The sequence below is a fragment of the Lepus europaeus genome, unplaced genomic scaffold (genome assembly GCF_033115175.1).
Source record: "Lepus europaeus isolate LE1 unplaced genomic scaffold, mLepTim1.pri SCAFFOLD_3_1, whole genome shotgun sequence".
Lineage (NCBI taxonomy): Eukaryota > Metazoa > Chordata > Mammalia > Lagomorpha > Leporidae > Lepus > Lepus europaeus.
The window spans coordinates 101,010-173,098 of NW_026909276.1; the positions used below are offsets into that span (position 1 = coordinate 101,010).

The 72,089-nt window shown below is 41.0% G+C and overlaps 1 protein-coding gene across 1 annotated transcript; it reads left to right on the forward strand.

Moving 5' to 3' along the window:
• The first annotated feature begins 13,015 nt into the window (after window positions 1–13,015).
• On the forward strand, window positions 13,016–49,753 carry LOC133755299 (nucleoporin p58/p45-like). Its single transcript, XM_062185456.1, has 7 exons — window positions 13,016–13,025; window positions 14,827–14,885; window positions 20,693–20,779; window positions 22,536–22,583; window positions 39,964–40,165; window positions 48,224–48,319; window positions 49,460–49,753. Exons 5-7 carry the CDS (start codon window positions 39,997–39,999, stop codon window positions 49,627–49,629), a joined length of 435 nt encoding a protein of 144 aa, XP_062041440.1. The 5' UTR covers window positions 13,016–13,025; window positions 14,827–14,885; window positions 20,693–20,779; window positions 22,536–22,583; window positions 39,964–39,996; the 3' UTR covers window positions 49,630–49,753.
• The last annotated feature ends 22,336 nt before the right edge of the window (window positions 49,754–72,089 follow it).

Sequence of the window (72,089 nt, forward strand, 5' to 3'; positions counted from 1 at the left end):
GCTCCCTCTCCCCTTCCATTCGCATCAAGATTCATTTTCAATTCTCTTTATATACAGAAGATCAATTTAGTATAAAGATTTCAACAGTTTGCACCCACATAGAAACACAAAGTGAAATATACTGTTTGAGTACTAGTTATAGCATTAAATCAAAATGTACAGCACATTAAGGACAGAGATCCCACATGAGGAGCAAGTGCACAGTGACTCCTGTTGTTGACCCAACAAATTGACACTCTAGTTTATGGCGCCAGTAACCACCCTAGGCTGTCATCATGAGTTGCCAAGGCTATGGAAGGCTTCCAAGTTTGCTGACTCTGATCATATTTAGACAAGGTCATAAAAGACAGAGTGAGGATAGTAACCAATGATCCTAAGAGTGGCATTTACCAGGTTTGAACAATTATACAGCATTAAGTGGGGAAGAGCACCATCAGTACACACAGGTTGGGAGTAGAGCCATTGGTGGTAGAGTAGAGGTTATGATTACAAAGGAATGAGGCCCAAGTGCACTAGACAGGCTCTAGAACAAAGGACAGAGTCATTATTAGAGGAGCTAAGAAAGGTGCTGTCTAAACTACAATTAAGTTTTCTGATTGAGAGGCAAGTAGAACCTGATAGAAGGGGCTTGATAATAATCTGGTGGGCTTTAGGCCTTGTAAGTTAAGAGGCCCAGACCTATCTATCTCTTCACATGGGGCATATCCTAAGGGAGGTGTGAACCTCCTAGGGGAAGGCACTCTGTTGACTTTCATGACTTGGCTGGCCTGGGAGGAGAGCTGGCCAGGTAAAGGCAGGGGGCATCTCTAACAAGAAATTTACAGTTCTGCCTGCAATGTTGCTGACCCTACTTGGCCGTCCACTCAGCTGCAGTGGTCACTTTGGAAGTTGGGCTGAGTGAAGGGCTTTTCAGCTTAGAGCCAATAAGATCTGTGGCTCTGACCTGGGCATCCTTCGACTCCAGTGCAGGTCCATTTCCAGTGATCCAACTCTTGGCAGAGCTGCCAGGGCTCTTCACAAGAAGACTTCTGCTGAAGCCCAGGCTTACCACATTGAAAGCCACTGCAGTGGAATGGCCTGTTGGGTCTCCTTGAGGGCAGATCACTGTACAGATCAGCCATTAATAGGCCTGGCATCCATTGCTTCTGATGCCTAGCTTTCTTTACCTCCTGGTTTGTGTTAAAGCAGACCAGAGGATGCAAGTCAAGGGAGTGCCGTATCCCATCTCTAATCTTTGGTGGCCTGAACTACAAGTCTATAGTCACAGGCATGCTCTGTAGTAATTTTTCTAAGGTAGACAATGCCCATGAGGAAAATTCTATTCTCACTTTAAAACTTTCTTTCCCTTTGGTCTGAAAGGGAGGTTTTTTCTACTTACTGCTTACTTCGCTGATGGCGAAGTGAATCTAGCTATGAGATTATTATTTAAGTTCTTATTTTGGCTATGCTATTACAGAAAAATGTTAGCCATCTCTTTTATAAGGTCTAAAGGTTAAATTGTGCATCCTACAGATTCCTTCATAATAGAATTAGTTTCCTACCTTGAAGAGAATAGAGAAATGAAAGAACAAGTTGGGCTTAGAATAGAGAAATGAGGGAGCAAGTCCTAGATCGCCTGCTGACATCAGCAATATCACATGAATACTTAGCAAACCGTTTCAACCATTAGATAACAACTTAAGAAAACATTTACCAGAAGGTCCAATGCCTTCTATAAATTTTAAGAATCATGTATTTGAAAACACCTCTTAAATATCTAACATGGTGTAGTTTGTTTAACCAGTAAACTTAAGCACAACCATCTAAAATGTTTTTAGTTTCTTTCTACCAACACGTTTAAAACATATGATACACAGATTCAGGTCACACAAATTAAAATGTATCTTTGATTGATTTTAGCAGCTTAAATTTAAGACAATCTTATCTATAAGCCATTTAAAACAAAACTCTTAATAAAATTTCCCCATGTGGACATACAATATGTACACACATATAACATAGCATAATAGACCAATATAGCAATTTTAATACTAGCTTTTAAAATCTTTAACTCTTTTTGTAGATTGCCAATTGATTTGAATTGCTTTTTCTTTTTAGTAACCTCAGTTAACCATACTTTCTCTCAGTTGGTACTGTTAATACATTATTGGCTTCATCTGTTTACAGAGCCATCCCAAAGTACTGAATACAATAGAAGTGGCTGGAAAAAGTTCATAGGAACCTATAGGAGGACAGCGAAACACAGAACCAACAACGCTTTAGTTTTATGAGTAGCAAATCATATATAACTGTGGATGACAAAAGACTTTAAGTCGCCATGTTTAAAATTATGAACTCATCAACCAACAAGAGGCACTTGCTTACTTCACAGTATTTTTGAAAGCATCTGTAGGATTTTACAAGTATTTAACCCTTTAGGCCTCTGGGGCTTTCTCATTAAGATAACTATCATGTCTAGTAACACAAGATCATTAGACTTTTTAATTCTCAAACATTTGTATTAATAGCATTTTCCATTATAGAAACTTAAAGTTTGGTACATTTTATCAAGTGACAGCAGCCAATCAGAAAAGGCTACCTACAGTAGGATTCCAACTCTATGACTATCTGCAAAAGGCAAAACTATGGAGACAAGCAAAGAAGCAAGGGTTGCCTGGGGCTGAGATGGAGTGAGGGAGGGATAAAAAGCAGACTGCTAGATTTTTGGGCAGTGAAAGTATTCTACATCATACTGTAATGACAAATACACATGCCATTATGCAATTTCACCAAGTATACAGCACCAAGAGTAACCCTTTTGTAAATTGGACTTAGAGTGATAATGCTGTGTCAGTGTAGCTTCATTGATTTAACCAATGTGCCATTCTAGTCCAGGATGTTGACAGTGGGAGAAAGTGCACCTGCATCAGGCAGAGGTGCACATGGAGTCTGTATTCTCCTGCTCAATTTGGCTATAAGCATAAAAGTTCTCTAAAGTCTAATTTTTAAAAGCAATGACTGACTCTTAAACAAATATGTCAAGTCTAATAGACTCCTTCCTTAGCATTCTTGGTGACCCCTCAGATACCAAAATTCACAGATGCCAAGTCCCGTATATACTAAATGGTGTAGTACCTGCATATAACCTACACAATCTTCCTGTTCACTCTAAACCATCTCTAGATTATCATAATACCTAATGCAGTGTAAATGCTACTGTACAGAGCTGTTCTGGTTTGTTTATGGAACAATGAAGGGAAAAATCTATACACACAGTCTAGATGAAGGTTTTTTTTCTGCATATTTTTATTTGAAAGTAGTCCCCAGGCAGGTAATGTTCTTTTTTTTTTTTTTTGACAGCCAGAGTTTGACAATGAGAGAGAGAGAGACAGAGAGAGAGAGAGAGAGAGAGAAAGGTCTTCCTTCCATTGGTTCACCCCCCAAATGGCTGCTATGGTTAGTGCTCTGCACCAATCTGAAGCCAGGAGCCAGGTGCTTCCTCCTGGTCTCCCATGTGGGTGCAGGGCCCAAGCATTTGGGCCATCCTCCACTGCCTTCCCAGGACACAGCAGAGAGCTGGACTGGAAGAGGAGCAATCAGGACAGAACTGGTGCCCCAACTGGGACTAGAACCCGGTGTGGCAGCACTGCAGGCAGGAGATTAGCCTAGTGAGCTGTGGCGCTGGCCTGGTAGTGTTCTTATTCTATTGCTGAAAACACTTCTCAAAGGTCTATTTTAAAAGTGTTTGCAATGTAGATTAATGAACACAATCTTCCCCTAGCCTACATTTACAAAAATAATATGTTGCCTGTGTAAATAATTGGGACAATGCATAAAGGCAAAAGAAAAAGGAAAACATTTTGATCACCCTCTTTAGATCTCCCCCCAAAGATTTAATGTGGAGTGGGTTGAAAACCTGGATTTTTTTTCTTTCTTTCTTTCTTTCTTTCTTTCTTTCTTTCTTTCTTTCTTTCTTTCTTTCTTTCTTTCTATTTTTTTTAACAAGCAGAGCTAGACAGAGAAAGAGAGAGAAAGAGAGACAGAGACAGAGACAGAGACAGAGAGAAAAGTTTTCCTTCCATCGGTTCACCCCCCAAATTGCTGCTATGGCCAATCTAAAGCCAGGAGCCAGGTACTTCCTCCTTGTTTCCCATGGGGGTGTAGAGCCCAAGCACTTGGGCCATCCTCCACTGCCTTCCTGGTAAGATTTATTTATTTATTTATTTATTTATTTATTTATTTATTTATTTATTTGAAAGGCAGAGAGAGGCAGAGGCAGAGAGAGAGAACGAGGTCTTTCATTTGCTGGTTCACTCCCCAGATGGCTGCAATGGCCAGAGCTGTGCTGATCTGAACCAGGAGCCAGGAGCTTCTTCCAGGTCTCCCACATGGGTTCAGGGACACAAGGACTTGGACCATCTTCTACTGCTTTCCTAGGCCATAGTAGAGAGCTGGATTGGAAGTGGAGCAGCTGGGACTTGAACTGGCACCCATATGTGATGCTGGCATTGCAGGCAGTGGCTTTACCCACTACACCACAGCACCAGCCCCAGTCTTTTTTTTTAACATTTATTTTATTTATTTGAAAGGTAGATGGGGGGTGGAGGTATCTTCTAGCTGCTGGTTCATTCCCCAAGTGGCCACAATGGACAGGACTGGGCCAGATCAAAACCAGGAACCAGGAATTCCATCTAGGTCTTCCACACGAGTGGCAGGGACCCACCCTCTGCTGACTTCCCAGGCTCATTAGCAGAAAACTGGCTTGGAAGCTGAGCAGACAGGTCTCAAATCAGTTTCAATATAGGATACCTGCATTTTAGGCTGTGGCTTAACTTAGTGCCCCACAACACCAGCTGCAGTCCTGTTACTTAAAGGTGTATTGATCAAATTGTTACTGTTTATTAAATAATAAGGGATTTTTTGATTCCAGATTTGAAGTTTCACAGTCTTCTGATGGGGGGACAGGATGTGTGCAGAGGAAGGATCACATGGTGAGGAAGCAAGACAGAGAGGCAAGGAGCACGCCCTTCCACCTTATAAAAAAGCACTGTGATCCCATCATGTGCTCCACCCTCACAATGTAGTCAAATCCAATCACTTCCCAGGAGCCCCACCTTCAAATAGCACACCTGGATCAAGGTTTTTTTTATTTAATTTTTGACAGGCAGAGTGGATAGTGAGAGAGAGACAGAGAGAAAGGTCTTCCTTTGCCGTTGGTTCACCCTCCAATGGCCACTGTGGCCGGCACGCTGCAGCTAGCATGCTGTGGCCAGTGCACTGTGTTGATCCAAAGGCAGGAGCTAGGTACTTATCCTGGTCTCCCATGGGGTGCAGGGCCCAAGCACTTGGGCCATCCTCCACTGCACTCTCGGGCCATAGCAGAGAGCTGGCCTGGAAGGGGGGCAACTGGGACAGAATCCGGCACCCTGACCAGGACTAGAACCCAGTGTGCCAGTGCCGCAGGGTGGAGGATTAGCCTATTGAGCCACGGTGCCAGCGTAAGTTTATTCTTAATCCATTAATAAACCCATAACACAAGGATCTCTGGGGAACACCAAACTGTGGTTAAAAAAAAAATGGCCGGCGCTGTGGCTTAACAGGCTAATCCTCTGCCTTGCGGCACCGGCACACCGGGTTCTAGTCCTGGTTGGGGCACCGGATTCTATCCCGGTTGCCCCTCTTCCAGGCCAGCTCTCTGCTATGGCCCGGGAAGGCAGTGGAGGATGGCCCAAGTCCTTGGGCCCTGCACCTGCATGGGAAACCAGGAGAAGCACCTGGCTCCTGGCTTTGGATCAGCGAGATGTGCCGGTCGCAGCGGCCATTGGAGGGTGAACCAACGGCAAAAAGGAAGACCTTTCTCTCTGTCTCTCTCTCTCACTATCCACTCTGCCTGTCAAAAAAATATGTATACATATAACAGTATCCTTCTTCCAATTTCCCAACACAAATTTCTTAACAGATTTGACTACTTTTAGAATTCCAGTTCATCCTCAAGGACTGAATTGATAACAGGAAAGAGAGCATTAAAAGTGTTTAAGGGTCATTGCATTACCACGGGGCACATCCCTACCTGTGCTCTGTGACAGACTTTTATTCAGTGAGAGTTAACAAATCCTAAATTATGAATATGAAGAATCAAGTTGGAGGTGGCATTGTGCTGCAGTGGGTTAAGCTGTAATACCAGTATCCCATGTGAGTCCTGGTTCAAGTCCCAGCTGCTCTACTTCCAATATGGAATATGCACTTACTTAATTTGTGATTATGTTTGTCTGATACATTTTGTCCAAATGTAATTTGCCCTCTGCACCCCTATGGGAGACCAGGAGAAGCACCTGGCTCCTGGCCAATGGGGGTGTGAACCAATGGAAAAGGAAGATCTTTCTCTCTGTCTCTCTCTCTCTCACTGTCAACTCTGCCTGGCCAAATAAAATAAAATAAAATAAAATAAAATGGGGTCAAAATTCATCAACCATGCTCAGGAACATAGGGACAAGTGCTAGATGCAAAGGGGCATTTGTTTTAAATAAGAAATAGAATTAGCTAGAGATATTTCAGGTTTCAGAGCAGGCTGTACAGCCCAATAAACACAGCACACTTTCACTGTCTGTGATTAAAACACTGAAAAAGCTTAAGGAACTGTAATCTTTGTATGTTACCAAAGCTCACACTTACATACACTATGAACCAGTTGCAAAAAAACTCCAGAATGAAGAGGATGCAGAGGAGCTGCATCATCACTGTGGAAAGCAGAGGGCTAAACTCCCTTTCAAACAGGAGCAGGGGACTGATTTGGTCTCGATCAGGCTCTAGGTCTAGCACTCAGTTCATCAGAGAGAAGGAAGGGCCAATCCTTTCCCTCAAGAAGAATGAATCTGTGCCCCACTTTCTCCACATTGGGGTGATGGACACCCAGACACAGGGTCGACTTCTGCCCTCAGGCACTGATCTGGTGGACAGCACACATGCCCCTCCACTGAGGCCCCAATTCCTTGGCTTCTATCCAAGGGTGAGACTCTACAGGAGCCTGGGCTGTTCAGTTTTGGTACAGGTTCCCATCACCTCTAACTCTTAGGGGACTTCATGCACATTTCTCCGACCACCCAGAGCCTGTTGCCACACCTCTCCTCTCCAAGGGGGAAACACAGAACTGGTTGAGCGGGACCTTGCGCAGACTCAATCTTAAAGGTGGTCTGTACTGCCAAACCAACAAATCAGGAGCAGTGAAGGCCTTGGGCAGTGGGCGGGGCAGCACAGGGTGTCAATCAGGGCGTGGCTCACCGGTGCCTGCAGGGGGTGGAATCTAGGGCTATGTAAGGCCAGGGTCTGCAGCCAGAGCGCTTGAGCCTCCAGGCACAGCACACTGCCTGCAACCCCTGGCCCTGCAAACTGAGGGCCCAGGAACAGACCAGCCCAGCGGCAGTCAGCAAGGCCCCGGTGCCCCGCATCCAGCCAGCCGCTGCCCCGAGCCAGTCCCCGAGCCGGGACACCCTCAGCCATGGAGGCAGAATGGCCACTGCAAGAGGTCAGGCGGCTGCACGCATGCCTGGCCACCAGCACCAACCCCCAGAAACTCCACAAGTATCTGAGGAGACTCTCGGCCCTGCCCATGACCTCAGACATTCTGGCACAGACCTGCGAGCGGAACACCGTGAAGGGCTTGCGAAGACACGAGATCGTGGGCAGCGTGGCCAGGGACCTGGCAGCCCAGTGGAAGTAGCTGGTTTGTGCGCAGCCATGCCCTGGGCTGGCTCAGCAAGGCTCGAAACCAAGCCACTCCTGAAAGCTGCTGTGGGCTGCTCTTGACGATGAGGAGGAGGAGGAGCGAACCGACAGAGGCGCCCCAGAACCCGGTAAGACCGTCGGGAGCCAGCCCACCAAGCTTGCCCATGGACACAAAAGGCCCAGGAGGCTCTCCGAGCTCGAGCTGCGGACACTCGAGCCTCCTCCACACCAGCTCCAAGCCTTGCTGTGCTCTGCCTGCCCAGCGCAGGAGTCTGCGGACGCTTCCACTTGGCAGGAGGACCCTGCATCTGCCGCGGGCCTCAGCCAGCCTGCAGAGGGACACGCGAAGGCCCCGCACCATGGCGCCAGCCCCCTGCGGGAACACCTACTTCAAAAGAGAAAATCCAAAATGGTCAAAAGACTCATGAAAAATGGTTCAGGATCACTAGCCATCAAGGAAATGCAAATCAAAACCACAAAGAGGTTTCATTTCAACCCATTTAGAATGGCTTTCATACAGAAACCAACAAACCAAAAATGCTGGTCAGGATGTATGAAAAAATGTACCCTAATCCACTGTTGGTGGGAATGTAAACTGGTAAAACCAGTATTGAAATCAGTTTGGAGATACCTCAGAAATCTGAATATAGACCTACCATATGACCCAACCATCCCACTCCTGGGAATTTACCTAAGGGAAATGAAATCAGCAAATAAAAGAGTTATCTGCACCCCACCCCCATGTTTACTGAAGCTCAGTTCACAATAGCTAAGACATGGAATCAAACCAAATGTGTGTCAACTGAAAAGTGGATAAAAAAATTATGGGATATATACTCTATGGAATGCTACACAGTGGTTAAAAAATGAAATCTTGTCATTTGCAACAAAATGGATGAATCTGGAAATCATCATACTTAGTGAAATAAGCCATTCCGAAAGGGAAATATACTGCGATAACTAATAAATAAATTGAAAGGAAATCTGTAGAAGTGAAATTGACACTTTAAGAAGCAATGACTTGAACAGCACTTTTCTTGACTGTATAGAAAGACTTCTTTTTTTTTTAATGGAGAATGGGTGAGAATGGGAGAGGGAGGAGGATCTGGGTGGGAGTTGGGATGAAGGGTGAGCATGATCAGAAGAATTACTATATTCCTAAGGTTGTACTTATGAAATTTGTACTCATTAGATAAACAGTTTCTTTGGGAAAATAAAGATTACCTTGTCCTGCTCTTACGAAGCCTATAGTAGTATCATCATATAATGCAGTAAAGACGTCCCTTGTACATCCAATATTCTATTGATGGCATAATCAAATAAGGACATGAAATAAAAAGGAATTTAAGGAACATCTCTTGAATAAAAAGCAATACAAATACTCTAAGAAAAATTACTGTGTTAAACAATATATAAAGTCATATACTAATAACAAGCCGGATATACTAAAAGATACAAAGGTGGCTGACAATTAAAAATGAGTGTCGATTATCCGTGTAAGTAAAAATACAAGAAAAAGTTACATAATCCCTTAGATTAGAAGACTTAATCAAATTTAGTATCTAACCTTAAATAAGAAGCTGTTAGAATAGTACATCATAGCAACTTCATTATTCCAACTAAGATTACCTACTATAGTGAGCCTATTAAAAACAGCATAATTGACACAGAACATTTAAATCTTTTTCTCTGGAAGCAGACCCAGACAAAGTTGTCTGTTCTCATTATTTCTCTTCAACATTGTACATGAGTTCTGGTCAGATAAATTAATAAAAAGGAAATATTGGGTGAAAGGACCAACTTTAAAGCAACAAAACTGTCAATATATGTGGGTGATGTCACTATCAACAGATAATCCAACATAATTCATATATAACAGAAAATATTAACAAAATTAAACAAGATTACTGGGTAGAAAGTCAATATAGGCCCTCAACTGGTTTGCTATTCACCAGCAGGAAATAAACAGAAAACGATTTGAAGGACAAAACAGAGACTAACAAACAAATCCCTGTAAGAGAAATCAAAGATAAAATAGTCCATGTGATGTCTTTAAGTACATTCAGATAAACAGCTTTACGAAACCTCACGTGAGCTAACAGCAAGAAGCCAAGACTGCCAGAAAGGCAGCGTTCAGCAAGCATCTTGTGAACTGCAGCTCTCAGGAAGCAAGCTTGGGCTCACAGGATCCAGCAGGACCACAGACAGCTGAGGGCGCCCAGAAGCCAAGGTCACCAGAGCAGGGACAGCACCCCCTGCTGCCGGAGCACCCGGGCAGGAGAAGACGGTGACTCCAGTCTGAGCCCCACCGCCCCTGTTACCAGGCACCGCCCCAAGGAACCGCCCCAGCCTAGCGGATTCTGATTGGCTGCACCTTCTGTGATGTCGCGCGGCCGGCTGCGGTCACTGTCCAATCAGGCACGTCAGGGCAACCCTGTGGAACCCCGCGGGACCTTGCTTTGTGGCAGCGCTGGGAGGGGTCCCCTGTGCTGCTGCTGAGCGGGCTCGGGTGCCTCAGTGGCTGCGCTGTGTGAACTTCTTCACCTCAGGAGCCGCCCAAGGACCCCAGAATGCCTTGGAAGCGAGGAAATGGTGAGTGTGGGGCCTACCGGGTGGGAGCTGCGCTGGTGGCCAGGACCCGGGCTTCTGCCCATGCGGGCTCAGCCCAGGGACCGCAGCCCCAGGTCTGCCCTGTTTGTGCAGTTAGGGCGGGACGGCCCTCAGGAGACCGTGGACTGCACTGAGGGGAGGAGCTGTGGTCTGCGGGTCCTCCTGCCCCTCTTTCTGCCCAGGGTGCCCTGATTCCCCTGACTTTTCTAACTACATGGGGAGTGGAGTCTCAGGTACACCGCCGGGTTCTCTCGGAGTTGCTCTTCCTGGGGCACTGCGTCCTTGTCCTGTTACCTGAGCACAGCGTCCCACGCCGGGTGGGCGGTAGAAACGGTTTATTTGGCTCAAGGTTTTGGTCCGAGGTTGAGCAGCGTCTGGCAGAGGCCTGAGGTGGCTCGGAGACAAATACAGGGAGGGAGAGAGAGGCCAATTAAAGTGGATTTCATGGCAGACCCCCAGAGATCAGCCATTAACCCATTAATCACATAAGTGGATTTATCCTAATCACCTCTTACAAAGTCTGACCTGGACCTCCCCCCACTCCCCTTTAAGATTCCTTTTTTTTTTTTTTTTGACAGGCAGAGTGGATAGTGAGAGACAGAGAGAAAGGTCTTCCTTTTGCCGTTGGTTCACCCTCCAATGGCCGCCGCAGCCGGCACATCGCGCTGATCCAAAGCCAGGAGCCAGGCGCCAACCCCTGGTTTCCCATGCGGGTGCAGAGCCCAAGGACCTGGGCCATCCTCCACTGCCTTCCCGGGCCACAGCAGAGAGCCGGCCTGGAAGAGGGGCAACCGGGACAGAATCCGGCACCCCAACCGGAACCAGAACCCGGCGCGCCGGCGCCGCAAGGCAGAGGACTAGCCTGTTAAGCCATGGCGCCGGCCAAGATTCATTTTTTTATTTGAAGGTCTGAGTTAGACACAGAAGGAGAGGCAGAGAGAGAGAAAGAGAGAACAAGAACGAGAGAGAGGTGTCTTCTATTCGCTGATTCACTCATGTGGCCACAACCCGCTGGACTGATCTGAAGCCAGGAGCCAGGAGCTTCTTCTGGGTCTCTCACTCCGGTGCAGAGGCCCAAAGACTTGGGCCATCCTCTACTGCTTTACAAGGCCATAACAGAGAGCTGAATTGGTGCCCATGTGGGATGCTGGCACCACAGGTGGCGGCTTTACCTGCTAGGCCACAGCGCTGGCCCTTGGACCCACTTTTTAATATCTCACAATTGGGGTTAAATTTCCTCATGAGTTTCAGAGGGGACAAATCATTTCCAATCCAGAGCACTGAGTCTGGTAACAAACCCATAAATATGCAGAGATCTCCCCAAGTAGCCAGATGCCAACTTCTACCCTGAAACTTACCGCATTATAAACCATTTTCTCCCATGGAAAATCAATAGTTCGAAGGTTTGTTTTCTGTTTGTAAATGTTTTCCATGAGAGCAAAAGAGGTAACATCTACTTGATACTCTAATATAAATTTTTTATGCTGAGATGGGTGATTGGTGTAATAGTTAAATTGTTTGGGATGTCTACATTCCATATCAGAGAGTAGCTGAGTTTGAACCTTGCTCGTCCAATTCCATATTCTTGCTGGTGCACACCATGGGAAGCAGTAGGTGATCATAGTAGGTGATGTTTAGTAAGTACATGGGTTCCTGCAACCTGCATGAAAACACAGATTGAGATCTTAGGTTTCTGGCTTCAGCCTGGCCCAGTCTTAGATGTAGTAGGCATTTGGTGAGTGAACTACTGGGTGAACAATCTCTCTTCCTCTCTCTGTCTTTCTCTCCCTCTCTCTCTTTTTAACAAATTGATTATTTTTAAAACAACTTTTAAAAAGTTGAGAGCTGGGAACTAAATCCAGGTCTCAAAATGGCTTAAGGTTCCCAATCACTTGAGCCATTGCATGCTGGATGTGTCCCCAGGGTTTCCACTAGCAGGAAGCTTGAATTCAACCAGCAGTGGGAATGGCACACAAACCCTGGCACTATGTGATCTGGGTGTCCCCAGCAGCATGTTGAGCACTAGGCCAACTGCCCCCACCTCCTATTTTCTTTTAGAGGTGCTAAAATGTTCTAAATTGGCAGCAGAGATGGCTACCAAGAACTGGAAAGGAATGAATTGTATGTATATTTTTAGTTCATGAATCCCATGATAAGTGAGCTATAGTGATGACTCAATTTACTACATAAGAAAGTTATATGATTTCTGATATTTTTAAAAGTATGTATTGGATTATTTCAGAGTTTTATGCAATATTTAATATTGTAGTATTCCAATCTCAAATCCACATGAAATCTGTCTTCCCTTCATTGCATATTTCTAGAGACATGTGGATATAAATACAAGAGAAAAGTGATAGGAGGACAGGGGTTGTGAAGAAAGGTGATATTAATTTTATGTAAATATCTGTTTAAAGAATATATTTGTAAAATAAATAAATATAAACCAAACATGGCCAGATTGCACATGAACATGACTAAATATTTTTAGTATCAGTAATCAGAAAAGGTTGTCCATAGTTCTTAATCTTTGTTGGATTCTGCATTTGTCAATCCTGCTCCCTGATTGTCAGTCCCTGTATCTTCATAACAGGGACTATTCATTCTTCTGCATACAGGAAAAGATAAATCCTCCAAATTGTGAAGTCCAGCCAATGCATGGAGTATACAGGTTGGACACAGAGAAAATGAGTGCCTCGGATAGCAAACTCTCAGTGAGTGTGGTCTTCCTACTTTCTCTCTTCTCAGGAAGTCTCCCAGAATCCACACCTCCAATCCTAGTATGAGCAGCTCCTGGTGGCAGAGGTGTATGACCACCTAAATAGGAGGAACCATTCCTAGGAAAGGACATAAGGACCAAATGCTCTTTGGTACGGACTAGCTCTTTGATACCTGCAAGTTCATTTTCTGTTTCAAGGAGTATAACTGAGATCTATATATTCATGGCACAGTTGCTTCTCTGGTCTGAGATGCAGGGGCCTAGGCTTAGATGTTTGAGACTCATTCCTTAATTTGTGGAAATAAAGTCACTGTGGAGCAAGGGCAGAATCAGAGAAGCCACAGGAATTTGAACAGTGCAAATGATATCTTAGGTATAGAGGAAACCATGGGTAGGTTGTTAACCAAGAGTTAGCACATCACACTCCCACTCAAGAACATATCAGCCCTGACCACAGGAGCCATGCCCATCTCTATTTGGAGAGGAGCTTCTTAAGTAGTGGGAGATCCATGAAATTCTGTTTGACCTCCTTGTCTAGTGGGTGGCACAAAGCAGCAAATGTCAGGGAAAGTTGAGGTCCTGCTCTCAAAAGTGTAAGGGACACAGATAAACAGATGGATTTCAGGAGTTCCTAGGCAAGTAGCTATCAGACATTGTAATTTTTGTATTTGTACAATGAATTTGGGAGGCACACACCTTAGGACCTCATATCTTATTCCAGTGTATACAATAGAAGAGTTTTCCTAACTCCCAAATATGATCCATGGAAGATTCACAAATTACTTTAATAGAGTAGAGCAAGCATCTTTTTATTTATTTATTTTTTAATTTCTAAGCCTTTATTGCATATTAATAAAACAAATCTTTGGATATATAGCGATGTAAAATTTTAAAAGCTATAAAATTCCTAGAACTATGTACAGTCAATTTGAAGGAGGAATGGTGAGCACTGGTATAGAACACACTGCAACAAAACACAGGATTTATTGTTCTGCAAACCACCAGTAGTAAAAATGTAAAAGGTGGTACAATCTGAGTGAGCAATCTCATACGGAGATAAGATTTAAATGCAACATTTAAGTGCTATGTAAATGTACTCCTGAAGCAGCCTGTGAATTTTACCTTTAGTTTTTAGCTCAGTGTGATCCCTCACTTTGTGATATCTATCTCTTTTCTAGAACTGTTCACTTTTCTCTCATTCTTTGTCTTCTCATGGTCATCATTTTTAGCTTTTTTTGGTTTCTTGTCTACATTTCTTACCATCTCTGCTAGGCAAGCATCTTTTTAAAGGTTAGACATGAGTGCCATAGTAATATCAATTTCTTGTTCAAATATCTTAAAGTAAAATACTCATTGCAATTTTTCCCATGCTTTATGGAAGATCTGTATTAAAAACATATGTGTTCTATAAATACAGTGCAATTGTCTGAACTAAAAATTAAAATAATTATGACAGTGATCACCACTGTCCACAGTATAATTTCTCTATTCCTCACACATTCCTTTAAAATGTAAGCTTGTGAATCCATAAATTAGTCACCAGTATTCTACATGGTTGGCAGATAGAGGCCAATTCTGATGCATCACATCTGGTCTCAAGGTAGCAGGGCTGAGTGCCCAGGAAATAGACACATCATTTTCTTGTTTCTTTGTGAAGGGGTGCAGAGGCCTAGGGGAAATGAAGTCTCTCCCTTCCATGACAGCACCAGCACAGGTCCATGGGAAGGGATTTTTCAGGTCTATCTCAGTGCAGGTCATGTTGCTCACTCCTGTCCTCTCCTTCCCTGAAATTCTAGACTCTGCAACTGTCCTGATGCTGATTCAAAGGCACTGACTGTATTCTGTGTTCCTGAAGGTAAGTGCCAGAGGGAAAGATGCGGCCCACAGACCACGGGGGTCTCTGGGGAGTGGAACATGTGTTTTCCTCATTTTAGGAACAGAAGCATCCGTGGTTCTCAGGTGGGTGAGGCCTGATAGAGAGATGCTTGCCACAGCTCTGGGCCTGTGAGGGAGAGCAGTCATTAAAACCTAAGGTCTGAGGGTGAGGAAGCCCACCATGGACTGAGCTTCGAGTGATTACTCTGCTGGAGGTAGGTGCTTTGCTAGAAGGCCTGTATTATTCCATCATGCAGAATCTGATTTCACATGTTCCACAATGGTGTGGTCAATCCAAGATGGCAGTGGGACAAGGAACACCTGCAGATTGTATGAGCCAGGAGGTGTTTGGAGTGAGTCTAGTTCCAGCTCAGCCCCTAGAGGATCCTGTTACTGACCTATATGATGTTGGTTTATCCATCTGTAACCTGAAGGCATTCCCAGTACCAGTGACATAGCCCTGATTTCCCAGAGAAATCATTGTGAAGTGTGTGCAGCCTGTTCACAAGAGTGTAGTTGTATTTGTGGGGTTTGTTGTGTCTCCTCAGCAAGTGAAACTTCCTGCCCCATGCTGTACCTGTGTATCCTGCCCATAACAATGTATGGGTTTATAGTCACACAGATGCTAGTTTCCAAGAATACTGGATATCTAAGGGAAATTAGAGTGCTGAAGGATGATCCTATTTTCTTTAGAAAAAAGTAGTTTGCTGTAAGGAAGAATGATTTCATGAATGGAAATCCACCTAAAGGATAACCCTTTGGTCCACACCAGCTTAGTGCTTCACAGGCGAACAAATGAATCCCTTTTAAAGGAGAATCCTAGCATGGTATGGCTGAGGCAACCATGCATCCTACTGCCCAGAGAACTGAGTGATGATATCTTAGCTCATGCATAAGCTACTACAGACCAGGTGACTTTGGAAAGTTTGTATGATCTATGAGAAGCAAGGCCCTAGGAAATATTACTTATTGGAAGGGTGTTGAAGGTGTTGCCTGCAGTGGAAGGGGTAATTTGTCCTATTTGAGAGTCTATCTATATTGCCCCCAAACTCATTCCCAGTACTTCATTCTGCTTCCATTATTTCCAGAGTGGAGCTCTCTGAAGCCTAGTCTATAACCACAGTTGGTATAGAGATGTGATGATGCCCCCTCTGTCCTGAGAGTTCTTCCTGGCAGGACAAGAGAGGTGGTAAGAATCCACCTGCCTATAAGAGAGAAGGAACAGATTTTTAGGAGATAAGTGAGTGGACCAGTGTCACATGATTTGTGGATATCAGGCCCTCTCAGTTTTGAGCAGTGCTGTCTTGCCGCAGCTAGTTCAAAACTCATGTTTAGTTTTGAGATGGATTTTAGGAGTCACAGTCAATCTAGAACTGTTTAAAGAGACTTTGGCTTGACCATGGATGTCTTTATCCTTTCTCCCCATACTGTATATGGATTGTGTGAGCCCCAAAGATTTTTAATTCAAGTTTTTCTCACTTAATTCGTTATCAATGGTTGATAGTCATAAATTCTATAGACATTTAATATTAAACTTTTTTCAAATGTTTAAAATGGCAATCAATCCCTTTATTAATGGTTTGATAAATACAAGTGAAATGACATACAATGCAAAATATATGTAAAAAATTGAAGCACAGTCATTTTAAAACTTAACATTTATTTGAAAGGCAGAGTTACAGAGAGGCAAAGGCAGAGAGAGAGAGGTCTTTCATCCACAAGTTCAGTCCCCAGATGGCCGCAAGCCAGAGCTGTGTTGATACAAATCCAGGAGCCTGGAACATCTCCCAGGTCTCCCATGTAGGGGCAGGGGCCCAAGGACTTGGGCCACCTTCTATTGCTTTCCCAGGCAATAGCAAAGACTCAGATTGAAATTGGAGCAGCCAGGACTCAAACCAGTGCTCATATAGGATGCTGGCACTGCAGAGGCAGCTTTATCTGCTACACAGCACCAGCCCCTGCAGCATAGTCTATGATTTCTAGACTATCATGTGGCAGTGACCTTGCTGACATCCCTCTGGTTGGCATGGCTCATGCTCATTAATATATCTGCATGTGATCATGAAGTTTTAATCATTGTATTTGGCATGTAAATCAGTTTTTTTCTCACCAGTACATAACAGCATTTTATTTTCAACAAGTCAACAAAAAAAATGCAAATTTAAAGTATAACCACTATATTTATAATCCTGATTCAACATTTTAAGGTGGGCTCAGGTAGGTACTTCCTCTGTGGGTGTTGCCTGGGATCACAAATGAGCGTTAGTATATGTGCTGCTGAAGCGAGAACACAAATGAGGGTTAAGTCATTTGGGGCCTGTACTGGAGCTGGTGCCTTGCAGATGGCTTCACTCATGTGTCTGGTGGTTGGCACTATATCTCAGCTGGATCCTGTGTCTCCAACAGGCAACTCCCAGGCTTTTTCACAAGGTAATTATGTCCAGTAAAGCAAATCCCAGTAAGCAGTTAATTATTAAAACTTTGTATCATCTTTCCTGATGTTCCATGGGCTAAAGCAAGTAAAATGACAAAGCCAACATTGAAGGGAAGAAATACATAAAAGTGTAAATAAAAGAGGTATGCTGTTTAGAGCAATTGCAAAATGTAGTAGGGCAAGCACTGTGGTGAAGTAGGTAAAGCTGCCAACTGTGGCACAGGCATCTCATATGAGCACTAGTTTGAGTCCCAGCTGCTCCATGTCTGATTCAGCTTCCTGCAGATGTGCCTCAGAAAGCAGTGGAGGATGGCCCAGGTGCTTAGGCCCCTGCACGCATGTGGGAGACCAAAAGAAGCTCCTGGCTCCTGGAAAAACACACATTGATTCTAAGAGTCATACTTTCTATGGAATATTAGATGTATAAAAGCAATAGAAGTTCTATGGAAAGCACTAATGTGGAATCCTTTATGGAACACTTGTACCAGTAGAAAAATGGCTAATTCTACCCAGTATTTTCTTCATGAATTTTAGTCACACCATGTTGATTGTTTCTTTGTTATACTACAATTTATTTAAATAATAATTCTCAAAATTATAGCATTTCTTTGCAGTAGTATTGATTTTTTATAAAAAACCAATAGCAAATAAATGTTTTCATTAACCTTTAGATAATGTATTTAATCTCTACTGAGTGATAGAATTATGAATGCTCTTTCAGGGAGCATTTTCCTGCCTCTCTATGTAGAAGGAAATCTTCCCCTGTGGAGAATCTGATTTTGTTTTTTTTAGCTGATGTGTCCACTATTCTCAAGTCGTTTCTATCATGATCTTGCTTTTCACGGTAGAATCTAGAATCAAGCCCAGTCACTTCTCTTTGAACTCCCTCCATACCTTTTCTTCCAGATATGATTCCAGAGATTTGTACATGTTTCTAAGACAAAAGAAAGTGAATGTATCTCCAGTAAATTCATTACTTAGTTATTCCTCAGCTTGTTTTCAGCCATGTATTTTAGGAAATTTATGAGGGTTTATTATTTTTATTTTTTAAAGATTTATTTACTTATTTGTAAGTCAGAGTTACACAGTGATAGAAGGCAAGGCAGAGAGAGAGAGAGAGAGGTCTTCCATCCACTGGTTCATTCCCCAATTGGACACAACAGCCCGAGCTGTGCCGATCTGAAGCCAGGAGCCAGGAGCTTCTTCTGGGTCTCCCATGTAGGTGCAGAGCCTCAAGGACTGGGGCCATCTTCTACTGCTTTCCCAGGCCATAGCAGAGAACTGGATTGGAAGTGGAGCAGCCAAGTCTCAAACCAGCACCCATACAGGATGCTGGCACCACAGGAAGCAGCGTTACCCGCTACACCATAGCACCGGCCCCGAAGGTTTATTATTTTTAAAAACTTATTTGAAAACAAACAAAAAAAAAACCTATTTGAAAGGCAGAGTTATAGAGAAAAGGGGGAGGGAGGAAGAAAGAAAGAAAGAGTTTCTATCCCCTGATTCACTCCTTAAACAGCCACAATGGCTGGGGTTGGGTCAGACCAAAGCTGGGAGTCTGGAACTGCATCCAGGTCTCCCAAATGGGTGAGAGGGGTTCAAATATTTGGGCCATCTTCTGCTGCTTTCCTAGGTGGATTAGCAGGGAGCTGGATTGGAAGTGGACCTCCCAGGATGTGACCCAGTGCTCACATGACTACACATACATTTTGTGATTTACTCATTCTCTTTTTCTACCTGAAGCTCCAATTGCATGTATGAGGATACTCCAAACAGATTTTGGAGAGCTGAAATAAAAGATAAGGTTATTTTAATGCAAAAATTTTTGTTTGAAGTGCTCACACTAGGATTTTCCAAGAAGTTCATTGATGGGGCCAGTTTTGTGGCATAGCAGATGAAGTCACCAATAGGGACACTGATACTGCCAGTTCAGTTACCAGTTGCTCCAGTTCTACTCCAGCTCCGTGCAATTGGAGCTTTTCCAAAGGTGTGAGAGACTTGGATAGAGTTCCTGGTCCCTGGCTTCAGCCTAGACCAGTTCCAGCCATTGCAGAATTTTTTTTTTTTTGACAGGCAGAGTTAGAGAGAAAGGTCTTCCTTCCATTGGTTCACCCCCTTCAGCCGGTGCACTGCGCCAATCCCAAGCCAGGAGCCAGGTACTTCCTCCTGGTCTCCCATGCAGGTGCAGGGCCCAAGCACTTGGGCCATCCTCCACTGCCTTCCCAGGCTACAGCAGAGTGCTGAACTAGAAGAGGAGCAAATGAGACAGAACCAGCACCCCATTCGGGACTAGAACCCAGGGTGCTGGTGCCGCAGGCAGAGGATTAGCCTAGTGAGCCATGGCGCCGGCCGACATTTGGTTTTTGAGCCAGTAGATGGAAGATCTCTGTCTAGCATGCTGCCTATAAAATAAATAGATAATATTTTTTGGACAAAAAGAAGTTCAGGGGTCGACATTGTGGCATAGCAGGTAAAGCTGCCACCTGCAATGCCAGCATCCCCTGTTGGCGCTGGTTTGAGTCCCTGATGTTCCACTTCAGATCCAGCTCCCTGTTAATGTGCCTGGGGAAGCAATGGAGGATGGGCCAAGTCCTGGAGCCCCTACACCCTTGTGAGAGATCTGGGAGAAGCTCCTGGCTCCTGGCTTCAGACCAACGCAGCTTGGCCATGGAGGCAATTTGGGGAGTGAAACAATGGATGGAAAATCTATCTTTTTCTTTGTCTTCTTATCTTTCTGTAAACTCTGCCTTTCAAATAAATAAATCTTTTTAAAAAATTTTAAAGATTCCATATGATTTTAAAAATGTTTTCACCAAAGTGAGCTTATGTTTACTTCCACTTTCTGCAAACTTTTTGAAGTACTTTAGCTTAGTATATTGGTTTCATGGTTTGCTAAAGCTTTCTGCATTTCCCTTCTCTCTTTCATAAGTATGAGGAAATATCAGGGCCAGTGAGGTGCAATGGGTTAAACCACCAACTGCAATGCTGGCATCCCATATCGGAGTGCTGGTTTGGATCTGGCTACTCTTCTTCCAACCCATCTCCCTACCTGATGCAGCTAGGGAAGCAGCAGATGATGATCTACGTACTTGGGCCCAGCCACCCATGTGGAAGATCTAGATGGAGTTCTAGGCTGCTGTTTTTGTCTGGCTCAGCCCTGGCCATTGTGGTCATCTGGGGAATAAACCAGCAAATAGTAGATCTTATCTCTCTCTCTATCTCTAACTATCACGCTGCCTTTCAAAATAAATAAACATTTTTAAGAGATTAGAAAGTATGTATTGGTTTATTTTGTGTTGTTATAAAAATGTCATAAAATGGATAGTTTTATAATGAAAAATTATCTCTTGTAGTCTGGAATCTGGGAAGTCCAAGGCCAAGAAGACCCACCTGTAGAGGGCCATATTCCTGCATCCTAATATGACAAACATCATTACATGGTGAGAGAGTAAGAGAAAAATCTCATAGCCTCAGGCCATTTTAAAACTAGTGTTAATCTGTTCCTAAGAACTGAAATTATTGCCTTGGGGATCAGGTTCCTGACATATGCTTTTGGAATCAGACCGTATTTCAAATTCTATTAATTTTTTGTTCCTATTCTGAACTATTTAGCTTACAAGTGGATTTTTATTATAGTTACTCTATTTTATAGCTATAGAAATTAAATTGCAGGTTTTTTTTCCTGTGTTTCTTTCCTATTGGTAATCTTGTCTATCACCCTTTATATTATTATTATTTTAAAATTTATTTATTTACTTGAAAATCAGAGTTACACAGAGAGAAAAGGAGAGACACACACAGAGAGAGAGGTCTTTTACCCACTGGTTCACTCCCCAATTGGCTGCAATGGCTATAGCTGCATCGATCCAAAACCAGGAGCCAGGAGCTTCTTCTGGGTCTCCCATGTGTGTGTAGGGGCCCAAGGACTTTGGCTATCTTCTACTGATTTCCCAGGCCACAGCAGAGAGCTGCATCAGAAGTGGATCAGCCGAGACTTGAACTGGAGCCCATTTGGGATGCTGGCACTGCAGGCGGCAGCTTTACCTGCTATGCCACAGTGCTGCCCCCCCTTTTATATTATTTTTATATTACTCTTTAAATACTGCAAGATATTTAAAGATAGTTTAGGCATCTTGTAAGATAGTGTAGTCAGCAAACAGATGATTTTACTTCTGTGCACTTTCATGTGGTTTTATTTCTTTTTCTTGCCTAATCATTCTAGCTAGAAATTTAAGTACTATATGCAATTGATATGATGAGAATGCATATCCTTGTCTTTTTAAGTCTTAAAGGAAAAGCTTTCAGATTTTCACTAAGACTCTGGTGGTAGCTGCAGGGTTTTCATGTATGACCATCATTGTGTTCAGGTATATTTCTAGGACGACATCTAATTTTTTTTTAAGATTTTATTCATTTATTTGAAAGGCAAAGTTACAGAGAGGCAAAGGCAGAGAGAGAGAGAGAGAGATGTCTTCCATCTGGTGGTTCACTCCTTAAATGGCTGCAACAGCCGAGAGAGAGAGAGAGAGAGAGAGAGAGAGAGAGAGAGAGAGAGATGTCTTCCATCTGGTGGTTCACTCCTTAAATGGCTGCAACAGCCAGAGCTTGTCCTATCTGAATCCAGGAGCCAGGAGCTTCTTCCAGGTCTCCCACATGGTTGTAGGAGCCTAAAGACTTGGGCCATCTTCCACTGCTTTCCCAGGCCATAGCAGAGAGCTGAATTGGAAGTGGAGCAGCTGGGAATCTCAAAGGTGCCCATATGGGATACCAGCACTGCAGGTGGCAGCTTTACATGCTATTCCACAGCAGTGGACCCTGAACACTTAATCTTGAGAGCCCTTTTATTCATGAAAATGTATTGAATTTCATCAAATGCTTTTTCTGCATCTGATGTGATGATCACATGGGTTTTTTTCCTCAGCTTTATATTTTGGGATTTGATATTTTTAAACATTTTTTTCTTGTTCACTTCATATGTAGATATTATTTACATACACATATAGGTTTTGTCCTTTGTTCTGTTAATGTGATGAATCATTAATTGATTTGTATATATTTAACCATGCTTCCGTTTTACCACTCAATTGTGGTAACTGATCTTTTTGGTTTTGCATATATAAAGCTATGTTTTCAGCACACAGAAAATCTAATCTCTTCATTTCTATTTGCGTGTCATTATTTCTTTTTCTTCCCTAGATGCTTGGACTGGAGGTCATGTGACTAGATGCATTAGAAGTGGTGAGAGTGGGTATCTTTATCTTGTTTTTGAATTTTGAGAAAGTTTTCAACTTTTCACTGACTATGGTGTTACATTTGAGCTTGTTAATGGCATTTATTGTGTTGAGATACATTTCTTTTATACCAAATTTCTTGAAAGTTTTTTTCAACAGCCAGAGATGTGTTGATCTGAAGCCAGGAGCCAAGCACCTCCTCCAGGTCTTCCCTAATGGGTGCAGGGGGCCAAGGACTTGGGCCATCTTCTACTGCTTTCCCAGGCCACAGCAGAGAGCTGGATCAGAAGTGGAGCTGCCGGGACTCAAACTAGCACCCATACGGGATGCCGGCACTGCAGGCAGTGGCTTTACCTGCTATGCCACAGCACTGGCCCCTGTTACTTTTTTTTTTTTTAAGATTTCTTTTTATTTATTTGAAAGGCAGAGTTATAGAGAGGCAGAGAGAGAGAGAACCTCTATCTGCCAGTTCACTCCCAAAATGGCTACAATGGCCGGAGTTGGAGTGATCCAAAGTCAGGTACCTGGAGCTTCTAGGTCTCCCATGTGGGTGCAGGGGACCTAAGGACTTGGGCCATCCACTGCTTTTCCAGGCCATAGCAGAGACCTGGATCAGAAGTGGAGCTGCTAGGACCCAAATTGGCACCCATGTGGGATGCAGGCACTGCAGATGGTGGCCTTACCCACTACACCACAGCACTTGCTGGCCCCTAGATTATCAATTTTATTTTATTATTTTTGAAGATTTATTTTATTTATTGAAAGACAGAGTTACAGAGAGAGGTAGAGACAGAGAGAAAAGTCTTCCATCCACTGGTTTACCCCCAGATGGCTGCAGTGGCCAGAGGTGCACCCTTCCAAAGCCAGGAGATTCTTCTGGGTCTCCCATGTGGGTGCAGGGGCCAAAGGACTTGGGCCATCTTATACTGCTTTCCCAGGTCATCGCAGATAGCTGGATCAGAAGAGGAGCAGCCAGGACTAGAAGCAGCACCCATATGTGATGCTGGCACTTCAGGCCAGGGCTTTAACCCACTGCACCACAGCATGGGCACCTAGATTATCAATTTTATTGATGCATAATTATTCATATTAATGTGTAATGATCCTTTGCACTGCTATCAATCATAGCATCTCTTCATATCTGGTTTTATTTGCGCTTTTTTTATTTGATGTAAGAATTTGTCAGTTTTGTCAAGATTTAAGAATATGCTTACTCTCTATTATTTCATGATCTATTTTTTATTACTGTTTTGATCTTTGTTGCTTCTTTTTCTGCTAACTTTATGTTTAGATTTTTCTTAATTTACTGAGTTATAGATACCATTAGGTTACTAGATTATTTCAGATCTTTGATTTTTATTTTATTTTTTAAGATTTTATTTATTTTTTTAAAGATCTAATTTATTTATTGAAAGACAGAGTTACAGAGAGAGGTAGAGACAGAGAGAGAGGTCTTCCATTCACTGGTTCACTCCTTAGATGCCTGCAATGGCTGGAGCTATGCTGATCCAAAGCCAAGAGCCAGGAGCTTCTTCTGGGTCTCCCATGTAGATGCAGGGGCCCAAGGATTTGGGCCATCTCCTACTGCTATCCCAGGCCATCACAGAGACCTGGATTGGAAGAGGAGCAGCCAGGACTAGTACCGCCGCCCATATAGGATGCCGGCACTTCAGGCCAGGGTATTAACTGGCTGCACCATTGCACTGGCCCCAAGATTTTATTTGAGAGATAGAGTTACAGACAGAGAGGGGGACACAGAGAATAGGGTCTTCCATCCACTGGATCAGTCCCCAGATGGCTACAATAGCCATAGCTGGGCTGATCTGAATCCAGGAGCCAGGAGCTTCCTCTGGGTCTCTCACATGATTGCAGGGGGCCCAAGCACTTGGGCCATCTTCTGCTGCTTTCCCAGGCCATAGCAGAGAGCTGAATTGGAAGAGAATCAGCCAGACCCGAACTGGTGCCCATATAGGATTCTGGCACTACAGGTGTAAGCTTAGATCTGGCCTCCAGATCTTTTATGTTGGAGTGATGTTGTGATATGTTTTGCTGCATTCTATAAGCTTTTTTATGTTTTGTTTCTTTTTTTTTTTTTTTTAATTTTTGACAGGCAGAGTGGACAGTGAGAGAGGGAGACAGAGAGAAAGGTCTTCCTTTGCCATTGGTTCACCCTCCAAAGGCCGCGCTGATCCGAAGCCAGGAGCCAGGTGCTTATCTTGGTCTCCCATGGGGGTGCAGGGCCCAAACACTTGGGCCATCCTCCCCTACACTCCCGGGCCAGAGCAGAGAGCTGGCCTGGAAGAGGGGCAACCGGGACAGAATCCAGCGCCCCAACGAGGACTAGAACCCGGTGTGCCGGCTCCGCTAGGCGGAGGATTAGCCTGTTGAGCCACGGTGCCGGCCATGCCTCAAGATATTTTTAACTTCATTTTTAAGTGTTTTTTGAACCAATAGTTGTTAAGAGCATATTGCTTTATTCCCACATATTTATAAATTTTATAAACTACCTGTAATGGTTTCTATTTTCATGTCACTGATTTGAAATTATATTTGACATAATATTAGTCTTATATTTTTAAGACTAGCTTTGTGGGCCGGTGCCATGGCTCAATAGGCTAATCCTCTGCCTGCGGCGCTGGCACACTGGTTCTAGTCCCGGTCAGGGCACCAGATTCTGTCCCAGTTGCCCCTCTTCCAGGCCAGCTCTCTGCTGTGGCCCAGGAGTGCAGTGGAGGATGGCTCAAGTCCTTGGGCCCTGCACCCCATGGGAGACTAGGGGAAGCACCTGGCTCCTGGCTTCGGATCAGCGCGGTGTGCCGGCTGCAGCTTGCCGGCCATGGCAGCCTTTGGAGGGTGAACCAACAACAAAAGGAAGACCTTTCTCTCTGTCTCTCTCTCTCTCTCTCTCTCTCTCTCTCTCTCTCACTGTCCACTCTGCCTGTCCAACAAAAAAAAAAAGAAAGAAAGAAAGAAAGGAAAAGACTAGCTTTGTGACCTAATGTGTGACCACATATATTCCATGTGCACATTAGATGAATTTTCATTTTGCTGCTTTTGGATGGAGGTTTTGTATATTTCTGTTAGACCCATTTGTTCTCATACATTGTTCAATTGAACTGTGTTTCTGTCTTTTCATTTTCATTCTGTCAGTATGATTTAGAGTGAATGAGTCTCTTGTATCCAACATATAGTCATATCTTAGTTTTGTTTTATTCATGCATCCACTCCATGGCTTTTGTTTTGAAAATTTAACTCATTTACTTTCCAAAAAATTATTAATAGTTAAAAATTTATTGCTCAGGCCAGAATTGAGCCTGGTGGGTAAAGGTGCCACCAGTGATGCCAGCATCAAATGTAGGTACTGGTTTGTATCCTGGCTGCTCTGCTTCCTAGCCAGCTCCCTTCTAATAGTCTGGGAAAAGCAGTGGAAGATGGTCCAAGTGTTTGGACTCCTGCCACCTGCATGGGAGACCTGGAAGAGGCTCCTAGCTCCTCATTTTGGTCTGGCCTAGCCCTGGGCCTTTGTGGCTATCTGGAGAGTGAACCAACAGATGGGAGACCTCTCTCTCTTGGTCTCTCCCTCTTTCTCTGTAGGTCTGACTTTAAAATAAATAAATATTTAAAAAAGAGAACTGTTCACTAAAAAAAGGATTTATTACTAAGATTTTACTAACATTTCTTGTTTTGTAAATTTATTCAACTTTTTCTTCTCATTTCTATGTCCTTTGTGACTTGATTACTTTGTATCGAATATTTTGAATATTTTAAAGAAGCTTTTTCAAAAAAGATTTATTAATTTATTTGAAAGGCAGAGTTACAGAGAGGCAGAGAGAGAGAGAGAGAGAAAGAGAAAGAGAAAGAGAGAGGGAGGTCTTCTACCCGCTGGCTCATTCCCCAAATGGCTGCAATGGCCAGAGCTGAGCTGATCTGAAGCCAGAAGCCAGAAGCCAGAAGCTTCTTCTAGATCTCCCACATGGGTGCAGGGGCCCAAACACTTGGGCCATCTTCTACTGCTTTCCCAGGCCATAACAGAGAGCTGGATCAGAAGTGGAGCTGCCAGGTCTTGAGCAGGTGCCCATGTGGGATGCTGTCACTGCAGGCAGCAGCTTTAACCACTACACCATAATGCCAGCCCCCAAAAAGCTTTTGGTTGTCTATGAGGATGTTTCAAAAACATTGGAATTAAAAGGTTAGGTTATTTTGGTGAAAATTATTTTAAAATATTCCCATGTTTTTTTGAAAATACATATTGCCTTGAATTTTAAGAGATCTCTCATAGATTTCTTCCTAGTAGTTGCACTTCTGCTTATATAAAACATCTCATAACATGCTGTTTTAATCTGATGCCAGCATTGTGATACAGCAGGTTAAACCACTGCCTGTGATGCTGGCGTCTCAGATCTGAGTGCCAGCTCAAGTCCCAGCTATAGGTTCCTGATAAGGTGACTGGCAAGGCAGCAATAGGTGGCCAGCTACTTGGGCCCCTGCCATCCACCTGGAATACCAGAATTGAGTTTCTTGCTCGTGACTTTGACCTTGCCCACACCCAACTATTTTAGGCATTTTGAGAGGGATCCAGCAGTTGGAAGGCCTCTCCCTGTGTGTGTCACTCTGCCTTCCAAATAGATAAATAATTCCTTTAAAAAGTTGATACCCTTAATTTTGGTAATTCATATAAACTATCCCTTTACTTCTTCTCCTCCAACGATCTATGTTTTGATGTCACATTTTGTGTTTTTATATCATTCAGAAAGTATTGCTGCCATAGTTGTTTTTCATTGTTTTGTCTTTTAACATTTATACTAATGCAATTGATATTACCTTGATATTAGTGGTTTGAATTTGACACTGTATGCACATGTGCTGATGAACTTCCTACTTTCACATGATTTCCTTATTCAGTTACCATTCTCTTCCTTTTACTTGAAGAATTTTCTTTAGTATTTATATAAGGCAGGAATAGCGAGTGGTGATAAACACCTTGACCTGTTTTTCTGGGAAGGTTTGTCTATGTATCATTTTTGAAATACATAATCACTTAATACAGTATTTTGGTTTGCAATTTTCTTCTTTACTTTTTTTAGGACTTTGAATAAACCACACCATCACCTTCTGGCCTGCAGAGACAGTCTTCTGGAGGTCCCTTTGTGTACAGTGTGTTGCATTTTCAGTGCTGCTTTCCAAAGTCTCTTTAAACCAGGAGCCAATTTTCAAACCCGCTTCGTAATAGATGGCCAAATACTCAGTGAGCTGTAAAACATGCACCTCCTCCCTGCCCTTGCAAGTCATCCCTCTCCTTTCTTGTAACACACAGCAGGAATCTCTACCCTCTATGGGTGCCACAGTCCCATTGCCCTCTACACTCTTGCTCCTTGTCTCTGACTCATAGACAGTCACAGTCACAGTCAGGAGTTGTACTGTGCCTCTTGCTCATTGAAGCTGCTGAAATTCACTTCTTGCCTCAAACTGTCCCGTGCCCTCCATTGCCTTCCTTCTGCTTGCTGCATTCCAGGGGTAAGGGGTGGAGGAACCACATTAGAGGCCTAAGTTTCTGGGGGAATCCCTCCTTTTTCTTTTTCTTTTCTTTCTTTCTTTTTTTTTTTTTTTTGACAGGCAGAGTGGACAGTGAGACAGAGACAGAGAGAAAGGTCTTCCTTTTTCCGTTGGTTCACTCCCCAGTGGCCACTATGCCCTGCATGCTGAGGCCGGCACACCATGCTGATCTGAAGCCAGGAGCCAGGTGCTTCTCCTGGTCTCCCATGTGAGTGCAGGGCCCAAGCGCTTGGGCCATCCTCCACTGTACTCCTGGGCCACAGCAGAGAGCTGGACTGGAAGAGGAGCAACCGAGACAGAATCCAGTCCCCTGACCAGGACTAGAACCCAGTGTGCCAGCGCACAGGCAGAGGATTAGCCTATTAAGCTGCAGCACCGGCAAATGTCTCCTTTTTCAGGACACTCTTTTCCTAAGGAAGCAAAGTGTAAAATGAGTAGGAGGCTCAGTTGGAAAGAAGTGGTTGAAGTGGTGGTAAAAGGTGTGAGAGCACAGCAGCAGTTTTGGGAAGTTTGGGGAAGTTCCATAAGGCTACACCTCCTTGCCAAGGATGCTAACTGCTCTTTGGGAAGTTCAGATCCAGTGCATGGGATAGGGCTAGGGTTCTCTTGGGGACCCTAGAGTCTCAACACCTGTGCTATGCCAGCCACTCATGCCACCAAGTGAGGGGCTCAACATCTCAGCATCATGCTTGTAGGAGAAAAGCCTTTGTGTTAAGCAGCTCCCTCCACAATACTGCACAATCCTCTCCAGGGTGATTCTTCTCTGCCCCAACCTTCCCTGTGTCTTGGCCCGTCTTCTTAGTATTCCCCTTTTGTTCTCCACCCTCTTGTTTAAAAGTGACTTCACCTATGTCCTTCACATGGATATCATTAAGATTGTTATTGTGAGGGCCAGTGCTGTGGCATAGCAGGTAAAGTCACTGCCTGAAACATTGGCATCCCATGTGGGTGCTGGTTAGAGTCCTGGCTGCTCCACTTCCAATCCAGCTCCCTGAGAGCAGCAGAGGATGGCCCAAGTCTTTGGGCCCATGCACACACATGGCACACCCAGATGAAATCTTGGCTCCTAGCTTTGACCTGGCCTCGCGCTAGCCATTGTGGCCATTTGGGAATGAAGCAGAAAGGAGATCTCTCTTTCTCTCCTTCTCTCTAACTCTGCCTTTCAAATAAATAAATTTTTAAAAAAATTGTTATTGTGCAAGACTGAGTCATGTCGTAATATGACTTTAATTGAGGCCCAAGTGTTGATCACAGAGTATGTAGTACACATAGAGTGGAAATCTTCAGACATCAAGTCAAACCACTGGCGACAGCAGTCTGAAGTCACTTGAAGACATCCATGGTGGTCCCTTCAGCTATCAGACAACTGGAACTGCCCTTCTATGGCTCCTTTTCGGGTGACTCAGCCTGCTTTCCTCCACATGTCTTCCAGATATATTTATGAAGTTTCAGGATCAATAGATGTATTATTGCTGAAAGGCTGAGGGCATTATGAAGTTCTGTTCTTTCTGTTGGGTGGTCCTGGGCCCTTTGTTCTTAGTGATGTGAAAAGAACCAAAGTATCCCCTTCCTCTGGAACTCTGGATGCCCTTAACTAGTCTTCCCATTCACCCAGTGGGAAGCTTCTGTCAGTATTGCACTCACCATGTTATCTATCAGCGATCACCCTAAAGTGCTTTATTGTGGGGCATTCTCTTTGGTTCTTCCCTCTCACTGTGGAAATGCAATAAGGCAGTGAATACCTTACTACTCATGTAAAGGGACAGACCTCAGCTATATATGAGGCAGGGGTCAGGTGTCAGATAGGCTGACTGATAGAATAAAATTAATGTAAATATCAAAATCTATTATTGGATTTGAGAATGTTTTAAAGATTTATTTATTTGAGAGGCAGAAAGAGAGAGCGACAGAGAGAGAGAGAGAGAGAGAGATTCCATCCACTGGTTCACTTCCAAAATGGCTGCAGTGACCAGGGCTGGGCCAGGCTGAAGACAGGAGCCAAGAGCTTCTTCATATACACGCAGGGGTACAAGTACTTGCCATCTTACACTACTTTCTCAAGTGCATTAGCAGGGAGCTGGATCAGAAGTGGAGCAGCCAGGACTTGAACTGTCACCCATATGGGATGCTGGCACTTCAGGAGGAGGCTTTCTCCATTATGCCACAGTGCCGGCCCCTCGTTTTGGATTTTTAAACAAATTTATTCTATTTAAGTCTAATTCTACAGTTCTACTTTAAAAATATATATTATTTAGAAAGATAAAATATGTGATGGCTAGCTCAGGAATGGCTGTTTTACCTCAATTGTTTGGATGGGAAGACTTTGTTACTAACTGGAGCACATCTACTTTGTTTTCCATTATCTACAGGGGTGCTGGAGCAGGTGACATAACAAATGTCAATACCTTGCATGTTTACTTCAAAACTATTGTTTTTGGATGACAGTTCTCTGGGCATGTTTATTCCCTATCCCCACCCTTTTTTCTTTTACATATATATTCCAGGCAGATTATGTTTTGAAGACAATCCTACCAATTATTTTTTTCTAGTCAGGAAAATTTGTCATGCTTAATCCTTTTTAATAGTTTTAAACACTTTGGAGGGGAGAGTGAACCAAAATGATGGCATTAAGTACTGCTCAAAGACCATGCAATAAAGAGATTGGGTACTATTTTGAACACTTGGTACATACTAAGAGTTACTAAAGGAACAGAGGGGCTGGTGTTGTGGCACAGCATGCTAAGCTGCTGTGCCAGGGCAATTTTAAGCTGATGGCCAGGAGGGGTTGGGTGCAACCATACAAAGAAATTGGAAAGCCCTATCTATAACTGTTGACCCAGATAAAGGGCTATTGGACATTAAACTACTCACTTACAATGAATTGTTCTGGCCCAGGTAGGGTGCTTTTAATAGGTAATAAAAATTTCACCAACTATGGAGTTAACTATTTGCACCCAATGGCTTGAGAGATTTTGACACATAAGTTAAAATATAATTATACTATTTAACAAACTATATAAATACACTAATACAAGTTTAATTTCTACCAGACATTTATGGAAAATATACGTTTTTTGAAGTAAATTTTTGAAGCCCTTATTTATATCAGTTGCTATCTTTTAAAAAATGCAGTTGGGGCCAGGGCTGTGGTGCTAGCATCGTATATAGGTGCTGGTTCAAGTCCTGGCTGCTCCACTTCCAATGCAGCTCTCTGCCATGCCCTGGGAAAGCAGTGGAAGATGGCTCAAGTCCTTGGGCCCTTGCACCCTCCTCAGAAATCCAGAAGGAGCTCCTGGCTCCTGGCTTTGGATCAGTGTAGCTTCTGGCCATTGCAGCCATCTGAGGAGTGAACCAGCAGATGGAAGACCTCTCTCTCTCTCTCTCTCTCTTGTTCTCTCTCTCTCTCTCTCTCTCTCTCTCTCTCTCTCTCTCTCTCTCTCTCTGTTTCTGCCTCCTTGCTTAACTCCTTACAAGGATACAGCAAATCTTTTACTTTTTATTTCATATATGAAATTAAGAATACCACACTATCAAAATTGAGTTGTTAATAGTGAAGTTAATCATGAATTTATTTTTAAGTTTCTCGATCTGTCTATATTTCTTTTGTAAAATAGTTCATTTATTATCATCTCTTTGAAGGGCAGAGTGGCAGAAAGATTTTCCAGTTACTGTTTCAGTCCCCAAATGCCTGCAGCTACTGTGGCTGGGTGAGGACCTAGCTAGGAGCTTGGAAGTCTTTCTGGGTCTTTGACATGATTGGCAAGGGCTCAGATGCTTCAGCCAACATCTGCTATCTCTAACGTACATCAGCAGAAAGCTGGATGAGAAGCAGAGCAGCTGGGACAGGAGCCACCACACTAATGTGGGATGCAGGTGCCCCAAGGGGTGGCTTAGCCCACTGTGCCACTCTGTTTGGGCCCAATTTAAATTCCCTTCTAGTGATAAATTATGAGTGGATTGCAGTGGTATTTGAACATAGATGAGTCATCAAGGCAGGAAGCAGTCTTTTATTATTATTACTGTTATGTCAGCATAAGGTCCAGTTGGATTTTTTTAAACATTTATTTTATTTATTTGAAAGGCAGAGTTACATAGAGGCAGAGGCAGAGAGAGAGAGGTCTTCTTTCCACTGGTTCACTCCCCAGATAGCTGCATTGGGCAGAGTTGGGCCAATTCGAAGCCAGGAGCCAGAAACATTCTTCCGGGTCTCCCATGCAGTGGGCAGGGGCCCAAGGACTTGGGCTATCTTCTACTACTTTTCCAGACCATAGCAGAGAGATGGATTGGCAGTGGAGTAGCCGGGACTTGAACTGGTGCCCATAAGGGTTGCTGGCACTGCAGACAGTGGCTTTACCTGCTATGTCACAGTGCCGGCCCCCTCCAGTTGGATTTTTATCCAAAGCCTGTGCCCCAAAGAGGGACATTTTCTCATATATCATTTTAGTTTCTTTTTCTCCCATATTTAGCTACACAAATACATTTCATTGGATATTCTAATTTCACATACAATACTGTGCATACATACATGGTTGCTAATATTTTTTTTTCTACACATATACTGAGCTATATGTTGTATGGCAAGTGTTATCATCATCACTTTGTGCCAGCAAGCAGAATCCTAGTTACATTGCAATCAGATGTTGATCATTCCTAGGATAGGATTTTTTCTATTTCACCTCAGGAAATCCTCTACCACATTCCTCCCTTTAATGCTCAGGCCCACTCAGGGTCAGAGAGCACCATCCTGGTGTAAGGACTTATATTTCAGAGCATCATGACATGTGTAGTTATTTTTTATTACTGATTCAATCTCCTCCTTTTTCATTGGTCTGTCTAGGTTTTCTTTGTCTTTATGAGTCAGTTTTGGTAGGTTTTATGAGTCCTGAAATCTATACATTGCTTCTTGATTTTCCAATTTGTTGGCATATAGCTGTTTGTAGTAATTCCTGATTATTCCTTTATTTCTGTGTTATCTGTTGTAACATCTCCTTTTTCATCTCTTATTAATTTACATCTTCATTTCTTTGATTAGTTGGACTAATGGTACATCATTTTTTTTTCTTTTTCAAAATTGGTTCTTCATTTCACTGATATTTTGTATTTTTTAAATTTTATCTATTTGCTTTCTAATTTTAATTAATTCTTTCATCCAACTAATTTTGGATTTGGTTTGTTGTTATTTTTTCTAGGTCCTTAAGATGCATTGTTAGATCATTTATTTGATGGCTTTCTAATCTCTTGATGTGGGCACTAATTTCTATAAATTTCTCTCTTAACACTGCTTTTGCTGTATCCCATAAGATTTGACATGTGTGTCATCATCTTCATTTACTTCTAGGATTTTTTTTTAATTTCCCTTTGATTTCTTCTATGACCCCATGTTCATTCAGGAGCATGTTCTTCAGTCTCCATGTTGCTGTATATTTTCTAGTTTCTTGGCCGGCGCCGTGGCTCAACAGGCTAATCCTCCGCCTTGCGGCGCCAGCACACCAGGTTCTAGTCCCGGTCGGGGCACCAATCCTGTCCCGGTTGCCCCTCTTCCAGGCCAGCTCTCTGCTGTGGCCAGGGAGTGCAGTGGAGGATAGCCCAAGTGTTTGGGCTCTGCACCCCATGGGAGACCAGGATAAGCACCTGGCTCCTGCCATCGGAACAGCGCGGTGCGCCGGCCGCAGTGCGCTACCGCGGCGGCCATTGGAGGGTGAACCAACGGCAAAAGGAAGACCTTTCTCTCTGTCTCTCTCTCTCACTGTCCACTCTGCCTGTCAAAAATAAAAAAAAAAAGAAATGATAGTGCTATGATTTCAATTATTTTTGAATTTGTTGAGACTTACTTTATGTCCTATCATATAGTTTATTTTAGACAAAGTTCCATGCACTGCTGAAAAGAATGTGTATTTTGCAGCTGTGGTGTGGAATGTTCTGTAGATATTAATTAGGTCCTTTTAGTCCATAGTTTAGATTATCTCTGTTTCTTTGTTTATTATTTTTCTAGTTGATCTGTCCAGTGATGAAAGTGGGGTGTTGAAGTCCTCCAATATCATAGCATTGAACTCTGTCTCTCTTTTTATCTATTAGCATTAGTTTTAAATAGCAAGGTGCCCTGGCATTTTGTAAATATACATTTACTATAGTCACATGTTCCCTTAGTCATTATAAATTGTCCTTCTTTGTCTCTGTTGAGAGTTTTTGTGTTCATGTGTATTTTTTCTGACATTTAGATGGCTATACATGCTCATTTTTGTTTTCCAGTAACATGAAATATTTTTTCCATCCTTTCTCTTTCAGTATGTGTGTATCTTTGTTGATAAGGTTTTTTTCTTTTTTTTTTGTAGGCAGCAAATAGATGGGTCTTGTTCTTTTATTCCTTAAAGTCATTCTGTATCTTTTAATTGGAGAATTTAAGGCACCTACATGCAAAGTTATTAATGTAAATAAAATAAATTAGTGATGAAATTCATAGAATTATGTAGACTTCCTTCTTTTTTTTAAAGATTTTTATTTTATTTATTTGACAGGCAGAGTTACAGAGAGAGACAGAGACACAGAGAGAGGTCTTCCATCCGCTGGCTCACTCCCTAAATGGCCGCAACGGCCGGAGCTGTGCTGATCCGAAGCCAGGAGCCAGGAGCCAGGAGCTTCCTTCAGGTCTCCCTCATGGGTGCAGGGGCCCAAGGACCTGGGCCATCTTCCATTGCTATCCCAGGCCATAGCAGAGAGCTGGATCCGAAGAGGGGCAACTGGTAATAGAACCAGCGCCCATATGGGATGTCGGCGCCTCAGGCCAGGGCGTTAGCCCGCTGAGCCACAGTGGCAGCCCCAGAATTATGTAGACTTCTAACAGATAACTTTAAAATTCAAAGTAGCCAAACCTGAATTAAAATAAATCTAGTTAAATCAAGATTATCGATAGTTTCACTTTTTTTTTTTTTATTTTTTTTATTTTTGACAGGCAGAGTGGATAGTGAGAGAGAGACAGAGAGAAAGGTCTTCCTTTTGCCATTGGTTCACCCTCCAATGGCCGCCGCGGTAGCGCGCTGCGGCTGGCGCACCGCGCTGATCCGATGGCAGGAGCCAGGTGCTTCTCCTGGTCTCCCATGGGGTGCAGGGCCCAAGCACTTGGGCCATCCTCCACTGCACTCCCTGGCCACAGCAGAGAGCTGGCCTGGAAGAGGGGCAACCGGGACAGGATCGGTGCCCCGACCGGGACTAGAACCCGGTGTGCCGGCGCCGCAAGGCGGAGGATTAGCCTAGTGAGCCGCGGCGCCGGCCTGATAGTTTCACTTTTAATCTTCCATTTAAAAAGTTTTTTAATTCAACTAAGCTTTTAAATAGAATTTAAATTTTTTTAAAAAGTTAAATGACACCATTTTTGAAATGATAGTGCACACTTTAGACCTTCTGCTTTAAAATAATTGTTTTAAAGGAGGGATTTTTATCAGATTTTCTGGAAAATTTAGTCTAATAAATGGTACTTTAATTTTCCAGTTGTTAGAGATGATTCTCTGTTGGCCCTTTGAAGTCTGCTGTGTGAATATTTTTCCTCCTTAATTTCTATTGTGATGGTTTTCAAATATACACAAAAGTAGAACACTATTGTAATGAATGCCCAGGTGCCTAACTTCAACCATTATCAAGACCCTGCTGAGTCTGTTTTATCCATTCTTCACCCAGGGATGCCTTGGTTCTCCTGAAGTATTTTAAAGTAAATTGCAGGTATAAATGTGTAAATGCACATGTTTATCCAATGATACTCTCTTCTTGGTTTAAAAAATACCATTTTTTGGTAATGTAAGTAACTGTAAAATCATGAGGTTGAGAGTCCCATAAAACAATCTTAGATTATGTTGAATAAATTTAACATGAAATTTTGACCTAATTTTTGTTAATACCTTCTCAAGAATCAAAGATATTCTGTGATCAGATTTAATGTTACCATTTGTTTTCACCTCAATTTAGTAAGCAAACTGAATTCTTTTTATTTTAAGATCTATTTTATTTATTTGAAAGACAGAGTTACAGAGAGAGGTAGAGACAGAGAGAGAGAGGTCTTCCATCCGCTGGTTCACTCCCGAGATGACCACAATAGCTGGAGCTGTGCTGATCTGAAACCAGGAACCAGGAGCTTCTTCCAGATCTCCCACATTGATGCAGAGGCCCAAAAACTTGGGCCATCTTCTACTATCCCAGGCCATAACAGAGAGCTAGATCGGAAGAGGAGCAGCGAGGACTAGAACCAGCACCCATATGGGATGCCGGAGCATCATGGCTTTAACCCCCTGTGCCACAGCACCAGCCCTGCAAACTAAGTTCTAGGCTTGTCCCTTTTTAAAAGAAACTTCGGGGCCTGCGCTGTGGCACAGTAGACTAAGCCTCCATATGGGTGCTGGTTTGTGACCAGGCTGCTCCTCTTATGATCCAGCTCACTGCTTATGGCCTGCAAAAGCAGTGAATGATGACCCAAGTGCTTGGGCCACTGCACCATGTAGGTAGGAGACCTGGAGGAAGCTCCTGGCTCCAGGCTTCAAATTGGCCCAGCTCCAGCCAATATGGCTATGTGGGCAGTGAACCTTTTTTTTAAGATTTTTTTAAATCTTTTTTAAATCCTTTTTTTTTTTTAAAGATTTTTATTTTATTTATTTGATAGGCAGAGTTACAGAGAGAGAGATAGAGACAGAGAGAGAGGTCTTCCATCCGCTGGCTCACTCCCCAGATGGCTGCAATGGCCAGAGCTGCGGCGATCCGATCTGCACAGAGGATGGAAGACCGCTCTCTCTCTCCCTCCTCTGTCTGTAACTGTGCCTCTCAAATAAATGAATAAAAAAACTTAAAAGAGGCAACCAACAGAATGGGAAAAAATATTCGCAAACTATACTACAGATAAAGGATTGATAACCAGAATCTACAAAGAAATCAAGAAAATCCACAACAACAAAACAAACAACCCACTTAAGAAATGGGCCAAGGACCTCAATAGACATTTTTCGAAAGAGGAAACCCAAATGGCCAACAGACACATGAAAAAATGTTCAAGATCACTAGCAATCAGAGAAATGCAAATCAAAACCACAATGAGGTTCCATCTCACCCCGGTGAGAATAGCTCACATTCAGAAATCTACCAACAACAGATGCTGGAGAGGATGTGGGGAAAAAGGGACACTAACCCACTGTTGGTGGGAATGCAAACTGGTTAAGCCACTATGGAAGTCTGTCTGGAGATTCCTCAGAAACCTGAACATAACCCTACCATACAACCCAGCCATCCCACTCCTTGGAATTTACCCAAAGGAATTTAATTTGACAAATAAAAAATCCATCTGCACATTAATGTTTATTGCAGCTCAATTCACAATAGCTAAGACCTGGAACCAACCCAAATGCCCATCAACAGTAGACTGGATAAAGAAATTATGGGACATGTACTCCATAGAATACTATACAGCAGTAAGAAACAACAAAACCCAGTCATTTGCAACAAGATGGAGCAATCTGGAAAACATCATGCTGAGTGAATTAAGCCAGTCCCAAAGAGAAAAATATCATTTGTTTTCCCTGATCGATGACAACTGAGCGCCAAAGAGGAAACCTGTTAAGTGAAATGGACACTATAAGCAACAATGAACTGATCAGCTCCTGTCCTGACTTTAGATGTACAATGTAATACTTTATCCTTTTTAGTATTTGTTGTTGTTGTTGTTGTTCTAGTACTATTGGTTGAACTCAGTAATTAACACACAATTATTCTCAGGTGTTTAAATTTTAACTGAAAAGTGATCCCTGTTAAATCTAAGAGTGGAAAAAGAGAGGGAGGAGATGAACAATTTGGAACATGCTCAATCGGACTGGCCGCAAATGGTGGAGTTAGAAATGTGCAGGGGATTCCAACACAATTCCATCAAGATGGCATGTACCAATGCCATCGCACTAGTCCAAGTGATCAATTTCAGCTCACAATTGATAGCTCTGATAGGTCTAAGAGTCAAAGAGATCACACAAACAAGACAAGTATCTGCTAATACTAACTGATAGAATCAAAAAGGGAGAGAAAGATCCAACATGGGAAGTGGGATACACAGCAGACTCATAGGATGGCAGATGTCCTAAACAACACTCCGGCCTCAGAATCAGCCCTCAAGGCATTCAGATCTGGCTGAAGAGCCCATGAGAGTATAGCAGGCATGGAAAGCCAAGATATCATGGGAAAAAAAAAAAGACCTAAATGAATGATCTCTGTGAGTGAGATCCCAGTGGAAAGAACGGGGCCATCAAAGAAGGAGATACCCTTCTCCGAAGGGAGGAGAGAACCTCCACTTTGACTATGACCCTATTGGAATAAGACCAAAGTCAGCGAACTCTAAAGGCTTCCATAGCCCTGGCAACTCATGACTAGAGCCTAGGGAGATTACTGACGCCATGAACAGGAGTGTCAAATTGTTAAGTCAGCAACAGGAGTCACTGTGTACTTACACCCCATGCGGGATCTGTCCCTAATGTGTCGTCTAAAGCCAAGTGATGCTATGACTGGTACTGAAACAGTATTTTTATACTTTGCGTTTCTGTGTGGGCGCAGACTGATGAGGTCTTTGCTAATTATATACTGAAGTGATCTTCTGTATATAAAGAGAATTGGAAATGAAAAAAAAAAACAACCTGGTGTTAAAATGGAAATGGCATAGAAAATTAATTATTTTGAAAAAAAAATTATGTAGGATCTCTGTCTTTAATGTGCTGTACATTGCTATTTAATGCTATAATTAGTAATCCAATGGTAGTTTTTTCACTCGATGTTGCTATATGGGCAAAATGTTGAAACCTTTACCTAATATATACTAAATTGATCTTCTGTATACAAAGAGAATTGAAAATGAATCTTTACATGAATGGAAGGGGAAAGGGAGCGGGAGGGGGGAGGGTTGCGGGCGGGAGGGAAGTTATGGGAGGGGGGAAGCCATTGTAACCCACAAGCTATACTTTGGAAATTTATATTCATTAAATAAAAGTTTAATAAAAAAAAAAAAAAAAAAACTCACAGGAAATTTTTTTTGTTTTGTTTCTCACTAGATAATCTGTTTAGACAGCCAGACCTCAGTAACATTAACAAATTTGTTAATTTTAGCAACTAGTTATAATAATCATGGCTGGTATCAGGTCTTTTTAATGGTTTATTTTTCGAGTCAGTGAAGTAGTTCTTTATTTCCCATTATGTGAAGTGGAGCTAAAATTAAAATGGGTGGGATACTGATGCCAAACAGTATATGACTGTGGCATGGAATTGCACAGGAGAAGGTAGAATGGATTTGAGACAGAACAATATGTTTTAGATTTTTTTTTCTTACATTGTATATCCTGTTTTTGACTCCACACTTTCCTTGGTTTTCAGTCCATGGCAAGCCCACTTAGTTTATTATAATGGTAGCAAAATTTGGAGCTAAAACATCAAATACTGACATCCATATCAAAGGATAAAATAGCTTTTAATTATAGGTTTCTCCTAAGAAAGGTAGGAAATATGAAACCACTGTATCTCTTGAAAAAAAGTTTCATGAAACTTGTCTAAATTAGGCTAAATAAAGTATTTAACAATTCTGGTTTAAAATAGAATAATTCTTACTAATACTTTAATCAAGGCAGATATTGCCTTGTATAAACCAGACCTCTTTATGAACCTGTGATTCTTCCTGCTCTGGAACTATGAACTTTGTTCATATAATATTGACAGTGTCTTTTCTGTCTTTGGTAACTTATTTCATAGTTATATTATAAAAGTCAACAGAGAGCTTGATTGGCCATTTTTTGCTATTGTTGTTGTTTATGTACTTACTTATTTTTGCTTTCCTTTAGGTGCTTAAAGAACAGTACCTTGGCTACAGGAAAATGTTCTTGGGAGATGCAGTAGATGTGTTTGAAGCCAAGCGAGCAGAAGCCAAGAAGTGGCAGAATGCACCCAGAGTTACTACTGGACCCACCCCTTTCGGCACCATGCCAAATGCAGCAGCTGTTATCATGGCTGCAACACTTACACAGCAGCAACAGCCTGCTACAGGTGTGAATGCATTCAAGTTATAGCTTCTTACCATTCAAATGCAGAACATTTATGTGCATTTTCATAAGTCTTCCTTTTGTGTGAGCACTGAAAAAATTTCTATGAATAGAGATTCCAATACAGTCTAGAAATTGTGATGGACACAATTAGAAACATACCTAAAAAAAAACACAGGGCAGTTTAGCAATAATTATATATCAATTAGATATTGAATATTGTGAACTAAATGTTATTTGCTGTATTGCTATAAATGCCCTTTAGAATATGGTGTTTCACTACTGAATTACATTTAAGAATATCAGATTCTAAAATTGTGATTGTATCATTTATTGTTTTAAAGTCAGAGATCATCAGTCCAAACATTGCATTTTTCATGTATGATACTGATAGATGGTGCATTCTCATTTCCTTCAAATATAAAAATTGCAAAGTACCCTCTTTCAGGATGTAGTAGGTTTTTATTGACTGAAAGTACGTTGAAGATCAGTAGGTTTGTTTGTGTGTTGACCGAAAACAGAATATACAGGCTCTCTTAATAATTTGAAGACGCATGCTAAAGTTGTTTGTACCTTCTCAAAACAGACCGGTAGCAAGAGCAGAAACAAGATATTTTGAGATGTGGGAGCTGAAAATATTTAGTGAAATACTAGAAAGCAGAACCTTTTAGTCACCTGTGTAATTCCACTTCTAATCAGAGGAACATTTTTGAGGTCTAGTTCTATAGTATTTCCTGAGGTATTTCCAAGCTTATGCCTTGTCATCTTACTCATCCAGTACCTTTTATCAGGCTTGAGACTTATCATAGAAAAGGATAGCCTTAATGGATATAGATTTTTGTTTCATCATTCCTAAATTTTTGAGTGATGCTTATTGGTTATGCTATAGTATATGTTTTTTCTGAGAGTTCCATAGAGTCCAGTAGGAAATTATAGTACGCAAAAAGGGAGAAAGTATGTATTTAGATTGCATTTAGGCTGCTTTTATTAGGGAAGCAATCTGGATTTCCCTATTGGCAGTTTAGAAAATTATTCTTCACATTTGGAGATGACAGAATCGACTTGCTGTCCATAAAGAGTTGATGGATTGGCGGGCGCTGCAGCTCACTAGGCTAATCCTCCCCCTGCAGCACCAGTACTCTGGGTTCTAGTCCCGGTTGGGGCGCTGGTTCTGTCCCGGTTGCTCCTCTTCCAGTCCAGCTCTCTGCTGTGGCCCCGGAAGGCAGTGGAGGATGGCCCAGGTCCTTGGGCCCTGCACCCGCATGGGAGACCAGGAGGAAGCACCTGGCTCCTGGCTTGGGATTGGCGCAGCGCAACGGCCATGGCGGCCATTTGGGGGTGAACTAATGGAAGGAGGACCTTTCTCTCTGTCTCTCTCTCTCTCTCACCATCTAACTCTGCCTGTCAAAAAAAACAAAAAAGAATTGATGGATTTATGCCAAACCAGCCATAATCCATGGCTGGACCCTAGTGACTGGTGGTTCACATAAGCACTGTCTAGAAGCCTTTGAGTTGGCTGTAGTATAGGGTTGCAATCTCAAGTTATAGAGGGGAAAAGTCATGAGTTTGATTCCTCTGAAGAATCAATCCTGTGATACAACCATTTGTTCTCATGATTATTTAACCAGCTAATCAAACCAATCATAGTACCAGTTTTCATTTTAGAGCCAGTATTAATCCTAAAGAAGTAGCTAAGATAAGTGTGGGTGTGGTTAAGTATTCTTTAAGTATAGTTGATTTCCACTGTAGTAAATAAAACTTGAAAAAAGTCAGTTACCTAAAATGTTCACTGTAAATGAGTATGGTAAATAAGTAAACTTGAAGCAAAGCGACCTGTTTTTTTGTTTGTTTGTTTTACTTTCTTATGTAGGCAGTCTTGAGAAGTTGTGGACTTTCATGTATTTTGGGATCATGGACATGTGATAATATATGTTCATTCTATAAATAAGAGTTCCTAATATGTGCTATGCTTGAGAGGATAGAAAGGTAAACAACCTAGATTTGGTCTTTGACCTCTACGATTGTCGAGAACATTAACTTAACTCAGAGTCATCAAGCCAAGGAGCCCTTTTGCTCATGTGCTTTGTCTGACTTCTGCCAAGCCTTTTTTGCCAGGGGAAATTTTGATTGCTTTTAGTGTTCTTTGCAGTTTTTGAAGTCCACATAAGGGTTTTCTAACCAAGCAGCAGGTTGTGATTTATCAGTCTAAGAATCTTACAGTGTTTTCATTTGGAATCTAATCACACATAAAAGCAAAAAACTGAAATCTGTACAAGTCCACAGTGAAGTGTAAAAGTAATGTACAATATTTTTAGAACTGAGACATTAACCAATAGTGATAACAATTTTGCATTGTCTTCCCTTTTCCACTTTGTTCTTAAAAGGTCTCTTATGCTCTGTAGACCATTTCTTTCTGCCTCCCCAGTCAGAATCTTTAGCATTTTAGTCTTTAATTATCATCATGAATGTGAGATTTATGAGTTCTGTTATATACATATGTAATGATTTCACAAATTACTGCTGGGCAAACAGGCTAACAGTGTCCCTATTTATTGCATTGTTTTGTATTCAGTGAGTTATCCCTTATGCTCTGTAACATGAAATCTTTTTAAAGTGCTAATTATAAGTTTTATACCATCTATAAGAAGCTAGATATTGTACATTACTTATACACTTCACTGTGGGCTTGTACAGATTTCAGTTTTTTGCTTTTATGGGTGTATAGATTCTTGACTGTGTTTATGTAAATATGGGCATAGATCAGCTAGTTTCTTAGACTGCTACCTTCTGAAGGTGGTTTCTATATAGTCTTTCTTGGAGGTGGAGGAATGGACCTAAATACTGGAGAGAATTGTTGAAAAACCTTGTGTATGAAATGAATGTCATGCAGGTATCATTTCTGTTCTGGCAGAGCTTGAGTACACATTTCCACCAGAGCTTCCCATGCTTCCTTAAGATTTAGGATAAGTTTTTAGATTTTTTCTTTTTCTTTCTTGCTCTTTACTTTTCTTTCCTTCTTTCTTTGTTTTTTTTTTTTTTTTTTTTTTGGATCATTGTTTTGGGATTGAGTTTTGCTACTGTGTTTCAACACTTAGGTTAAAGTTGTTGATGTTTACATAGTAAGACTTTTCTCATGTGACTTGGCTGCTGTTTTAAAGGAGAGCCTAACCGGATTCTGTCCCGGTTGCCCCTCTTCCAGGCCAGCTCTCTGCTGTGGCCAGTGAGTGCAGTGGAAGATGGCCCAAGTCCTTGGGCCCTGCACCCCATGGGAGACCAGGAGAAGCACCTGGCTCCTGCCATCGGATCGGCGTGGTGCACCGGCTGCAGCACACCATCCGTGGCGGCCATTGGAGGGTGAACCAATGGCAAAAGGAAGACCTTTCTCTCTGTCTCTCCCTCTCACTGTCTACTCTGCCTGTCCAAAAAAAAAAAAAAAAAAAGGAGAGCCTAGACATTTGTTAGGAATTCCTCTTTTGTAGCTTTAGTGTAGGTTTGGACATTTAAGATGTAGGAAATAGGAAACCTTAAGTATTTTTTCTCAGTTTCTTGTGGTTCTGTGATTTTGTGTATTTAATAACCAAAGGAACATTCCCCCATTAAATCAGAATAAGTAAAATTTTTCAGTCTGGGCAAAAGGCATTTTTTGGTTTTCTTTTTTTTTAAATCATCACCTTAAAATATGATTTAGGAGTTAACCATACTAATTACATTAGTCATTTTGAGTGATCATGGAAAATTATAAAAATTTTAGCACTTCAGTCCTTTTCCTGTGAATACAGTTTTACTTTTCAAAAAGTAGAATTTATTTTGGTAAATATAAATTACAGAGCTAAACTTGATTTTTGTTTTGTGTGAACATATCACATGGTAACTTTTGTAAAATGTTACTCTACATGAAGATTTCACTGGCAATCATTGGTATCTGTTACTACTGACTTGTTTTTATTTATGGAACTAAGCCTCTCATTGAATTCATGAAGATTTCATAGCAGACTTCTTGAATTGTTTAGGTAACTTTGCCTGAAGGGTTTAGATTCTGCTTTCTTTTCTTTTTTTTTTTTTTTTTTTGACAGACAGAGTGGACAGTGAGAGAGAGACAGAGAGAAAGGTCTTCCTTTTGCCATTGGTTCACCCTCCAATGGCCGCCGCGGTAGCACGCTGTGGCCGGCGCACCGTGCTGATCTGATGGCAGGAGCCAGGTGCTTCTCCTGGTCTCCCATGGGGTGCAGGGCCCAAGCACTTGGGCCATCCTCCACTGCACTCCCTGGCCACAGCAGAGAGCTGGCCTGGAAGAGGGGCAACCGGGACAGGATCGGTGCCCCGACCGGGACTAGAACCCTGTGTGCTGGTGCCGCAAGGCAGAGGATTAGCCTAGTGAGCCACGGCGCTGGCCATAGATTCTGCTTTCTAACCATGAAACTAATAGATATGGTGGCCAGAGTGTAATATATGGTAATACTTTGGCATTAGAGATATTTATCATGAGTATTTACTATTTAAAAATGTTATACATTTGCCTACTAGTTTTATAAATGATATTGCCTTCAGAATTTGTGTGAAGGTACAAAATTCAAATTATGTATCTGTTGTGCAATGGAAAGTCTTATGATTACTAGATAATGAGTTCTTGGTTACCTATATCCTGAAGATTGATGATTAGAGAAATTATGTTCTGTTGTTCTTTTAAAACAGACCCACACACAACAAAAACATGCTATTTGAGTAAACTCTTATGACTTAGAAGGCTGAGGGCTGTGGTGTGGATTATTCTTTTGGGTCTTCCACCAGCAGTGCCTCCTATTAAAATGTAACACTTAAGTCTCTCAATGTTAAAGAAACTGGATGTGTGTTTTTAAAATCTTTTTGTTAGAAGTAAGAAAGTAATATGCTTAGTTTCTTTTTCCTATGGTAACATTTTACAAAAGAGCTGCTAGGCAGATATTTTATTCTCAAATTGACCTCAAACTGGATATAAAAATATAAATCCTTTTTTAATTTCCTTATTTTTATTTTGATAATAGTATACGAACTCTGGCTGCTATTAGTTATTGCCCTTTACTTTCTGGGTAGAAGCTATTTGAAAAGTCCAGTTTCTGTCCCAGTGTAGTAGAATGTAGTTCCTCAGTTTTTTCTAATGTTTTATTATAATTTTACACTACCATTTGAATATATAAACCTCATTCTTCATTGGACAACTTGAAGGCTTTGATTTCTTTGCAAATTTAAATTTTAATATGCATATTATGTTTTCCCTCAATTTTGAGATGCACTGATCACTGTGCTTGAAAAAGACAAGACTGAAGATTGTACTATGAAATTTATTAATTTTCATAAATTATTTATCAAATGAGAGATTTTTAGGTTTTTGTATTCTACTTAGTTTAAAAAAAATAGGTGATAGAAAGAGAGGCTAGTAAGTTTGATGCTATTCTTGCCAAACAAACTCAGCCAAAATCTTTAAAGTATCAATGGGAAAAGGATGGCTAATCATTTTGCATCTAAATACATTTTCCAAAATGTTGGGAAGAAAGTTCTGAATTGAAATATTGAATGTATTGAATCTGTCAAGGTATACAGTGGTGCCTTTGTAAATGTTCATTATCTATCTTATTTAATCAGGTGATAAGTGGTGTAATGTTAGCAGAGCTTAAGAAGAGAACTCAATTATCACTTTTTGTGAACAAGTTGGAATTGTAATGTTACTGTGTAATTGGTTTGCTTTAAAATGAACAATAAATTTAATAAAATAAAACATTGTCTTGTTTTTATCTATTTATTGCATTTATCATTTATATTTTATAAAAAATTGCTGCCTAGTTTTTTGGGTATTAACTCTTATGAAGTAACATGATAGTTTTCCCATGTTAGTCTCAGTCTCTTTTGATCAATTGAGACTTGACTCTAACAACTAAGAAGGTTTTTTGTTGTTGTTGTTGTTGTTGTTTTGTTTTTTTAAAGTAAACCCCTTTACTGATTGCACCAAATAGTTTTACTCAGGAAACAAGTGGGGAGATTTTACTCAGGAAACAAGTGGGGAGATCTAAAATAAGTCTAGAAGTAAATCTAAAACAAATAGAATTTATGATACATTAAAGATTTCAAATTATTTAGTAGGTTTAACTAATATCTTTCACTGTGGTAAGTCTCTTTTAACGTCTAGTTCTGAAAAAGTTAATTAACTTTTTTTTTTTACTGGTTAGGTAAATCATTTGGGACAGATTAGTCTGGAGAGATATCCTGAAAACAGTTTTAATAAATGGAGTTTGTTAAAAGTAATCACTGTTCATTTAAAATAATTTCATAAAGAAACTTTAATCTTGAAAGAGTAAGGCAAATTTGTTCCCCCCCCCCATTTGTTTTTATACCAGGACCACAACTATCTCTGGCAGTTAGTTTTGGAATGCCATTCGACTCAGGTATTGACACTGGCTTGCAATCAAGTGGCTTAGGTTCTTCAAGCCTTGGAAGTACACTTTAACTTTTCTAATATTTCATTGAACTACTAGTACACTTGAATTGATACTAGGCTTTAAAAATATTTCTAAGAGGATCTGCCGCTATTTTGGAAAGTTAAGTTCCCATCTTGCAAAAATGATTCTCTAAGCATAGTCATTGCTTTCTCATATTAGATTTCAAACTTGAAAGGATCATTCCTTCTATGAATAGTAAATATAAAAAGTATTAAAAAATAAGTGGTAGGGATATTCTTCTTTTCAAAGCAATATACTGAAATATGAACTTGAGAATTAGTTTTAACAAGTGTAATTAAAAGTATAAAAAGTGTTAGTCTTAATATTAGTTTGGAATCCAAACTGTTCCATGGATAATCATATTTTTTTCTCTGAAAATAAGCATGTTAAATGGGGAAATGATTTTATTATAAATTAAACACCTTCTGTCCATGTCTAAGTATTTTTGGCCTATTTGCCTATATCTATACTTGTATCTATAAGTAATTAAGCTTATTTTAATAGCTTCAAAGTTAACTATAATTGGTAATGTAAGTCCTCTGCAGAAAACACCCTGCTAAATACAAATACATTCACAATCCTTTGGTATGGATAATTGAGAGTTGGTTATGTTTTGCCAAGCACCTTATAGCAGGATGAGTAAGACTTTCTTATTTATTTCTACTAAAAGAAGAAGGAAGCATATAAAGTATTTTGGTTATTTATTATAGAGTTTGCTCTTCACTAAGAGTTACAAGAATCATGGCAGACAGTATAACTCTCGCAATCTGTAATCCAGTTTGCCATGTATTCCTCAGTAACAGGCTATGACCAACAAACTCAGTAATTTTATATAAGCTGTTGTAAAGCAACATTCTAAAATGAATTTCACCTTTATTTCAAGAGCATCTTGGATACCAGTCATCAAGCACTGAGAATTATATTTATGAACTCTATGTGATGAAAAATACTTAGGGTTTTTTTCCAATTGTGAAAATCTGTTAAGAGGAAAGACATAACACCTCAAACCCAATATTTCATTGTTGCATTGGCTGGTAGTGTAGTGGGAATCTACTGTTATTGAATAATTTAAAAGAAATTGACCATATGTGGTTATGCAGTTTTTCAATGGTAAAGATTTTTGATTAGCCAAAAATGGTTTAGTAAAGAGCGGAATAAAATTACCTTTTGTATGTTTCTATTGTACCTTGCTGTACATGTCATGTTTATTAATTAACCTAGTGAATCTTTGTTTTGTAAAATGAAATACTCCTCAAGTAGATCTGTTTATAATTTTTTCAAAAATCATTCTTGAATGTTCAATAAAATTTCACATTTAGAAGAAGCACTGCTATTATCGTCTTATTTTTATATGGCCTTCTTTAAAAATTACTGAAGGGTCATAAACTTAGTTTAAATACTTATGTGTTACTTCAAAATTAATCTTGTTCTTACAGAAGTCTTATGCAACAGGACAAATAGATTTCCTTAATGAAGTCATGTTGTTCAACACTGTATTTATTATGCCTTTGATAAATTTGATCTTATTTGTAAGCATCCTTTAACCTGTGTTTTATGTACCATTGTATATTTCTCTATTACCCTTCCACTAGGATTTGGAACTAGCTCTGGTTTTGGATGCAGCACCACAGGGGCCTCAACATTTGGATTTGGAACAACAAATAAGCCCTCAGGAAGTCTTAGTGCAGGTTTGTGTTTTTCTGCCTGAATTTCAGGCAAATTTAAAGTTTCAAGTTATTTTATTTGAAAGTATAAGTGTTATTATTCCAGTAACTCAAAAAGATTCCTACTTCAGTTTATATTTCCTAGATGAAGCATGCAAACCTACATAATCATACAGTTTTTGTATCTTCTCTTAACTAGTAGAGATTCATTTTGAACCCAGTGATTAGCTTCACGGTTCAATGTTTTCTTCCTTATTGGAAAAATGAACCCATAATGATGAACATTTAACCAAGATTTTATCATTACTGATGAAGGAGAACCTTTTCTATTCCAAAGAGATACTCTTCAACTACAAGTTCCTCTGGCTTTAAGAATTCTACAACCTTACAAGTGATGGTTGAGTTCCTTGTTTATTTTTGAAATAGGCACTGTCTTTTGACTCCTCTAGGAGAAAATTCCAGATTCTGTCTCTGCTTGCATTTGTTCTATTTTTAGATAACAGCTTATTTTAATGTGCAATGTTTAAGGATAAGTAGCATGTCTGAAATGATGATGTAATAATTAAGATATGTTTAAATTTAGAGAATTAATATTAAATGAAAACCAACATCTCCAGCAGAGTAAGAAAACAGAATTCAGTGATACCAGGATTATAATCTAAATACTGCATAAGTAGGATTTGATCTTAGTTTTGCAAGGGCTTTTATGAATTCAAAACAGAAAGTGCTGCTCTTTGTGTCCTCTGTCCAGAGCCTTGTAAGCTGAGGCTTTCTTCGAGGACCTGGGGTTGCAGGACTGGGTCCAGGATGTCATGAGAGTGTCTTCTGGGTGTTGCTAAGATCTTTCCATAGGGCTGAGGAGGAAGGTGCCTTGATATGTTTAACAGCAAAGCTCCTGGTAACTTGAAGTTTGTTGCAGATTTATTGTACTAATGTATCTCTTCTGGCCTACATCACTAAACTTCTGTCTTTCAAGGTGCCACTTGATTGCTGGCTAAACTATTTGCCTATAAAATTCCATGTTAGAAATTCAGAAAGCTGAGTTACTTGCTGGTCTTACAAATTATGTATTCTTTCAGATAGAATTGTACCACTCAGCCCAGTTTTTGTATTTGTTTCTGTGATTTAACTTCTGATATGAATATTTTCTTCCCTAATCATAAGGCTTTGGCAGCTCAAGTACATCTGGGTTTACCTTCAGCAATCCTGGCATCACGGCATCAGCTGGTTTGACATTTGGGGCGTCCAATCCTGCCTCTGCAGGTTTTGGAACAGGAGGACAACTCCTTCAGTTGAAGAAACCTCCAGCTGGAAACAAAAGAGGAAAAAGATAAACATATGGGTTGAAATGTTGAGAGAATCCATAGCAGTGCTGTTAATTTGATGAGTCTATTTTTCTAGTGATGCGGTAATTAAACTGCATCCCAAGAGATTTATAAAGTTTTGATATTTTCCCTACTCTGGAATTTCAACTTTGTTCATGTTTGCCATACTTAGTATCTTTTTTCTTGTGAATTTAAGACTCAGTTGTATTTTTTTCATTATTTTGATTCTCAGTATTAGAAATGTTCTAATTACATCACTGATTGATAATAGAAGAAACAGTTAACCTATTTAACCTAGTGTTAATAGAAATGTTTTTTGTTGATAAGGCTTACAATATGTGAATATATGCACATTTGTTTCCTGTACAGGTGGTATGAACTCTAGGGCCTATATTAGAAACTGATTTTTGATAAAGGCCTTTTGAACTACACTGCAGGGCATCTTGTGAATATGCATGTAAATATATACAGAGTAATACACACAATTGTGTGTACACATAAAACATATTGAAAGATCTACAATTTTTGCCTCAGACTGTTCCCTCTTTAGGGGTATTCAATTTTTCACCTTTTAAAACCTTCAGATCCTCAGTTCTAGTAGAATAAAAAGTTAGAGGAACTAGATATTTGCAGCTATTTGTTTAAAGACTTAGAGAAGTGGTTATTTGACCTGCCCAACTTCATTGCCCCCACTCTTTCCCATTTTTCACTCCATCTTAATCTTAATATTTTAAGATTCATCAAACAGATTTATTGATTATCCTATATATCCTCAGATGGTTTCTGTGAAATATTTTTTCATAGTTGAGATGGACCTCCAGGAGCGCATTTGAACTCCAGACTGGTGTTCTGGGGGGCAAAGAGTGATTAAGCCAAATGGATTCTATGCAGGTGAAGGATGCACTATTACTTTAGTGAGAACATTTCTAGTTATTCCAACACAGAGTTCTTTGTTATAGGGATATTCATAGTGACACCAAATGGAGTGGCTTCTTAGCCTCTTAATGTCTTAAGTAAGTGCTTCATTTGGAATAGAGAAACTGTATATTTTAAGAAACAAAAATATTCTTTGTAGCACAACAATAAACTCTCCCCTCTTTTAGCAGTGAGCAGAGCTCCAGGAAATAATGCTTAGAAATGTCAGGCTGAATCTGTGTATTGTTTGTCTATACTGGTTAGTATTAGTGATGTTGAGTGGGTAGAACCCTTGGAAAGAACTGCCTTAGCCATGATTTCAGAAAGAAACCATTAGATAGACCTATTTATCTTTCAAGTACAATTTTCAGGTGCATGTGAACATGAGATTTCATTAAAAATAGTTTAATTTTTTATATAGAAGGGTTTGTACATAATATGCATCTATGAATATTTTCAGAGTCATTTTCACTAAATCATCTTTTTTAAAAATAGGTATTGCATATATAAATACACACACATGTATTTATAGTATAATGTTGGTTGGATTTTGTTATAAAAGTATTGTCAAGTCTCTTATTTATCTGCATAGGGTAATGAATGGTTGGCTTTTTTAATTGAAATTTTTGCACCTTGATGCATTAAAATTAGGAAAATTATTTGTCTCTGAGCACTAAACTTATTTTTACATATTTCTTTAATACTACAGTCCTCACATCCAGATTGTAGGGAAGGTTAGGAGAAAGGTGTAATTTTTGTTGTTTTGAATTACTGTCAGAATTACATAAACAGTTATGACAAACTTTTTTTTAGAAAACATTGTGTTGTGCCATAAAATCTGAATATTTGTATTTCTTGTCTTTTTCTTTATGTATCTTACATTTACTGTGTTGAACCACTGGAAATATATAAGATTAATTTGTGACAGGAGTTTACATGTGTTTTTATTGTGCCCATTTTCTTTACCTTGTCCAGAGTATTATTATAGAAGCAATAAAATTTATTGTGTCAGTTGAGTTGAATGTAGATGTCAGTGGTTATTCTTAATTTGTAACATTCTTAGTACTGCTCTTTTATTCTCTCTGGTTGTTCTTTAGTGTTTTGCCATTTAGTGTTTACCCATCTTGCTATTTTTCTAAACAAAAGACTAAACACAAAATAGTGACTTCTTTGTCACTTGCATTTGCTTTCTCAAAATTACAAAAACACTGCACATTTTTATAGAAAACTATTAACTAAAATGCAAATGTCTGTTTCAACTCATAGGCCCTAATCCCACTTCTATCCCTAGAGTGTCCACTCTATAAAAATTGTCTTTTTCAATATGTGTATCTGCATGTTCATTTCTTTCTGATTTTCTTTTGTATTATCTGTCTTTTGTCATTCACCTTTAGATACTCCCTTTCTTTTACCAAATGAATATTTTAAACCTATGGATTCTATAACTTCTTTTCTCCCCTTGAATGGTATGCCCTCAACATTTTTCCATGTCAGTCCTTATTGATTTCCTTTTCATATAATACTTTATAAATGGATTTACAGTGATCTGTTCCAGCGACTCCTCTGCTGATGAACAGTTAAGTTCTTCCCATTATTTTGATTTTGTGGAAGAGCTTGGAGTGAGTAGTCATGTATGTGACTTTTTGTGCTAAGATTCAGTGTTTAGAAGAATTGCTGGAAAGATATATAGATCATAGGTTTTGATATCAGATTGTCTTCCAAAAATGCTTTGTAAAGGTACATTCTTATCAGCATGTATGAATATCATTTTCTAGCATTCTCTATAGTCCTACTTATTAACATCCTAATAGTAAGTACTTGCAAGGATGAGCTTTTTAATGCATGTATAAACTGTTTGCACATTAATAATGTATTTGCATGTTACATACTTTCCATTTTTATACCAGGTTATTTTAGGGATTTTTTTTTCTTTTTTAATATACCTATCATTTTTAAAGAGGTTTATTTATTTATTTGATGAGGCAGAATTAGAGAGAGAGACAGATACTCTATCTATCCACTGCTTCATTCCCCAAATGGCAACAATTACTAGGGCTGGGCGAGGCAAAACCAGGAATCTGGAATTCCATCTGGTCTCCCCTGTGGTTAGCAGGGGACCTAGGACTTGGGCCATCTTCTGTTTTGTTAAGCACAGGAGCAGCTAATTGGATTGGAAGTAGAACAGCCAGCACTTGAACCCAGGCTCATAAGGGATGCTAGTGTTGCAAGCACCAGCTTAGCCTGCTGTGCTGCAATACCAGTCCTGGGTTCTTTCGTAATGCTGTATAGGAACTCTGTGCTGTATAGGAACTCTGTCAGTAATGAACATTACTGTTTGTTCAGGGAGATAAGTCTGGAGTCAGCCAGGCTTAGAACCCTGCCTTGGCCATATTTGACCTGGGGCAGTTTACTTACCTTTTAAAATCTTGGTATCATCATTCCCAAACAGGGTAAGATACATGGATAGGAACAGACATTTGACACGTTGGTTAAGATGCTACTTGGGATACCTGCATTCCCTTATTAGACTGAGTTTGAGGCCTGCCTCTGCTTCCAGTACAGCTTTCTACTAATGTGTATCCTGGGAGGCAGCAGGTGAAAGCTCCATTGAGTTCCAGGCTCCTGGCTTTGGCCTCACCCAATCCTGGCTGGTGCAGACGTTTGAGTAGTGAACCAACAAATAGAAGATGTTTCCTCTCATAATTTTTAAAATGTTACATGGGCAGTTGTATTGATAATACCATCCACTGTAAAGCACTTGGATAGCATGACCCTGAACACACTACAGCATCTGCTAGTCCTGTACCAGTGCTCCACTGCTTTAATCATTGTAGCCAGTTGCTTATTTTGGTACCTGGGAGGGAAGGAACTGTACATTATTTTGTTTGTTTTGTGTAAGGTGGTGGTTCTAGGACTCTTTCTCTCTCTCTTTTTTTTTTTAAGATTTATTTATTTGAGAGGCAGAGAGAAGGAGAGACAGAGAAAGGTCTTCCACTGGTTCACTCCCAAAATGGCTGCACTGACTGGAGCTGGGCCAATCAGAAGCCAGGATCCAAGAGCTTCTTCCAGGTCTCCCATATGGACGCGGGGGCCCAAACACATGGGCCATCTGCTGCTGTTTTCCCAGGCCATTAGCAGAGAGCTGAATCAGAAGTGGAGCACCTGGGACTCAAAACTGGTTCCCATATGGGATTCTGGTGTTGCAGGTGAAGGCTTAACCTACTACATCACAGGGCCAGCTCCAGGACTCTTACTCTTTAAGGTGAATTTTAGTACCTATTTTATGAAGTTTGATTTGCTTTAAAAAAAAAAAAAAAGAAAAAAACTTGTGGGAACCTTGATTGCATTTTCTTACAAAACAGTGTGATCTGTAGAAAGCTGACATTTTAAAAAATAACTTACTTTTCATTTACTGGAAAGGTTGAAAGAGATCTTCATCTACTGGTTCACTTCCCAAATTCCCACAACAGCCAGGCCTCATCCAAATTAAAGCTAGGGGCCAGGAACTCTGTCTGGTTCTTAATCCCTTGAGCCATCATCTCTTTCCTTCCCAGACTCATTAGTAGGAATCTGGATATGAAGTAGAGTAGCCAGGACTCGAACCAGCACCCTGATGTGGGATGCGGGCTCTGCCAGAACATCCACCTTGAGAATTGACATTTTAAAAACGTATAGCATGGTACATGTTAGGTCTTTTATTCTCAAGGTTTTGTGGCTTTTATTTGATTTTTTTTTTCCTAGCAGCATCTTGGTTTTATTTCTGAGTGTGGATCTTTATCCTGCAGTAGATAGATGTTCATTTGCATTATTACAAATGCCAATTAATTGTCCTTTTGTGATAATAGAGTAAGTACAAGTTAATCTCCTAATCCCGAATGTCTTTTGCAAGAAGAGAACTTGAATGGTACCTTTGTAAATACTGATATGGCATGCGTGTTCTTTGAAATACTTGGGTTTGAGTGGTCTGTCAAGATATATGCTTCAGGGGCTGGTGCTGTGGCGTAGTGGGTAAAGCCACCGCCTGCAGTACCAGCATCCTGTGTGGACTCTGGTTCGAGTCCCGGCTGCTCCATTTCTGATCCAGCTCTCTGCTATGGCCTGGGAAAGCAATAGAAGAGGCCCAAGTCCTTGGGCCCCTGCACCACGTGGGAGACCTGGAAGAAGCTCCTGGCTCCTGGCTTCAGATCAGTGCAGCTCTGGCCATTGCAGTCAATTGGGGAGTGAACCAGTGGATGGAAGACCTCTCTTTCTCTCTCTCTCTGCCTCTCTTTCTCTGTCTGTGTAACTCTGACTTTCAAATAAACAAATAAATCTTAAAAAAAAAAATTCTGCTTCGGCATTCCTGTTCCTCTGTTGGCACCTCAGTCTCTTACTGTGAATAAACTTGGTTTCACTGCACTCTGGGAAGCACACACCAAGACAGGACTCTTGGGTGACAAGTCCCTGAGGCTCACCAACACTGACCAGTGTTTGGAAAATCAGGTGAACAACCTATTTTAAATCTAATTGACAATTCTATTTGCCCATCTCAACATATCCATTTATTGAGTGCGTCATCAATTCAGGATACCATATTTGGTACTTTATGTACTTGATCATATTTAATCTAAATATGTAAAAAACAGAAGTCCCTAATTCATGGATGGAATAACCGAGGCTTAGGTTAAACAGCTACTCAAGGTCATTTAGTTGGTGAATCACAGAACTGAGTTTGAACCCACATCTGCCAATGTGCAGTTAGACTGCCTACCTGTGATACAGGAATAGCACATTTTCATGTGCCTACAAAGGCTCTGAGGGCAGTGTGGTTGCAGTTTTTATGGGGGAGTAAATATACAATAGGCCACAGAGCAGGGCAAGGGAAGGTGAGTACCAAGAGCTATGGACATCACAGGAGGGAAAGTAATGTTGACAGCGTAAAGGACTTCATGAAGAAGTAAGAGCCAGTTGGTGCAACTTGTCTTTGACCTTCTACTGTTGACAACCACTCATTTCAGCAAGTAGGGGTGGGGAGTGTCCATCCCTGTGCTGGAAAGAATAAGGCGGGAACCTTAGGAACTGTTTAACAAAGAACCCTTCCTAGGAAGGTTTGCCTAAATTCTGTAACCCAGGAGTACCGTGTGCTCAGGCTCAGTGAGACTAGATATTTTTCTTGCCAGTACACAGAGAGGAAACTGAGCAATCCCTTAAAGAGCCCGAGACAACAGTGGAACAAAGGCAAGAAGCTTCAGGTGCTGAGAAACAGCAGAGAGGAAAGAACAAGGGTTATAGGAAAAATTGGTTGGGGTCCAGAATGGTTTTTGCCTTTTCCCACTCATTCATTCTAATGCATTTTTCCTCTTCTACCTAAGTTATTTGTCAATTAACAACCAAAAGCCTGTCAGACTCACAGTGGTTTTACTTAGAAATACTTGTCATTCCAATTCCCCTTTGCAGCCCATTAGCAAGTCAGTTGAGTTCAGCAAATGTTCCTTAATCATTTGCTGTATGCAAGCCACCTCTAGACACTTAGGAGAATATAAATATGGGCGGGCAGGATGTTGTCTGCACTTGATAATGTTAACTAGCACTTAGTGCTAACTGAGAGCCAGGCCTTACTCTTTTTTTAAAAAATTGTATCCTTTATAAACATGGCTACATCCTTTCACAAAACCAGACTTTTATAAATTCATGAATTTAATAAACATGAGATCTGTCAAAATTTTACTTAGAAATAACATCGTATCCTATGCTATAATTAAAACTGTGCAAGTAGAATTAGATATACACGGGCAAAAATTGATAGATACTATGGAACTACAGATCAGTTGTTGTGGAGTCTTTTTCATTTATAAAACTTTCATTATTTCCATTTTTTTTTCTTTTTTTTTCTTTAATGAATACATTTTTACATAGATACAACTTTAGGCATATAGTCATTCTTTCCCCCATGCCCCCCACCCCCAGCTCCCATCCTCCTCCCACTCCCTCTCATCTCTTTCTTTATTATGGATCATTTTCAGTATGACTTTATATACAGAGGACCAATTCTATGTTAATCATAGATTTCAACAATTTGCCCCCATGCCCACACACAACATAAAGAGTACAGTGTGGGGAGAGAATTTGCAATCGATTCTCATATTACTATTCAATAGAAACAGAGGTTCTACCTGGAGAGCAAGTGAACAGTGACTACTGTTGTCAGGACTTACTCTTAAGAACTTTCCTGTGAACTCATTTAACTCTCAGTTGTGGGAGGTGGTTACTTTTTTATTCATTTTTTACAGACAGAAAATAGGCACACAGATGTTAAGGAACATAATAGTCCCTCACATAGTTAGTGGATGGATGCAGATTCAAGCAAGGCCATCTAAATAGAGGCCAGTCTTTTAACTCTTCCCAAATGCAGATTAGAAGGTGAGAGTTCTTGTTGACTGATGTGGTGAACATACAAAGGAAATTCTTTAATGTACAAGGAAAGATTAACTTGACTTAGAAAAATTTAAAAATAGGTAGTTGTAATAAATATGAACATAACTTTTTATGAAGAGCCACTTATTTAATTTTTAAAACATCTTAAGTGTTAAGCCTAGACTTCTAATAGTGTTGATCATCTATTCTCAGAGTTATGTCCTTGTCTGAATGACCATGTGTATTTGCATTCTAGTTCACAGGAAGAAGGAAAAGGTGAGAACACCTTTCCTTTTAAGAATAACATCTAGAAGTTGCATACTTCATTTCTGCTTACATCATGTTGGCCAGAACCAAGTCCTAAACTTCAAGTAGGGCTGGGAAATGCCTTTTTGACAGATATTATGTACTCTTCTAAAACTTATAATGCAAAGAAGGAGAGAGTTTACCGGGAGAACAGCTAAGCAGACTGGCCCAGTAGCCTGGATCTTGGCTGGTCTTCAGAGCACCTCTTGGAACATCTAAGCCTTTGATTACTAGCAGCCACCAGTCTCAGTGTCCTGCCTTCCTCACACTTTCACCTCCTTTTTGGCTTCCAAGAATTTACCTTATTTTTTTTTGCTAACACAAATATGCATTTAAAAAGTGTTTTTGCAAATTGTATTCATCATCTTCAGGTGTTTTATAGCAGGGCTGTGCTCTAATCCAAACATAGCTTTAAACAGAAGGCCTTAATTACAGTTCTATAATGGGGCTACAATGGGTGTATTTATAGTGCATTAATATGAAGAGAATGACTCAGGTCATTGTTTACCTCTGTATTAGCTGAACAAAGACTCAATCTCAAAAATAATATTCTTTTCAATAACTCAGCCAAAACTAATAATGCATCTGGCATCTATTCCTCTGGTCTCAGGAGTTCCTTTTGCTCCTATATCCTGTGTTTTATTTTCAGTTGGTTTAGAATTAGTGACTCCCTATTTTAAAATCCTGTGCCCACTGATAATTGCACACATACTGAGCGGATACCAATAGTGAGCCAGCCAGGGGTGTTTGGGCACTCATTTTGCCTTAGCTGGATGGTGGTGAAGTCTGCGCTGTCTAACATAGGCAGTGACTGTGTTGGACCTCTCAGTTGTAGAGATGCCCACTTGCTCGAGAGGACGCCCAAAAATCCAGACTCCAGACCAGTTGATGCAAAAAGCATGAGGTATTTATTGTACGTTTGCGCAAACAGGCCCCCACCTAAGGCGGTGAGGAGCCCTGAGCGGCAGTCTCACACAGGTTATATAGTCAACAAATTAGCATATGGGATTGGCCGGTTCGGAGGGACAATTAGCATACCGGAGAGTGCTGAGGAGAGTGCTAAGGGAACCAGCTGAGGAGAATGCTGAGGAGAGTGCTGAGGGAACCAGCTGAAGAGAATACTGAGGAGAGTGCTGAGGGAACCAGCTGAGGAGAATGCTGAGGAGAGTACTGAGACTCTCCGAAGGGGAGTGGCAGCTCTGCTCTGGGCACGCCTAGAGGTTCTCTAAAGGGGACAGACTTTTCCTTCCCAGAGAACGTGCCCGCTGGACCCTGGGGAACATCTAACCTCTTAAGAAGCCCCTGGTATCTGCCCAGGCCTAGTTTCCTGTCCCTCTCCCCCATAAGGGTCCTTCAACTGGGCATATAAAATATGGCAACATTTGTGGATGTTTGGAACAACATGGTGTGTGAGACTACATGAAATCTAAGTAAGGTAGTTTCAAGGAAAATTAGCATTCAAAATGAGAATTGTCTATATATAACATTTACTCTGGATTTCAAAGATTTAGTGTGCAAGAAAAAATGCAAAACAATTCATTATTATTTTTATGTTTGTCATGTTGGAATGATAATATATTTGTAAAATAAAATGAAATTAATTTCACTAGTTTCTTTTACTTGTTTTAATGTAATTAGTATAAAACTTGAAATTTTATATGTGGCTCTCTGACGGAACGGCTTTTCACAGTGCTGTCCATGGACCTGAAACCATTTATAGCTTATCTAAATAAATTGAGGTTTTTTTTTAAAAGATTTATTTTATGTATTTTAAAGACAGAGTTAGAAAGAGAGGTAGAGACAGAGAGAGGGGTCTTCCATCTTCTGGTCCACTCCCTAAATGGCCACAATGGCCAGAGCTGGACCTACCCAAAGCCAGGAGCCAGGCACTTCTTCCTGGTCTCCCACGTGGGTGCAGGGGCCCAAGGATTTGGGCCATCTTTTACTGTTTCCCAGGCCAAAGCAGAGAGCTGGATCGGAAGAGGAGCAGCCGGGACTAGTAACAGTGCCCATATGGGATGCCGGCATATAAAACCAGGGCTTTAACCCACAGCACTGGCCCCATAAATTGCAGATATTTTATTTGCTTCTTATAAAGAAAAATCTCATGTCATCTGTTGAGACAGCCTCTTATCTGGTATTTCAGATTTCATTGTCTCTACCTGATGCATCATCAGAGTTCTTGTAGTTATCTTTTCAAAATACAAATAGGATTATATCGAGTCCATACTTATTGGAGTTCTTTGTTCCAAACTCTTTAGCATGATATAGAAGGCAACTCACAGTCCAGTTTCTAGTATTCCTATCCACCCCTTCTGATATTTTCACACTCCAAGGCCATCTGGAATACTACCCCCATTCATACCACATTGCATTCCATACCACATTACCATTACATTACCACATACCACATACCATTACATTCTCATACCACAGATTTTTTTCCTTTTGTCTGAGACCTTTTTGAAAAATATTTTTATTTATTTTATTCAGAAGGCAGAGTTACACAGAGTTATACAATTGTGAATTGTAACAGAGTTACACAATTGTTTATTGTGGAGAATTCATAAATGGAGTAGGAAAAATTAATAAAAAATAAAATTGACCAAATATACTTAATTAAACATTTGTTTGTTTTAATTATACAATTCACTTTAAAATAGATTTGTTGAGATATAATTTACATACTGCGCAATTCGCTCATTTGAAGTATACAATGGTTTTAAGTATCTTCATAAAGTTTTATATACAGTCTCATCACAGTTTAGGTTTAAAATTTTTTATCACCCCCAAGAAAATTGTATTCATTGGCACTCACTCCCTGTTCCCTATCACTACCACTCTAAGTCATAGGTAACCATTAATCTGCCCTTTCTCTATAGATTTTCCCACTATGGGTATTTCATGTGAATGTGCGTGCCTTCTTTTACTTAGCATAATGAGCTCAAGGGTCATCTATATTGCAGCATGTAACAGTACTTTATTTTATTAATTTATCCATTCACCAGCTCATGGACATTTACATTGCTCCCATTTTTTGGCTTTTATAAGTAATATTGCTGTGTGCAGATTTTTGTATGTTCAAATTATTTCAGTTATCTTGGGGTATATACTCAGGAATAGAATTGCTGCATCAGATGACAACACTATATTTAACATTTTGAGGAACTGTCAATGGTCCCTGAAGTGGATTCTTCTTCTTACATTCTTGCCAGTCATATAAGAATGTTCGAACTCCTCCATGTCTTGATTTTGGATCTATTTTATTATAGCCATCTTAGAAGGTACAAAGTAGTATCTCGTGGTTTGCATTTCCCTAATGACTAAGAATTGTAAACATTCTTTTACTATCCTATGTTTTTTGCCCATTTGAAATTGGAGTTGATGGAAATTGTTTATATGAAATGTAGGGTAATGATAGAGAAGGTTCAGTGATGATTTCAAGGACATTTGTCTAATTGTTGAGAAAAAATGGAGTTGGGATTAATTGAAAAGGGTTAAACTGATGGAGGAATCAGTGGAGAGAAGCCTGCAGAATCATGAGTGTGATCAGACGCGTGAAGTTTAAGGTATCTTTAGACATACAAGTAGGCATGTTGAGTACTGCATTTCAGAAAAAGGTAATGATAAAAATTTGGGAATCTCATTAGGCAAGATGATCAACAAAGGAGTGACTTAGCAAAGTTCTGGGACTTTCCATCATGGAAAAATCAGGGCCATGAGGAGACCTAAACCATCCAAGGAGAGAGAAATAGAATGGAGTTAACTGTTAAGGAGGAGAGAACTTCTTACTGTTCACCTTGAGAAGTGCAGCTGGCTGCAGTGCTGAGATGGGAGACCAGGCTACAGAGCAGTATCAGGAGAGGGGGAGACTCTCAGCCTGTTCCCTTCAGTAGTCCATCTCTCCTGCTTATTACAAATATAAATTCTGGACAAAACACAAAAACAACTAATTGAGGATTTTTAAAATTGTCTTTAACAGGCATATTGTGGAAGACAGTCAAAATTTACAGAACTCCACAGGGGCTATTTCCCACATTTTTGGGGGGGGATGATTTTTCCTTGCTTTTACACTTTTTTCCCTCAATGTTTTTCCCCAAGGCCAATCCCCAATACCTGACTGGTACAACTCAGTTGACTAAAAGTCCAACAGGGGTCTGGCATAGCAGGTAAAGCTGCTGTCTGCAGTGCCGGCACCCTATATGAGCACCAGTTCAAGTCCCAGCTGCTCCACTTCTGATCTAGCTCTCTGCTAATAGCCTAGGAAAGCAGTGGATGATGGCCCAAGTGGTTGGGCCCCTGCACCCACATGGGAGACCAGGAGGAAGCTCCTGGCTCCTGGCTTTGATCTGGCCCAACCCTGACTGCTGCGGCCATTTGGAGAATAAAGTACCTGACCATGTATGTGCAGAGCAGATGCAAATCAAGGCAGCAAATGCTTGGAAAACTGTACTGAGACTCAAAGTCCTGAAGGCAAAACAGTGGGTTAATGCCCTGGCCTGAAGCGCTGGCATCCCATATGGGTGCCGCTTCTAGTCCCAGCTGGTCCTCTTCCCATCCAGCTCTCTGCTGTGGCCTAGGAAAGCAGTAGAAGATGGCCCAGGTCCTTGGACCCCTGCACCCATGTGGGAGACCCGAAAGGAGGTTCCTGGCTTTGGATTGGCACAGCTCCAGCTGTTGCGGCCATCTGGGGAGTGAACCAGTGGAGGGAAGACCCCTCTCTCTCTGCCTCTCCTCCTCTCTATGTGTAATTCTGACTTTCAAATAAATAAATAAATCTTTAAAAAATAAAAACAAATAACTAAATTTAACCAGAGTGATTATATACTAAAACAAAATCACCGATAAATGAACAGCAGGAGGAGCCAAGATGGTGGAATAGTGAGGGCGCACACCGATAGTCTGGGAAAAGATAGTTTAATAAAAGTGGAGTTACTGTAGCCTCAGGAAAAGGCTCAGGGAAAAATTGCAGAGGAAACTCTCCCGGATCTAGTGGATGTGACACGGAGGACCTACGGGGAGAACGAGGTCGCCCACCGCGTGGAAGCCCAGCCCCGCCGAGCCACCACTTGTTGGGAGCCGCCGCTCATTGGGAGCCACTGCTCGTTGGGCACTGCTGCACCAGCCGTCGCCACCCTTCCCCTAGCCCACCCTGGGACAGACACTGAGACACACACGACCGAGTGGGGGAGGAAATAGAAAATGGAACAGAATGAGTAGCACCTATGGAAAGAGTGTGCGATTCAGGGGGACTAATTGAGGGACTAAACAATCCAGGATCCCCTCCTCCCCCAAATCGGAGCTGCAGCAGGCGGGAAGCAGCCATCTTGTTTGTTTACATTCAGGCTTAAAGGAGAGCTGCTTCCCCACCACACTAACCTTCGGGGGCGGAGCCCAAAGGTGGAATGGAGCATCACCAGGGGCGGGCAGGCAGTGAGGGAGGGCAGCTCAAAGCCTTGATGCCAGTCTACTCAAGTTACCAGAAAAAAAAATCTGAGTAGCGCCCGCGGGAAGAGAGCAGGATCCAAGGGGTGAACTGAGGGATCAAAAATGCCAGGATCCTTAGGAAGGGCCCAACCCACAATCAGAGCTGCAGCAGGCAGAGTGCAGCCATCCTGTTTGTTTACATTCAGCCTTAAAGGAGGCTGGCCTCTGCTCCAAAGGGGAAAGCAGCAGGGGCGGAGTCTAAAGGTGGTCTGGAGCTACTTGACACTCCTCCCGCCGGAGGTGCAGTGAGAGAGAGTGGCTGACCAATGAACCCCAGGCACAGACACGTAAGGGCGAACATAGGAACAAGGAAACCGGCCCCTAAGGGGCTAAGATTGGCACCTCAAAGCCCTGACACCAACTCACGCAAGCTACAAAATTAATTAATTAATTAATTAATTTAATTAAATTAAAAAACAAATAAACAAACTCTAGAAGGCAGAGCAGCCTGCTTACATTGAATATTGGTACAGACTCACAGCAGTCTATAGCAAAGGGAAATCAACCTGAAAAACCACCCAGACAGAATGCCAAAAAACAAAACAAAAACCCACAATAAGAATATAGAAGAACATATAAACTCGCCAATGGAGCAGACTAAACCAACCATAACAGAGGCTGAAGAAGAAGAATTTGAAACCATGCCAGAAAAAGAATTCAGAAAATTAATAATCAGATTACTTAGAAATAATGAGAAACAATGTTGAGAGCTGAATGAAAAACAAGCCCAAGGATTAGAGATCCTAAAGAGAAGCCAGAATGAAATACTAGAAATGAAAAACTCAATTGACCATATAAAAAATACCACGGAATCCCTTGGAAATCGAACAGATGAAATAGAAGACTGAATATCAGAATTTGAAGACAAACTTCCAGAAATAATACAGTCAGTTCAAACACAGGAAGAAGAAATTTAAAAAATTAAAAAATATGGTCGGAGACCTACAAGATTCAATCAAACGGTGTAATGTTCAGATAATAGGAGTCCCTGAAGGGGCAGAAAGAGAGAATGGATTGGGAGATGTTTTCAATGAAATAATATCAGAAAACTTCAAACAAAGGCAGCTGGATAACAACACCCAAATTCAGCAGATAACCAGGACTCCGTATAGGGTAGACCAGAAGAGAAATTCACCGCGACACATTGTGGCAACACTCAACTCAGTGACACACAAAGAACAAATCCTAAAATGTGCCAGAGAAAAACAACAAATCACATTCAGGGGTAAGTTAATTAGACTCACCCCAGACTTCTCATTGCAAATGCTACAGGCAAGGAGACAATGGCATGATATATTTCAAGTTTTAAAAGACAAACAATGCCAACCTAGAATATACCTAGAATATACCCTGCAAAGCTATCATTTATGAATGAAGGGGAAATAAAGATTTTCCAAGACAGAAACTGAAAGAATTTGTATCCATGCATCCAACCCTACAACACTTGCTCAAAGACGTGCTGCACACAGAAATACAAAAACAAGAACTTCACTACAAAAAAAAGCGAATGTAGAGTAACATACAAAATTCAAAATACATAAACAGCTCATTTCAGGAAACATGAATGGGAAAAGACAGTACTTAACAGTAGTCACACTGAATGTGAATGGTCTTAACTCTACAACCAAGAGACATAGACTAGCTGATTGGATCAAAAAAGAGAATCCATCTATATGCTGCCTTCAGGAGACACACCTTATCAGCAAAGATGCACGCAGACTGAAAGTGAAAGGATGGAAAAGATACTCCAAGCTAGCTGAAATAAAAAAAGAGCTGGTGTGGCCATCCTAATATCAGACAAAATAGACTTTAACATAAAAACTATTAAAAGAGACAGAAAAGGGCACTATATAATGATTAAAGGATCTATCCAACATGAAGACATTACTATTATAAATGTATACGCACCTAATTACAGGGCACCTGGCTACTTGAAAGAATTACTAAAGGACTTAGAGGGAGATATAAATTCAAATACAATAGTAACAGAAGACCTCAACACCCCACTCTCACCAATGGACAGATCAACCAGACAGAAATTCAACAAGGAAACAACAGAGCTAATTGACGCTATAGACCAAATAGACCTAATAGATATCTTCAGAACCTTCCACCCCACTGCCACAGAGTTCATGTATTTCTCCTCAGTACATGGAACATTCTCTAGGATTGACCATATGCTAGGCCATAAAGGGAGCCTCAACAAATTAAAAAAAATTGAAACTATACCATGCAGCTTCTCAGACCATAGCACAGTGAAACTCGAAATCAACAACCCAAGAATCGCTACACCATATGCAAATATGTGGAGAATGGACAACATGATCCTAAATGAACAGTGGGTCATTGAAGAAATTAAAAGAGAAATCAAAAGATTTCTAGAAACAAATGAAAATGATAACACAACCTATCAAAACCTGTGGGACACAGCAAAAGCAATACTAAGAGGAAAGTTTATAGCAATTGGTGCCTACATCAAGAAGCTGGAAAGGAACCAAACAAATGAACTCTCCATGCACCTCAAGGATTTAGAAAAACAGCAGCAAATCAAGCCCAAATCCAGAAGGAGGAAAGAAGTACTAAAGATCAGAGAAGAAATAAACAGAATTGAAACCAAAAAAATACAAAAGATCAACAAAACCAGGAGCTTGTTCTTTGAAAAAATAAACAAAATCGACACACCATTGGCCCAACTAATCAAAAAATGGAGAGAGAAGACCCAAATCTGTAAAATCAAAGATAGTAATGGAAATGTAACAACAGAAATAAAAAGAATCATTAGAAACCACTACAAAGAGATGTATGCTAACAAATTGGGGAGCCTGGAAGAAATGGATAGATTCCTGGACACATACAACCTTCCTAAACTGAGCCATGAAGATATAGAAAATCTAAACAGGGCTGGTGCCGTGGCTTAACAGGCTAATCCTCCGCCTTGAGGCGCTGGCACACCAGATTCTAGTCCCGGTCAGGGCACCGGATTCTATCCCAGTTGCCCCTCTTCCAGGCCAGCTCTCTGCTATGGCCCGGGAAGGCAGTGGAGGATGGCCCAAGTCTTTGGGCCCTGCACCCGCATGGGAGACAGGAGAAGCACCTGGCTCCTGGCTTTGGATCTGTGGGATGCGCCGGCCGCAGCGGCCATTGGAGGGTGAACCAACGGCAAAAAGGAAGACTTTTCTCTCTGTCTCTCTCTCTCACTATCCACTCTGCCTGTCAAAAAAAAAAAAAAAAGAAAAGAAAAAGAAAATCTAAACAGACCCATAACCATGGAAGAAATTGAATCAGTAATAAATGCACTACCGAAAAAGAAGAGCCCAGGACTGGATGGCTTCACTGCCGAATTTTACCAGACATTTAGAGAACAACTAACCCCAGTTCTTCTCAAATTATTCAAAATGATTGAAAGGGAGGGAACCCTCCCAAATTCTTTCTACGAAGCCAATATCACCTTAATTCCTAAGCCCAGAAAAGACACAACAGAAAAAGAAAATTACAGGCCTATCTCCCTGATGAACATTGATGCAAAAATACTCAACAAAATTCTGGCATACCGAATCCAACTGCACATCAGAAAGATCATTCACCCAGACCAAGTGGAATTTATCCCTGCTATGCAGGGATGGTTCAATATTCAAAAGTCAATCAATGTAATACATCACATTAATAAATTGAGAAACAAAAAATCATATGATTATCTCAATAGATGCAGAGAAAGCATTAGACAAAATACAACACCCTTTCATGATGAAAACCCTAAGCAAATTGGGGTTAGAAGGAACATTCCTCAACACAATTAAGGCAGTCTATGATAAAACAATGGCCAGCATCATATTGAATGGGGAAAAGTTGGAGGCATTTCCATTGAAAACTGGCACCAGACAGGGATGCTCCCTCTCACCATTGCTATTCAATATAGTCCTAGAAGTGTTAGCCAGGGACATCAGGCAAGAAAAAGAAATTGAAGGGATACAAATGGGAAAGGAGGAAGTTAAAATATCCCTATTTGCAGATGACATGATACTATATATAGGGGACCCGATAAACTCCTATAAGAGACTATTGGAACTCATAGAAGAGTTTCGTAAAGTAGCAGGATACAAAGTCAACGCTCAGAAATCAACAGCCTTCATGTACACAGATAATGCCAGGGCCAAGGAAGAACTTCTAAGATCAATCCCATAAACAATATCCCAAAAACAATAAAATACCTTGGAATAAATTTAACCAAGGATGTCAAAGACCTCTATGATGAAAATTACAAAACACTAAAGAAAGAAATAGAAGATGACACAAAAAAATGGAAAAACCTGCCATGCTCATGGATTGGAAGAATCAATATCATCAAAATGTCCATTCTCCCAAAAGCAATTTACAAGTTCAACACAATACCAATCAAAATACCAAAGTCATTCTTCAAAGACCTAGAAAAAATGATGCTGAAATTCATATGGAGAAACAGGAGACCGAGAATAGCTAAAGCAATTCTTTACAATAAAAACAAGGCTGGAGGCATCACAATTCCAGACTTCAAGACATACTACAGGGCAGTTATAATCAAAACAGCCTGGTACTGGTACAAAAACAGATGGATAGACCAATGGAACAGAATAGAAACACCAGAGATCAATCCAAACATCTATAACCAACTCATATTCGACAAAGGACCTAAAACCAACCCCTGGAACAAGGACAGCCTTTTCAACAAATGGTGCTGGGAAAACTGGATGTCCACATGTTGAATTATGAAGCAAGACCCCTACCTTACACCTTATACAAAAATCCACTCAACATGGACCAAAGAACTAGAGATGCGCCGCGACACCATGAAACTAATCGAGAGCATAGGGGAAACCCTTCAAGATATTGGAACAGGCAAAGAAGAATTCCTGGAGAAGACCCAAGAGGCATGGGTAATCAGAGATAAAATAAACAAATAGGATTACCTCAAATTGAAGAGTTTCTTTACAGCAAAGGAAACAGTCAAGAAAGTGAAGAGGCAACTGACAGAATGGGAGACGTTATTCGCAAACTACACAACAGATAAAGGATTAACAACTAGAATCCTATAAAATGATCAAAAAACACCGCAGAATCAAAACAAACAACCCAATAAAAAATGGGCCAAGGACCTTAACAGACATTTTTCAAAAGAGGAAATCCAAATGGCCAACAGGCACTTGAAAAAATGCTCAGGATCCCTAGCCATCAGGGAAATGCAGATCAAAACCACAATGAGGTTTCACCTCACCCCGGTTAGATTGGCTTACATACAGAAATCAACCAACAACAGATGCTGGCAAGGATGCAGGGGAAAAGGGACACTAATCCACTATTGGTGGGAATGCAAACTGGTGAAGCCACTATGGAAGACAGTTTGGAGAGTCCTCAGAAACCTGAATATAGCACTACCACAGGACCCAGCCATCCCACTCCTTGGAATTTATCCAAATGGAGTTAAAGGGGAGAAAAAAAGAGCCATTTGCACCTTGATATTTGTTGCAGCTCAAATCACAGCTAAGACATGGAATCAACCTAAATGTCCATCAACGGATGACTGGATAAAGAAACCATGGGATATGTACTCTATGGAACACTATACAGCAGTAAAAAACAATGAAATCCTGGCATTTACAACAAAATGGAGGAAGCTGGAAAACATCATGCTGAGTGAAATAAGCCAGTCCAAAAGGGGCAAATATCATATGTTCTCCCTGATCGATGGCAACTAAACGAGCATCTAAAATGATACCCATTGAAGTGAAATGGACACTATGAGAGACAATGACAGGACCAGCCCTTGTCTAGACTGTTGAGGAACAACTGACTATTTTATTCCTTTTAGTATTCTTGTTGTTGGTGGTGGTGTTGTTGTTGCTCTGTTTGTTCTACATAAGACCACTGGTTGAACTCTGTAATCAATGCACAATCATTCTTAGGTGTTTAAAATTAACAGAAAAGTGATCTCTGTTAAACATAGGAGTGAGAATAAGAGAGGGAGGAGATATATAGGTTGGCACATGCTCACTCAGACTTACCTCCAATGGTGGAGCTAGAAATGTGCCAGGGGATTTCAACTCAATCATACCAAGGAGGCAGGTACCAATGCCAGCGCACTTGGTAAAGTGATAAGTATAAATACACAACTGATAAAAAAGATAGGGTATGTGTTGAAGAGATTTCACAAATAAGACCAGTGAAGGATAGAATTAAAAGGGAGAGTATGATCCTGCGGGAGAAGCAGGACACACAGCAGACACAGAATGGCAAATGCCCAAAACAGCACTCCTGCCTCAGAATCAACCCTTGGGACATTCAGATCTGGCTAAAAGGTCCATGAGAGTCTCACAGGCATGGAAAGCCATGACATGGTGGCAAAAAACAATCTAAATGAAAGACCCTGGTTAACAAGACCCAATCAGAAGGAACAGGCCATCAAGGAGAGAGGCGCCTTTCTCTGAAGGAAGGAAGGAACCTCCACTGTGATACGGCCTTGACTAAACAAGTTCAGAGTCAGTGAACTCAAGGGGCTTCCATAGCCTAGACAGCTCATAGCAAGAGTCTCGGGTGATTGCTGACGTCATAAATAAGAGTGCCAATTGTTAAATCAACAATGGGAGTCATTGGGTACATGCTCCCCATGTAGGATCTCTGTCCTTAATGTGTTTTACTATGAAACTTAAAAACACTTCTAGTTGAACAATACCCTGTACCTTGTGCAGTTTTGTGAATGCAGCCTGTTGAAATCCTTGCTTAGTATATACTAAGTTGATCTTCACTATTGAAGGTAATTGAAAATGAAACTTGATAAAGTACGGGATGGGAGAGGGAGAGGGAGAGGGGAGGGCCACGGGAGGGAGGGAGGTGGGGGGGAGCCACAAAAATACAAAAGTTGCACTTTGTAAATTCACATTTATGAAATAAAAAATAAAAAAAAATTAAAAAAATAAAAAATAAAAAAACACAAAATGAAAAATACTGTTGGAGTACTAGTTATAGCATTAAATCACAGTGTACAGCACATTAATGACAGAGATCCTACATGATTTTTTTTTTAAAAATTGACTAATTTTCTATGTAATTTCCAATTTAACACCAAGGTTTTTTTTCATTTTCAATTATCTTTATATACAGGAGATTGATTCAGTATATACTAAGTAAATATTTCATCAGTTTGCACCCACACAGAAACACAAAGTATAAAAATACTGTTTCAGTACTAGCTATATCATTACTTCACATTGGACAACCCAGTAAGGACAGATCCCACATGGGACGTAAGTACACAGTGACTCTTGATGCTGATTTAACAATTTAACACTCTTGTTTATGGTGTCAGCAATCTCCCTAGGCTCTAGTCATGAGTTGCCAAGGCTATGGAAGCCTTTAGGGTTCATCGACTTCGATCTTATTCCTACAGGGTCATAGTCAAGTGGAAGTTCTCTCCTCCCTTCAGAGAAAGGTACCTCCTACTTTGAGCCATCTCATTCTTTAACTCAAAGTATAGGTGTGTTATGGGGGAGTGGGTGGGAATGAGTGTGGAAGCTTGGATGAGGTGATCTATAACAGACTTTAGACCTCTATGGCCTTCTGGGCTTAAAGAATATTGGGCAACAATAGTTTTTATAGGGTCTTGTAGAAAGATGTGAATGGGGGTATTTGGAGTGGCAATTACTAGGTGGGAGGTATCCTACACTGCAGGATTAACCAAGGGAAGGGAAGGAATCTGGGGGTGGAGAGATGGGGAGAGGAAGGTCCATAATGTGAAATATAAAAGCTCGTGCTTTATCCCTGTGGAAATGGATATAGATGACCTCAAGCATTGGAGAAGATCCCTGCCTAAAAGGAGGGTGGGGCAGTTAGGAAGGATGAGAAAGGAATGCAGGAGAGTAACATCTCAGAAGGAGCAATATAAAGGAGGTCTATTAGGCATTTCAATTAAGACTTTCTTGCCAACAATAGAGATTGAGGAAGGAAGGAGTGGACCACAATATTTATTTTTAAAAAATTAGCCCAAATTTCCACCAAGAAAGAAACTCACTTGCTGGACACTGTCCCTATTACTCTTCAGTCCCTGGACTCATTTGTGATGGAGGTTGTGGAATCTGGGCCTCTTTATTCTGTTAAGTTTGAGATGAGCTTTCCTATGCCAGAGGGGTTTGAGCAGAGGGCTGTTCTAGAAATGGGGAGTCTCCCTCTCTGGGGGCAGTCAATCTTCCAGTGACCTCATTGTCTGCACTTGGAACATGAAACAGGGGAATGCCTCGGGATAGGGCAGCTCCTGACCCAATGTCCAGTATTGCCACACTTAATACAGGCCCCAGGAGAGCTAGATCCTTTAACTAAGGTGGTCTTTGAGTTGGAGCAGGCCTTTGCTCACTGCCCAGCATTGCAACATTGATAACAGGGACCCTGAGGGCTGGGACTTAGCTGACAATTGGGATCTTGATGGATTACAGAGGCAAGCATCTGAAACTTTAGTTTTCTATTTCCTTCTGAATACTTAATCCCTGAAATCCAATGTTAAAAATATAAAAAGCCACATCTATGAGGCCCCTCTGAGGGGTTTGTGAACCATATTATAATTTGTCAAGATTGTGATAGATATATGGAGCTGACTGAGACATAAAATAACTGTTTCAGGGAATTCAGATTGGTGTTAATATAATATATCATTGCCTTTGTAAGACAGGACATAAGCAGAGCAGAATTATCATTGGATTCCTGAGTAACTTCTTGGATCTTCTTATAATTAACCTGTTTATGGCTGTTCTTATCCATAGCCACCAGTAGGCATGAGATCATGTTGTCTTAGATCTGTAGCCCTGAGTCCCTGGGTTGGTAAGTCCAATCTGGGATAGTGAGAGGGAGAGACAGAGAGAAAGGTCCTCTGTCTGCTGGTTCACTCCCCAAAAGGCCGCAATGGCCAGAGCTGTGCCAATCTGAAGCCAGGAGACAGGAGCTTCTTCTGGGTCTCCCATGTGGTTTCATGGGCCCAAGGATCTGGGCCATCTTCTACTGCTTTCCCAAGCCATATCAGAGAACTGGATAGGAAGTGGAGCAGGCAGGACTAGAACCGGAGCCCATATGGGATGCCTGTGCCATAGGCAGAGGATTAATCCACTGCACCAGGGTGCTGGCCCCATCTGTCAGGTCTTTTTAAAAAATATTGGTTTTTTTTAAGATTTATTTTATTTATTTGAAAGACAGAGTTACAGAGGGAGGTAGAGATAGAGAGGTCTTATATCTGCTGGTTCACTCCCCAGATGGATGCAATGACTGTAGCTGCACCAGTCCAAAGCCAGGAGCCAGGAGCTTCCTCTGGGTCTCCCACATTGGTGCAGGGGCCCAAGAACTTGGGCCATCTTCTA

Bases quoted from the DNA above. Each gene is read 5' to 3' on its own strand.
- LOC133755299 (XM_062185456.1), top strand. From the start codon at position 39,997: ATGTTCTTGGGAGATGCAGTAGATGTGTTTGAAGCCAAGCGAGCAGAA. The intron at 40,166-48,223 runs GTGTGAATGCAT...CCCTTCCACTAG, and splicing joins GCAGCAACAGCCTGCTACAG to GATTTGGAACTAGCTCTGGT. The intron at 48,320-49,459 runs GTTTGTGTTTTT...CCTAATCATAAG, and splicing joins CTCAGGAAGTCTTAGTGCAG to GCTTTGGCAGCTCAAGTACA.